The 64,567-nt window shown below is 52.8% G+C and overlaps 9 protein-coding genes; 5 read left to right on the top strand and 4 right to left on the bottom strand.

The window, feature by feature from the left end:
• CHC_T00010079001 (Xylosyltransferase, family GT14) overlaps positions 1-1,245 on the top strand; it is a gene marked incomplete at its 5' end in the record, with an annotated part of 1,248 nt that extends 3 nt beyond the window's left edge. Inside the window, one exon of the mRNA XM_005714972.1 lies at positions 1-1,245. This exon is cut by the window's left edge and continues 3 nt beyond it. Coding sequence (XP_005715029.1) covers positions 1-1,245 — 1,245 coding nt within the window.
• A 77-nt stretch (positions 1,246-1,322) lies between these two features.
• On the top strand, positions 1,323-1,728 carry CHC_T00003799001 (hypothetical protein). XM_005714971.1 is given in 2 exon segments: positions 1,323-1,643; positions 1,644-1,728. The coding sequence occupies 1 exon segment, from the start codon at positions 1,323-1,325 to the stop codon at positions 1,641-1,643; it is 321 nt and encodes a 106-aa protein (XP_005715028.1). The 3' UTR covers positions 1,644-1,728.
• Positions 1,729-1,890: 162 nt separating this feature from the next.
• Positions 1,891-3,708, bottom strand: CHC_T00003798001 (hypothetical protein). The gene has a single exon (XM_005714970.1). It carries the CDS (start codon positions 3,706-3,708, stop codon positions 1,891-1,893), a length of 1,818 nt encoding a protein of 605 aa, XP_005715027.1.
• A 29,513-nt stretch (positions 3,709-33,221) lies between these two features.
• Positions 33,222-37,245, top strand: CHC_T00010174001 (deoxyribodipyrimidine photolyase). XM_005714969.1 is given in 2 exon segments: positions 33,222-37,106; positions 37,107-37,245. 1 exon segment carries the CDS (start codon positions 33,222-33,224, stop codon positions 37,104-37,106), a length of 3,885 nt encoding a protein of 1,294 aa, XP_005715026.1. The 3' UTR covers positions 37,107-37,245.
• Positions 37,246-37,524: 279 nt separating this feature from the next.
• Positions 37,525-38,484, top strand: CHC_T00003796001 (hypothetical protein). The gene is made up of 4 exons (XM_005714968.1): positions 37,525-37,620; positions 37,714-37,763; positions 37,830-38,420; positions 38,478-38,484. The coding sequence occupies exons 1-4, from the start codon at positions 37,525-37,527 to the stop codon at positions 38,482-38,484; spliced, it is 744 nt and encodes a 247-aa protein (XP_005715025.1).
• Positions 38,485-39,879: 1,395 nt separating this feature from the next.
• On the top strand, positions 39,880-40,989 carry CHC_T00003795001 (hypothetical protein). XM_005714967.1 is given in 2 exon segments: positions 39,880-40,620; positions 40,621-40,989. The coding sequence occupies 1 exon segment, from the start codon at positions 39,880-39,882 to the stop codon at positions 40,618-40,620; it is 741 nt and encodes a 246-aa protein (XP_005715024.1). The 3' UTR covers positions 40,621-40,989.
• A 49-nt stretch (positions 40,990-41,038) lies between these two features.
• Positions 41,039-43,462, bottom strand: CHC_T00003794001 (hypothetical protein). The gene has a single exon (XM_005714966.1). The coding sequence runs from the start codon at positions 43,460-43,462 to the stop codon at positions 41,039-41,041; it is 2,424 nt and encodes an 807-aa protein (XP_005715023.1).
• Positions 43,463-44,433: 971 nt separating this feature from the next.
• Positions 44,434-44,867, bottom strand: CHC_T00010109001 (hypothetical protein). XM_005714965.1 is given in 3 exon segments: positions 44,434-44,679; positions 44,680-44,865; positions 44,866-44,867. A coding segment is annotated over 1 exon segment (186 nt), but the record flags the coding sequence as incomplete, so codon positions are not given.
• Positions 44,868-45,263: 396 nt separating this feature from the next.
• On the bottom strand, positions 45,264-47,480 carry CHC_T00003792001 (hypothetical protein). Its single transcript, XM_005714964.1, has one exon. It carries the CDS (start codon positions 47,478-47,480, stop codon positions 45,264-45,266), a length of 2,217 nt encoding a protein of 738 aa, XP_005715021.1.
• Positions 47,481-64,567: the final 17,087 nt, after the last annotated feature.

The following is a 64,567-nucleotide window of genomic DNA, read 5'->3' as shown; positions in this document are numbered from 1 at the left end:
TTCTTCGCCAAGCCGCGCCGCAAGCGCCTGGCCTGCCACGCACACGTGCTGCGCGACTGCGCCCTCGTCGTCTTCACCGCCCTGCTCACGCTCTGCGTCCTGTGCTCCTCGCGCCTGCTCCCGCCCCGGTCCGAGCGCGTGCGCCTGTCGCTTGCGCCGCCGCCGGGCGCGGCGCGCGCGCGCGCACCGCGCACAGGCTCCGCCGTGCGCCAGGCGAGCCAGGACACGCCCCCTGCAGATGCCAACGTCGCCTACTTCGTCCAGGTCGCAGAGTCCACCGCTGGCCACCTGCCGCGCCTGCTTAGTCGCATCCACCACCCGGGCAATGTGTACGCTATTCACTTTGATATGAAGATGGACAAGACCGTCGTCGCCAACCTCACGGCCTCCCTGTTTGAGGAGAGCCCGTACTTTCGCGACAATGTCCACGTCATGGACTCGGAGCTCATCACGTACCGCGGCGTGTCCATGGTCCTCAACACCATCAACGCCATGAAATTCCTGTTGGAGCGCAACTCGCGCTGGCACTACTTCATCAACCTGTCGGGCTCCGACTACCCGCTGGTCTCCCCGGCCCTCACCCGCTCGTTGCTGGGCCCCCACGTGCCCGACGAGCTCAATTTCATCACCCCCGCTGCCCGCGAGCGCTGGGACGTCAACATTGACCACCGCATGCAGCACTTCTACGTGGATGAGGCCCTCTCGTTCAACACCGGGCCCACCGTCGTCGTCCACGTCTACGAGCGCAACCCCATCGCCAGCATGCTCAACTTTCAGTACGTCAGCGCTGAGGCCTGGATGATCAACTCGCGCGACTTTTGCCGCTTCGTCGTCACCGATGGCTACGCGAGGAAGATGCTGCTCTCATTTGCCTACTCGGTCGAGGCCTCCGAGCACTACTTTTCCACACTGCTTTGGAACCATCCGCGCTACAACCGAACCGTGGCCCATAGGGCGCTAAGGCACGTCATCTGGAAACATGAGGGGAAGAGCGCCGGTCAGCACCCGTTCATGGTCGATCAGAAGGAGCCGGATGGCTCGTATACGTTCAAGGACGACATCCGGGACTCCCCAAACCTCTTCATTCGCAAGTTCAAGGACCCAAATTCTCCACTCATGGACTTCATCGACGGCCGCTTGAATGACCCAGAGCATGTGACTGCTGTGAGGAACCTGTTTAAGTGGGTGACGGGCATGTCACTGGACGCACGGATGGAGAAGGACGCGGCGGCGGCGGCGGCATAGTCGACTGGTTCTGCACAGCGTGCGGCGTGGGGGGAGGCGCGGAAGGGGCCGGTTGGAGGTCATGTGAAGATTTTGGCATGCCTGCTCACCGCAGTTATCCACGTAGATCGATAGGAACGGATGCGTCCTGCGCTCGGGCCATCTTCCGAAATGGCCTCAGGGAATACAGTACGGTATTTGTACAGTACAGTATACTGTACCCCCAAATGGATATCGAATGCTTTGACTTTCTGAGAATGGCCCGACGTTATACTGGTCCCCTACCGTTCTGCTCGGCAGAACCTTTGTGTAGGAAAAATCTGGTGTTTCTACTGGGAAACTCAGAGCTGGCGCACGACAACAACAGTTATGAATGGAGTAGGATGAAGGCAAGGTGGAAATCTCGACAAGCAAGATGAGGACCTCAGTATTAGACAAAAGGATCTCGCATTTTCAGCCCTTTGCTAGTTTTAGGTTAGTATGCATAAAGAATAAGTGTATGTACAACAAGTCTTTGACACAAGCCTAGTCCAAAAGTTATTTGTTAAGCGACGAGCAAGCAGATCGTCGCAGATACCGCAGAGTCTATAATACAATGCATGGTGAAGCTATCTTCGAATGAAGTCACCGAAATCTCCAATGCCAGAAGAACGGGAAAAAATTACATCATGGGAAATGCTCCCCACTCCGGCCGTATGTGTCGGGTACAACATAGTCGTCTTCTGAGGACGAAGTACTCCCCAAAAAGTCAATCTGTCGACTGCGATACGCATAAGACGAGCTGCTGTTGGACATCCAAGGGATAATACCATGGGTATCGGTTAACGAGGGGCGTTCGAAACCTTGGAATGTTCCCCTCGACAAGAAGCCGTCTGACTCCTGTGTCTCACGTTTTCTTGACGTAGAGCTATTTTGTTCCGTTCCATTCTGTTCCCGTTCGGGATCGGAATCAATAGTTCGATCGGCGATGGCACTAAGAGACGCATATTCAGCTTCCCATTCATTGGGGACCCCGCTCCCGTCACGAGAATGTAACGTAGATGAATCACCTCGAGAGACGTAAAAAGTAGAGTCGGTCGTAGGCGAGCTCATTTGGGCAGCACTGGTTGGTACCGTGAAGGTCTCGAAGCGATCGGAGCATGACGTTAAGTACAAGGCAATCACAGCCAACACCACAAAGAAAGCGACAATACCCCCCAACACAGATGCCAGCATGACAGCCAGACCTGAACCACGGCTGCCTTCAAGGGTAGAGAGGTCTAAACACGCCCGTAGCAGAGTACCATTCACCTCCATTCGAATTGCAGCAGGGTGCGAGTGCTCTGCTGAGGCACTTATACGACCGGTGGGGTGAAGCTGGAAATCGCTCACATCAGTAGTTGTTGCGTTTTCAAACCCAGCCTCAGATCCTGCTTTGGCCTCATGGACGAAAATCTTTCCGGCGTTGCGACATGTAATCCTGTTTCCGTCTTTAAAGCGAGAGTCCTCCTCATTCCCTTTCATGCCAAACACAGAGACAGTTGATCTGAAACACTCGCCCTTAGGGTTCGATTTGACCAAACCCAGGTCCTGTGTTCCATCGCCGCCCCACTGGAGCGTTTCGACATACAGCGTTGGTCCTTGCAATGTTTCTGTTGGCAGGTCGCGATCGCATGTTTCATGTCTTTCGGCGGCGGTAAAAATCTCCACCCCTGCATTAACTCCCGTATTTCTCCCTGGCTCTCCACGGCAGATCTCTAAAAGAGGTGGATCTGGCGATAAGGACCTGACTTGACCGCCAAAGCAGTTTATACCAACCCTGTAGTCGTCGAAAAGTGAATTATTGGAATCACTTTCTTTTTGAGTGCTGGAGGCAGCGCTTAATCGAGGAACAGCTACCCGCGCAGCAGCACCACATTCTGCTCCCATAGCAAGCACAAGAAACAAATCTTGGGAAGCTGCCGTCCTGACGTCGCCCATGGGGTCACCGTCTCCTTCCGAAGTCTGCAAATTGCGAGAATCGGAACCCGAGGATGCTGCTATTGTATCCGCCGCTGCGCCGTAGAACCGAGCCAAGGAATCCTTTATCTCCTTCCCACTCGACAAAGACTGCTGCGTTCGACGCACACAGCTTTGAACGACTAGTACAAGAGAACGGAGCAGGTCGAGCCTTGAGAAATCTTCATGCTGAACAATGCCGGCGCAAGTGTCTATCACACGTACGGCTTGAAACGGATTACGCATCCTCGAAGACGATATTTTTTTGAGACCATCCACAGCAGTTTCGAAGTCTCCGGGTGAAACAGATGGCAAGGCCGTCAACTGAACGACAAAGCCTAGAAATGCTACTTCGTCCATCTGAGTAAGACTCCTGGCCATACTGCCGGCCACATCGTCAGCGTCTGCTGGAGAGGACAATGTTGACGTAGTCATGGAGTCACGAACATGTATTTCAACGTCTTCATCCTTGGACTCCAGCAGTACGGTTCCAGTCGGATCGTACATGTCCACGACCAAGACGAATTTGCCAGCCTTTCCCACAGTAAAAGACTCCCCTGGAAGGCCGGTGCAGCCCCCAAGGCAATGGTCCGTGATGGATGAAACCGACATCCGCTCACCACCTCCTTCCACGGATTTCAGACTGAAGAAGAACTGATTTTCGGACGTTGGCACAGACATGGCAGAGGCATGGAATAAAGTCTGATCTACGACACCATCCCTTACAGGCGGATCCGACAGAATAAGACTCTCAGAAGGAGCAATGGTAAACTCCCATGACGATGTTGCCCTAGAACTGCTGACGTCTTCCCCTTCATGTGCCATATCAAGTCGGTACGTATCGGGCATGAGAGAACCAGCAGCAACGCCCAGAAACGTTGCACGTCGCTCCTCAGGGCTCCAATAACCATTGTGAGCAATCAGCTCTGCTCCGTTTTCTCCTCGCAGTAGATCCACATCACTATTTTCATGGTACAGGGCGAAGTCCAGGTCGATGTCGCTAATCTCTCCGTCGAGTGACAAGATGATGGCATCATACGGTCGGAATGCGAATCCCTGATCAAAATTTGCGGAGTCTGACGTTCTCGCGGCCGTGCCGAGTGTTGCACTGGGGATGGAATTTGTATCGGAATCAACAAAAGAAATATTAAGGCGGGTTGCATTGCTCCTACGATTTCCGTAGCTGGCATACAGAGAATACTCGACTGTCTTCCCCTGCCATTCTCCCGGGGCATTAGCCGTAAAGGATCCGGTGTCTACATCATCCTGGTCCAGCGGAAATAAGACCTCTGGGCACGGGTCCTGGTCTGCTGCCTTTTCAACGCAGTTCCACGTATAGCGAAGCCCGTTCTTGTTAGAGATATTCGCGAAACCATCAAAGACCGTACCTTTGATGTTAAACTCTTTCCCGGCTGGAACTGTCATCGTTACCAGTCTATCGTTCAAAATGACCTGGAGCAGATTGCGATTTTGCGTTCTTCGCACATCTCCTTGCCAAGATCCACTTGCAATCTCTTTCCCATTTCCTCTCGATGTAAAACTAACAGAGAAGTTGAATTGAACCATTTCGATGCCTGGAAGAAGAAGCCTATTTCCTAGTCCAAGAACGGAAGGCCCTTTTGCGGGAGGTGCCAGGCTGGCGTTTTGGCTGGGCATCGGTACAGGGTTTCCATTCAATCTCCATTGGGTTGTCACATCCAGTTCATTCAGTCGGGGGCAGTCGGCAGGTAATGACAATCTTGATTCGAGAATTTGTTCGGAGTTGGGGTCGAAATCAGTAATAGGTAACGGAAGCACCGTCATACCCACTTTGTCCTTGCGCAGCCGCTGCGAAATCAGTAGCAATGCCTCCCCGCGCCTGCCACCGAGATCAACTTCGACGAAAACCGTCACAATTTGATCGTTCATGGCGTCGGAGTCTTCAAAAGGATTGTCATCCGGAAATGTGACAATGTCATTGTTCCCAGAATACAAAATATCACCACGGGTGTCAGAAGGCATTGACGAAGTGCGCATGGAAAAGTTATACTCCGGGAATTGGGCTTCGACACCATATGCATCTACTGTGGCCAACACAGTGGGGTCGTTACTTTTCCCGCAGAAGAAAGGAACCAGAAATCGTCCGTTCCGGTCGTCATAAGCTGACTGCAAGAGTACGGCGTTTGTCATTAATGCGGAAGAATCAACGACGAAAGACACAGCATCTGATCTCAAACCGCTCCCGTCTTGCACAGCAACAGACACCGTAGTCCCATTGCGCTTCGTATACGTAGGCGGTATCCGCAAAACTATCTCCCCATCCGAATCTTTGACCACATCTCGCTTTGGAATCGGCTCCCCATTGAATACAATCTGCTTCGCTGGATGCGAAAAAACTCCAAGCAACATCATGAATCCCCGACTGCCCGTCGCCAATCTTTGCGGAAACAGAGAATTCAAAACTGGCTTCCGGCCATACTTGAGCAAAATCCCGTCGGTTCTATCATTCGCCGTGAGCACGCGCCCGTCCTGAATTACTTCATACAACCACTGAACCTCCCCCACGACGGACGTCTCTAGAACAGGCAGCTCAATCGTCGACAAATACGCATCTCCGTCTCTTTTATACTCGACCTCTTTCGCAACGACGCGTTGGTAGCTGTTTGACGGGAGCTGGAGCAAAAGCACAAGACGGCGCTTGTCACCCCCGGTGCGCGACACAGTGAAGGTGATTTGGCTCGTCCTGTCATTTGGTATGGCACGGGAGGGTAGTTCAATGGCCTCCACGGCGGGCCCTAGGGCTGCGACGCGCACTGGGACGGAAGTGGATGCGTTGGTCGAGGTGGCACGGAGCACAAGGTCAAACGGGAACGTCGGTCTTGGGACGTCAGACTGATCAGTGTTCGCTTGGATGAGCAAGTTTCCACGGGCAGTAGGGCGTCCCTCGCTCGCGAGGCGAACAACGACATCTGGTAGGTCCTCAGTGACGTCAACTGTAACAAGGTTGGCGGCGTCGACACCCGTGACTCTCTCGCCGCTCGGCAGCACAACGGTGACAGACAGAAAGGCCTTGGAAGGCTCATAGCGAGGCGGAGCAAGGACAAGCGGGGCAGAGTCTGGGGCGGTGATGCGAGCGCGGCTTGGCAGGGCGACGGCGGCGACGCCCGCGATGACGACTGGGAAGGTGAAGGTGCAATCGGGAGAGACTGCAAGTGTTAGATCTGCCGTGCCCAAATCGGAGCGAAAAATGAACTGGGCATCAAAATTGGTGCACGGGGATGTAGCGATGGAGACGGAGTTGGGGTCGATGATGACGGTGGGGCGCAGTGTTGGGTTAGAGGAGGTGAGGATGGGTGAGTTGAGGTCGATGGAGTTGAGATCGGAGTTGGGTGCGGCGCAGAGGCGGAAGGTGAGCGAATGGGACGCTTTGCCGTTGCTGAGCGTGAGGACGAGTGGGACGGGAGGGGAAATGTCAGGTGCGAGGCGGCACGATTGGGAGGAGGCCAGGTCGAAGAGGAGCAAGAAGACGAGGAGACAAGCGGGGAGAAGGCGAAAGGGATGGGCGAAGCGCTCCATGGCGGGGGTGAATTGGGAGGCGACGGGGGAGAGGGTAGACGGTCAGAGCGGTGGAAAACCGCGTGTGGAATGGGTAAGCATGTCTTAGGAGGGCTGGGCCTGGGGGTTTGCAAGGACTCGGAGTGAAATGCGTGGGAGTAGAAGGGGTTTGCCTGCTGACAAGGGGGGAAGTTATGCAGGGACATGGCGGGATAGGGCTGTACCGTACAGCAGTGGGGGTGTTGTATGAGGACGAGGGGGGGAGGGGCAGCAGAGTTCGGCGGGAGGAGAGGGGTGGCGGACGACGATGACACGGGGTTGGTGTGGGTGGCGACGTGGCGGTGTGGCGGTGCACGCGGTATGCGATGCGCAACGCGCGGGGGCTCGACAAGAGGGGGCGGTGTTAGCGGGGGCGGTGTTAGCAGGGCGGCGAATGTGGTGAAATTCGGGACATTTTTTGAACGGGAATTTGAATTCATGTCATGCGAGGGTTACGTATTCGGTCCGATATAAGGCGGCGCAGAACGATTGGCCAGTCACCTCGCGCTCGCGACACACGCCATCCGCAACGCAGCGCCAGCCACGCACGTTGATTTCCAGCATTCGATTTCCAGCATTCGAGCCCTCCCCCCCTCCCCCGCTGCCCACTTGCGACCAGTCACAATGTGACTAGGCGGGGTGGTCGTACCCTTGAAGGGTACCCTTGGTACCCTTGATGGTACCCTTGGTACCCTTCAAGGGCCCCTTCAAGGGTACTGCACTAAACTTTACATCCGCATGCAGATCGACCTCAAGCAGCAGCGGCTGTACAAGGGCGTTTATGTCATACATTCCTCTCCCGTCCCGTGTCCAACCGCCCCGTTTAACGCGCTACCGGTGTGAGAGCTTTATACGGTACCCAAGGGTACAGTATCGGAGCTGCACCCAAATTCTCTCAACACCCGCCCCCGTTTAACGCGCTACCCGTGTGAGAGCTTTGTGTCAGTGTTGTTGCACCCAAATTCCCTCCCCGCTCACCCCGCCTACCTTCACCCCCATGCCCCAATCTGCATTCTCAATCCATGTGTTCTACCGTACCTGTACGTGTACAGCACGGGACGGCATTCCAAAGCTTACAGATTCACGCCCTACTGTACCTCCGCCTGCTCTACGGACTGCATACTGTACAGTATCTACTCAACTGTACACATAACCGCTCGCTATTCTCCACGCTTTGCTTCATGTTTGGAGCATGACATGGCCCAACGGCCGGTCTCCCGCACCCTTGATGCAACCCTCGCTTCGCCGTTGTTGAGGCCTCGCTGTGTACAGCCACTCAGCTACCTCCCGCACCAAACTTCCACCACACCACCTTTCCTGTTCCTGCACAAGTACAGCAAACCCCTCCCCGACACACCATTGCTGGATGCTGTCGGCAGTGTCCCGAAAAAACCTGTTTACCCCCGAGTCCCACCCTGCGCTTGACACCAATACTGTAGACACACCTTTCGCAAACGTGCCCCATGTTATGTCGCCCATGACCCCTACCGTCCGCTTTAGGACCAGAGCAAACCCGGTTGTTAATCGCAGGTGGCCCCGGGCCAGTTCCCGCATCCGGAAACGTAAGCCAAGCATCACCAATTTCTCTTCTCTTCCGAAAAATCCTGCCCCAATGATAACACATCCGCCATTTTGTGGCCCAATGACGACACATCTACCACTTCTGTAGCCCAATGACGACACATCCACCGCTTTCCAGCCAACCACCTCCAGCTCACCTTTCGTGTTGCCACTGCACCGAGCAACGCCACTTCGTTCATCGCTGCAAGTCTCCCTCAGATTTCGGGAAGGAACAATGCAACTTTTGCTCCCACAGCAACCATTGTGCCCTTGCAACGCCCCACACACCACTTCAATTTTACAAGTGCATTTCATGCTGTACGCATAATGTAATGTTTACTTGCACTGGTGTTTATCCGTTTATGAGACTACGTATCCGTTTTATACGAAGGCAGAATCCACTAACGGGGCAGACGAACCCCACATCCACCCCTTTCTAAGCAAATCCCGTTATTTAAAAGGCCTGTCCTATTGTTATTGCTATGGCTTGCATGCACCATATCTGCAATCCTTGAACCCAGAAGAGTTGCTGTTTTATGCCACATGTGCTGTAACTCAGTCATGGGAAACTGTGAACGCACTCGCTTTTCCGAAAGACGTACTTTTTTATTCGGATGCAGAAGGTTTCTGTGATTTCCCGCCGGCCCGGTCCATTTTCACCGATTGCCAGACAAACGTTAAAATAGACAAGCGTGTGAAAGAGGTCAAGAGATCGTCGTATGAATTGCAACATAAAAAATTGCTGGTCTTTCCTGCACACAAATTCGTGAAGTGCCGTTCCTCGCGAAAATATTCACAAATCATACTGTTTCATTAAACACTATCAAGTAGGTTTTCAAATCTTCCATTGACTTCTAAGCCCACACTCTTTACCGCTGTCTTGTACACGCACACCATTTCTTCCTCTGTGCCACCTCCGCAGTTTCCTTTCACTTGCTATGTTGCACATTGCTATGAAACCTGATTCTACTACTATCTACTGTACTCATTCTTCCATAGAGTTCAGAGCTGCCACAGTTGTATGGGCACACAGGATCAGTTCAGCAAGTCTGAGCCGACTGTTATGGACTTATGTACATTCGTAAGGGCCAGAGATTTGTATGTGATCATATTGTCACAATCAAAACCTCCTCATCATTGCGTCCGGAATTTTTAAAGAATGGATGCAAGGCGAGCTCTCTGTCCTTTGGTTTGATACAAGCCAGGCCTGCGTCTACTACAAACGAAAATAATGGAAGCAAGAGCGGAGCTTCTTGACGACAGCAGATAATATTGTTGATTGATCAACAACAGCGAGAATAGCAAGCTGTGAAAGGTGCTCGTCAGAAAGCCTGCGTAATAAAAGTTTCACACAGCGTCTTTAATATGTCCTGACTGTACTTTGAAAGGCACCTCCACAGCTGACAAAAACAGCTGACGCGAAAACTGCATCAGCACCTTTGAGTAGTAATGCATGCAGAAAAGCAAGGCAAATTCGTGTGGAGAACACGTGGGCAAGATAATGTCAATACCTCTTCCGAACGCTTCGTGGACGTTTATTTTTTTTTTTGATTAACACTTGTGAACGAAAATGAAGGAAGCACAGAGAGTGGCGCAGTTGGTCAGCAATAGCTACAGTCAATATGCCGAGCGTCGCCGCCGTCCTTTTCCACTCGCACACATATGCGTCGTAGATGCTAGTACCCGGCATGTCCATTTCTCTCCTCCCACCCATCCCTTCTGAGCGCCCTCGGCTGATCCACATGTCCCATTATTCTGGTTTTGTAATTTGTTCTTTTGATTAACATCCTTCATTATACAGTACCCAATCTTATCGCTTCTTCCCGATAGGACTGTGGAACGTAGAAGAAATCGAAATGGTGGTGATAGCGTTGATGCCACTTGTAATAAAAACAGACCACGAAGGTAGACACGGCGTTGGTTTGCAAAATAGGCTTTAAACCCCGTAAAAGGAGCTTTTACGAGTTGTTCTATTCTACAAACTGAGAATGCGAACAAGATGCCCCTTTTTCTTGTGACTAGAAGGGTTTTTAGGAACAGGACTTTCTAACTTTATGATGATCTCAATTTGTTAATATGTGAGTAAACAAAGACGTCCGTATTTTTCTAATGATCTCAACTTGCAGGTTAAAACAAGTTGACATCCATTTCAACTATTATTTATGCACGGCTTTGTTGTGAGTAGGACGAGTTTAAATACCCATAATCTCAATAGCTGCTTTTATCACACGCTCACCTTGTACGAGGAGGTAGAATACGTGGAGTATATTGATGTGTCGAGAACCCCCCCCCCCCCCCCCGTCCCACGCATTGCGAGAGACTCGTTCAATTCAGACCCATTTCAACCAATAAATGTTTACCGATAGGACTCTCTCGTTAACTGATTTGATTGTACTGATTGCTGAATGACGCAGACAATTCTAGCCGTTTTGTGCCAACATATTGTCTAACAATGATGATCCCTTCTGGACTGTCGGCTTGCCCTTGCCCCTCCCTTTGTGTTACTGGCGAACTTATACAGTACGGTACATTATCTTCTTGCAGGAGTTCAAGATTTGCATGGCAAGAGTGCAATGCAAATTTGTTTGGTACGAGAGAAATGAAGGGAATGGGACTTGAATATGCATATGCGATCGATAAGGCCGCATGATACGGAACCCTTCAAAATCTCCTGCAAAACGAGGCATGGTCTCACTGAAGAGCGGATGCACTGTGAAGAGAAGTACAGGAGATCTTCTACAGTGTACGTTTATCTTCAGGTACTGTAGATAAGAACGGCTATGAAAGATTGTAATCAACCCACATTTCGGTGGAACGTCAACCCTATCTTGATGATGACGGTGGACAGTGCTCAGAAGTGGGGTCCGGTCTCTGGGACTCGCTGTCGTCCGCGTCAGGATCGGGGATACTTAATCTTGGATCGAATTAGACTTATTTGGATAGGATTTCCAGGATCCTGCAATACAGATAGGGCCTAGTCAGTAAATCACACGTATGGTCTCGTGCAGCTACGAATCCCTCTCTGTGGTGCGGCTTTAGTGCACTGACCAACCGTTCCAGTATAGTGGTGGATCGTGCTGGAGAAGCCTGATTGTGTCGAAAATCACAATCACTTCTATTGCTGTTGCAGCAAGAGAAGTACAGCGCACTTTATAGTACCCAAGGGTACAGTACTCTATGTACTACTGCAGTAATCTCGTGCAGCCCAGTGAAAGAAAACCAGAACGCATACGGCAGCTCCCAGCCACAGCCTATGTAACTTACTGTAGACAGTACCAAGCGTACTGTACTGTGTGCTGCAGTCAATCTTGGTTGACAACATGCTCCATTCCAGCTCAACGTCCGCAAGTGCATCCTAATTTCTATTCGCGTGCTCGTAACTCGGAGATGTAATCCGAACCTCTGTATGAAGGCCGTGGGCCAGCCCCACTTGTCGTCGACGCTTTCGATGACAAGGCGTCTTCGAACCTGAGTATGAGGGCAGTGAACTCTGACATGAGATGCACATCTTCCCTTCAAACAGTTTTCTGTAGCTATGCTTCTGCCCCTCACCTCTCTCGTCTAAAAAACATATAGTATTTCTACAGTACTACATTTTTATCCCCTCTTCTTCGTCTTGACCCCAATTTTCCTTTTTCTATTTCGACCCCGTAGCCTCCCAGTCTCAAGGGAGGGGTGAGATTCCCAGTAGCGGTTGCAGCTTTTAAAAAGGTATCAAAGCGAGAGGTAAAAGCATGCGACTTCGATCAAACTGCCTCAGACCTGGAGACGTTAGGACCTACAGTACAGTCTGGAAAAAATTACAGCTGACGAGTGTTTTACATGTCACAGCTGCGTGCTCCTTTTTTTCCCTCACAGAGATACCAGGCCGTCTCTAAGGATTTCCCTGAAACAAACATGCACTTGTTGCATGTCAACTAAATGAATGCCGTTTCTCAAAATCTCTCATATACTTGTGTCAAGGGCACAACCCCGCTTGCCAAGTACCCTCGGTACCTGCCCACACAAAGCTGGAAGGTTTCATACAAGTAGGGCACCACGGGGACTGGCTGTACGTGTTCAGTACAGGAAGTAGGAAAATGGTGGGCTAGACAACGGATCACCGAACGGGGGCACACGTCGAATACGAGTTTGTTGTGCACGACAAAATACACAAAAAACGAACAGACTACGAATGAGTCAGAAGCGACCAGAAATTACCATGGGTAATCGATTAAATGTTGAGTGCTGCTTTCTAGTTTGCAGAGACGGGTATGTTGTGGAAGGAACTGTTAGCAAATTCCATTCTCACCTGATATCCGGTGATTTCTCAGGAATCCTCTCCCGCAAAACGAATTGAATGATGAAGAGAAAACTGTAGGGGTACAACTGTAGCGGTATCGCGTGAGATGCTCGGGTCGCTTTTTTTTTATTCCTGCAAGAGCATTTATTCTGCCTCCGCGCCGCCCCGGTACACCGTTATGTTTTCCCGTCGATCACAGCGCTTGAAGAGACGGCATAAAGGTTCTTCTTCCTCACGTTCGAACAGCAGGCTAAGAATCTCTCTCTAGATGCGGGAGGTGTGCTAGGTCAAGTCTTCTTGAATCGAATGACGAAGAAAAGTATGGTACACTTGAACGCGTCAAAGCGGAGATGGCCACAAGTGAGAAGGTTTCGTAGCTTTGAGGTCTGATGGAATGGCTAATACCTCTCAGGAGAGATAAACTGCGGCAAGGGCGAGAAAGACTTTTTACTGGAAAAGAAAGGCAGAAAGCTTCTCCTTTGCAGAGAGGCAGAACTCCTTAAGACGCGTGACTTGCAGTTCCTGAAGGTTCAGAAAAAGCGCGACGAAGTTCCAGGCAACAAACAGGCTACCTCTACACACGGTACACTATGCTTCTCCAGTATGCATTGTCTCTGTGAAGAGCGGTCTCAAATGAGACCCAACGCCCCTACGCGGCCGTTTTGAACTTTCGAACATCGAACATCCAGTTGCACCTAAGCCATTGTCACTGAAGACGAAACTGGATACAGTAAATGCATTGTTTCTATGATTTCCGACTACAGCTGGATACGTAGAATGTTCTCCAATCTCACGAAGGCATGTGGCGCTGCAGAAGAAGGTGTTGGAACTCGGGCAGAAGGCAATTGCGCATCATGAATCAGTGGCTGCGGAACACTGCATTCAGATTCCTGGCTCTATTCTATAGGAATTGTTGGCATAAACATGAGCTCCTACTACAGTTCAAGTATAAGCCAATTATCCTCATGTTGTATGAGGCGGACTCTTTTGTCATCTCTGAGAGTACTAGCTCTCTCTAGAGTGTCTGGACGGCAAGTGGTTTGCCTCACTTGTCGTCCAGGCATGGCCTCACATGAGGCCAGCTTTTTTTGGCAAAAATGTATACATTTAATCGAAACTTAAAATGTCAGTTTGGACACCATTTCTTTAACGTACATGCCCTCGACAATAACATCTTGCGAAACATCGGAATAGCAGTTGTGAATACACAGAGAGACCAAGAATCCAATGAAATTTGAATGCCCGGTTGATATTTTAAACAGGCGTTTTGGTTTCGAAGATATCGACAGATAGCATTTTGAGGTTGGTCAACCAGGCTTCTTTTTCAGGGGTTCTTAAAATGGCTGGAAAAGACGTGCAGATATCACCAAACTCCATCCTTTCGCAACGTAAAAGTCAACTACGGTGGCGACCGTATCTTTTTCCTTCTTGTTGAGCATGCACAAGTCGAGAAAAAATAAGTTGAAAAGTAGCCTCATATGAGGTCACTTGTCGTCTACTGTGGTTTGCTCTAGTGGCTATCGGACTGGGGTTTGCTCACATTTCTCATATGAGGACGGCGATGTCCTCACATGAGGACAGCAGTTTTTTTGGAAAACATATAAATTAAATTGCACTTTCAAAAAGCTACGTTAAACACTATTTCATTAACGTGCTTGTTTTCGGCAATGACATCTTGCGGAATACCGGGATGGCAGCTTTGAATACGCAGAAAGCTTAAGAATATAATGCAGATGGAGTACCAAGTTGCCTTTTTACACTAGCGTTTTTGGTTTCGAAGTTATTTTACATGCGGTTTTAAGGTGGTTTACAAAAGTCAAGTACGATGGCATGGGTATCACTTTCATTCTTGTCGAGAAAGCTGAAGTCAAGAATAAAATAGGTCGAATAGCGTAAACATGGGTTCCCGCTCAGCCTCTGGACAGTAAACGTTAGACTGTAATTTTAGAGATGAGCGGGACGAGAGCCTACTGTACGTGACGTGTACAGTTATGAGCACATTCTCCTTTCACATTCTCCTTTCTCTCCATCCTAATACTAAGGATGCGTTCCTTAGTTGCACTGCTCCACAGCTCGTGGCGACCGACACTGCATGTGTTGGTTATTGCATTATTGAATTGCATTGACCTTCGTGCTGCCAAAGGTCCTAGAGCACGTTGCAATTGTAAAGAGGGGGAGTACGACCGTTAGCACTGCCGTTTTACATTGCTGTGCATAAACGTGTGCAGCTGTACACGATTTACCACAACAGAACAGTACACGTCACTACAGTACTCACCACGACCAAGAGGTCGTCCTCTTCGTAAAGAAATGGGGACTCTATACAGAAAAGAGTCCCCGAGGACGACCCGGTCGGCGCCAGCAGGATCCGAAAGGGATCCTGTAGGCGAGGAGGACCATGGTGAGACGGGAGGACGAGTGCGAATATGGCCAGAAAAGGTCATTTAGTGGGATTTTTAATAAGAAAGTTTATTTCTAGTATAGTCTAGGCTAACGTAGTAACTGTCTAGATTTGAATAAAACGTCGGATTCGAAGCAACAAAAAGGGGGAGAGGCTGACATAACAACAGCTTAGCCACCGGAGCCCACTAACCAACTAAACGAAAGTTTCAACAGAACCTCTGAGTCAATCCCCCAAACACAACTACCGAATCCCCAAACGTGCTAAGAATCTTGAAACTACTCCTGTTGGCCACACCAAGTTGCTTATGGATGACGGTCATAAATTTTAATGACGGGGAGTTACGTCTCGCTGTGAAAGACCATAAACAAAGACAGCTCTGTGGTGTAACAAGTCATTCTGCGCTCTGCGGAAACAACAGGAAAGAAAAAAAGAACACCCCAGAGCACGAATAAATGCATTTCGTGCGATGTACATCTATACACCAAGACTCGACCGGGAGATCGAAATACATGCTCGACAATTTGACATTCCGCAAAAAACTCGTTCCACGCTTCGCCCCTCCGGTTGTGGCAAAACTGCCTACAGGATCGGTGAGGTCTGCAGCGCCACCTCTTGTAAATTTACCGGCACCGTTGAACCCAATTAGGGAATCGGAATCAGAGGAACCTGTGGTAAAAAGACGGACGATTGAGCGGGGAGGTTATTAATCGTGCGGCTACGCACGATGTACACGTGGGCGGGCGTGCCCATGTGTAGGGAGCGCGCGCGTGTACCGACCGGTCGTGGTGTGTCGCACGTGTACAGTAGGACAAGTGTCATCAGTGCGGTAGTCTTTAAGCATCACGCGTGTACAGTAGTGCACAGGCGTAGTAGCAGCGTCGGTGCCGTGGTAGTAATTATGGCGCTAGTTTTTTATTTGTGTACAGTACCCGGCACGCACTACGCCGCTGGTACTGTACTGGGACAGGAGTCCAATGCGTCCCTCTGAGAGGTTAAGACCTGACACCCGTCGCCACCAGTCAAACCGGGGCAAGCTCGCCCCTGTCCCTTCCGCGCCTAATCTAAGACCGTTCGGTAGTTTATCCGCGCACTGGCTTCTAACCCGTTACCAGTCGCTCTCGTTTACGCACCACCGGGCGACTGCACGTAACCGGCCAGTGAGCTTCTCTCTTTTCGCTAGTTCGACGGTATCGGATCTATTCGCGCTGCGTGTCCGCGTCGTGTGCTCCCTCAGCGAAACCTCCGCCTCTCACCCAACTGAGGGCGGGGAGGAGTTATCCTACAGAACCCTCTTCTGGCTCGGACCAAGCGGATGATGATATTCAACCATTTAGGGCAGAGGGCGGCCATGTACCGGCCGCGACGGCAACACCGCTATCTGCGGTCCCACTGAATACGCCAAATAGGACAAACGGTATTGTAGCAGCGATTTGGGGAACCCAATCTGGAGTTCGACTTAGAAGAAGCACTGCCCAGCGTCGCACAAGTATCACTGAGAGATCAAGCGGCAAGCGACTAAGAAGTACCAGATCTCCGTGCAGTTGAGGATGAAGGGCGCCCACGGCAATGAAGGCGGAGTATGTAATAATCTGTAAAGCAGCTGGTGTCATCTTGCGGGTTTCCTCAATGTTCATTTTAGTACACATGCGTTTTTGGGCCGTCTGGCGGTCTCCCGGAGCCTTTGAATGACCGAAATTGATTTCCTTCTCTTCCAAGAATGCAATTTCAGAATGTAATGGTACAAACTGCGTCGTGTTCGCAACGGTTTAGGCTATCCAGAAACGTCTTGAGGACGATTTGAAGACGTTCCCCCTTAAGTACGGGTTGGTCTGTAGTCATGTGCACTAAAATGAACATTTAAGGACAACAATAGGGATATGAGGACAATGGCCCCATAGACACTAGACGCTAGAGGCTAGTAGAGTGTAGAGAACATGACAGTAGATCGGCGATTGATATCACGCTATGGTATGCTACAGAACGTCGTCCTATGGCGGCACCATGACAGATGGCAAGAGGAATCCTGCAGAGATGTCGTGCATGTACAGTACTGTTGTGATAAAATGAGGATAGGCTGTTGAGTGCTGATACTGAAATACAGTCATCTCCCGACAAGTGGAACCAGCACGGGAGAACCCCTCTGGTTCCACTTAAAGGGGGGTTCCGCTTATCACAATATATCACACCGAGCTCTCTCAGCCAATCATCTGAAGCCTTCATACATTTATTTAAAACACTATCGATGGCAGCTTGCTGCATTGACTTCGTACAGTACAGACGTACAACTGCCGGCATTCTGCGCACAGTGCGCACAAAATTGGCACCTCCCTCACCGGTGCATTCTGCTATGCGCTTTGTTAGTGCAAGCGCCCTGATCAATTCCTTTGCACTCGGCAGTTCTGCTCCATCATCCGCAGTCTCATCACTGCGAATAGCGATGGATACATGTTTAACAGTTGTTTTTGGCACATTTTGGGACCAAGGACGACAATTTCGGGTTCGGCTTAACGGGCGGTGGAACAAATGATTTTTTTAGTTAGATTTATGCTGCTCCTAGCATGGGAGAAGCGAGTTCGTTCCGTTTATCGGGGTGTTCCCGTTATCGCATGTTCCAGTTATCGAAAGAATACTGTACACACAGTGGTGTGCATATCTGCTTGTGCAGTCTGTGTTAACATTGCGACCTCTAGGAAAAGGGGAAAGGTCGAGTGGTTGATTCGTATACGAGTGCAAGCTCGGCTTTTGGGAATATCAGCAAGGAAACAAGCACTGACGCGTGGGGTGTAGAATGCTACGATCGCGGGTAGAGAGCCAACTAGCGGGATGTCGGAGAATTAGCGGCCGGCTGGAGGACGACCAGGATGGTGGAGAGCAGCAGGATGCTGGCTATAAAAGAGAGAAGTAGTAACTCACGAGTAGAGAGGGGGGAATAGAGAGAGTGAGAGAAAAAAGGGATAAGTCCGAAGCGGTGCTTCAGGAGTACATTGTACTCATTCACTGTGTTTGTTGACCGGCGCCCGTACCACCATACGATCTCAATAAGAGCATCAACGGCAGATCCCTAGTTATGGGCCCAGGTGCGGGCGGTGTTCCAAACAAGTTATATGAGACTCCGAAACGCGCACCAGCCACTGACAAACTCATTTGGAGAAAGAGGGTCCGGTTGTGGGCAAAGACCGTCTTGCCTCTAGCAAGTGGTGGGGATTAAAAGGCAGTTAGTGCCTTTAATGCTGTGCCTTATAGTCCGTATCAATCCATAGACGATACCTACGCTGGGAAGCTAGAAGGAGCAGTCGATGCTGGGACTTTGATAATCGACGCTAAAGAGAAGGAAGACTTGAACCCTATTTCAACCGTAGAGAAAATCATTCAGGTCGTGGCAAGAGACTCAATTACGAATGCAGTACATAGAGAAGTGTCCAGGATCAATGTAATTCGCGGTTGTAGCCGTGAACCCGTTGAGACAACCCCAGCTTTTGCCCATCGATACAAAGGCTTGGCCCTCAGATACACTAACAATTGTGATGCCTTAGGAGCTAGTCAGATCGGTCAGAGCTTCGTGATGACACTTCTTGACAATGCTAATATCCCCTCTTCGGTATACAGTGTGGCCTTTTCACAAATGGTAGCAAGAGCTCTTGATGAGGAAGACTTACTGAACGTCCCGAAAAATGTCATTGCGAAGGCAGAAGATAACATCAATATAACTTTCGAGCAATAAAAGAACATAAGAATAAAGGGTGAAGGAACGCTCCCAGATGAGAACGATGTACTAAGGCAACTGCTGGAACAAACAAGAGAGAATATGTCACAAATCAATAACACACGAGCGCAAAAGAATATTGATGACAAGCCAAACGCACGCATCACACTTGAAGATGCGATTCAAGCAGTCTCCGACGTGAAGATAGACTCAAGCAAAGAAGGTACTCTGACGAAAAGAAGCGTGGGAACATGTTAGGGAAGAGGTCACGCCAGTACGGCAATGATATGTACACAAATGGGTACAGCAGGAACAGGTACAACAAGCGGACCAAGATGACCTTCGACCGTTCCGAAAAGAGATGCCGTGCGTGCAAACAGAAAAGGCAGTTCTGTAGAGACGCTGCATGCGTCTTCAATCAAGTCAAGACTTTGCTCGATAAGCAGGGCATGGCTTCAGATGTTACCGAGAACCATGGGAATCCAAACAACACCTTCGTTATCCAACTGAAAGTTTCAAGCACTGGTAGGCACACAGAGATGCAGCCAGAGAAAAGATTTAGATTCGCCAATGAAAATTCAAAGAGGAGAAATTCTTCGTTTTTCAGTAAAAGGGTCCGACACGCTCCTGCCAGACCCTAATCCTATCCTCGACGAAGGAGTACCAACGTCTACATGCGGTACCGAGAATGCGGCGACATTGTGCGACATCCTCGGCACTCGCCTCATACTTGAGTCGCCACGTGATCGTTATTATCACGGTTGGGGCGCGAAATCCCTCAACCGGAAACTGATCGCCGCATCGTGGACGCTACATGATCAGGATGTAGACGGAAAGCCCACTGCGTTCACATTTGACCTTGTTGAAGTAACTTCTGTAGCATAAAACCACTGTCGCGGTGGGCGTTTAGCTAGGTTCACATAAGGCCTGTGTTAACGCGAGGAAGAAAAACACACAAACACCAGAACGAACGCGGGCGGTGGTAGCGTGGTAGAGCGGTGGGGAGCGGACGCAGGCGCGTACGCGTTAGAGCGGATCGACGCGCTCGACGCCCCGGGGCGGCGCTAGTTAACGTTCTAGCGCCGACGGCCGGAGGCGGATCCGGCTCGCTCGCGTACGTGTCGCGACCGTAACCCGCGTCAGTTCTTGGTTAACGCGCTCGCGTTAAGAGAATGCGTTTAGAATAAGCGGACGGGGTTAGACCTGCGGCGGAGGATCTGGTACCAAGCCCGTGCTTGTCCTTCTCCTCCCCCGCCGCCGGTCGCCCTGTCGTTTAGTATACAAGTAAATAATCTATCATAATATACTACAGTAGCTATCTTGCGGCTTACACGGTAAGCTCGGGCGCATTGCTCCAGATAGTTCCGCTGTACACGTGCACAGCGCACATATAGCGCGTACTTACAGCCGCGTGCATACGCGCTGTCAAACGTGTAGAGGGTGTACAGCAGCCGCCCTCAGCAATAAATAATCACCTTCGCGATTATGCTACAACTTCGACACTCATCTTGGGAATGGGTGTCAGGGAATATAGCAACACATTCAATCTCTCGGCTCAGAAGTACAGCGAAGACCCACGGACAGTGCGCCTCGGACACTCTTCACGTATCTTGTACCGAATGAAGACCGCCTACGACTCGAGGTCGCTGCACATCCACTTGCAACTGTAGGTACACTCCTCGGTAACATTCATTCTACAGTGTAGCGCACTCCTCTTGTGTTTTGCAAGCGAATTCATAGATACACACACATGCACCCCGACGAGCTCCGAAGCATTTGTAAGGATGCGGGCATCATGGACAGACTACGGTCGCTGTCGAGCACTTGACGGGTTGGCCCATTGCCAGACCTACAGATACCTCAACCGTCCTGGACGTGGCAGAATTTGTGAAAGAAGAGATAATTTATTGCTTTGGCCCCCCAAGGACAATCGTATCAGATAACACTACCTGCTTTACGGCTGCTTCGCTCGGGAAGTTCATGGCGGAGCATGGTACCGTGTGGAAGACTGTCCTAGCATGTGCTACAATGTCTAACGGGAGGGCTGAACGGATGATCGGGACCCTCAAGAGAGCTGTTCGTAAAGTTATTATTGGGCTTGGCCTGCAAAGCTCTGAATGGGAGCTCGCCCAAAGCAGAGTGGTGTATTGTTATCGCTGCAGAGCACTACACTATGGATGCTCTCCGTTTCGGCTTCTGTATGGGGTTCTGACCAAGATGACCCCGTCGGATCGGTTCCGGTTGTTCCCCACCGCAGACTTGTCGCACAGGGAGATGGAACTGATATTAACGAAAGCGCTGCGCCCGAACAGAGTAAAAGGGCGGAGAGAACGGCCGGCGCCGATAAAGGGCAAGATAATACGCTTCAAGGTGGACGATGAGGTGTTGGTCGCCATTGGGCGCTCCATAGGTGCCCTCAACAAGTGGCCACCCTTCACGTCACGCTTCTACGGCCCGCGTCGAATTGTGGGAGCGCGAAACCCCAGGTACATGCATGTTTCGCGGCACAATCACTATAACAGGAAAGATATTCATGCCAGGAGGCTTGTGTTGTACAAGAGCTCTTGAGACGGCTTTCTAGGAAGCCGTTTCAATTTAACTAAGAAGAGTTATTAGTAGTACGCATTTTATTGGTCTAGGATAGTTTTGCATGTAGAGTATTGCATGAAAAAGTAACGCTGTAAGAGGACTGCTTTAGACGGAACCAGAAGACCAGGGTTGAGCTAGCGCTGGGCTTGGTTACTTGAACCACCCGCGGCCGCTTTATTCCTGGCCCTCCTCGTCGCCGAGAATCCAGATCTATTTCGTCTCTTCTTACCAGACGATGGGATGAGTACAACCTGGCGCAAATCTGAAACGCCGAGAAATGTACCACGATCTCCAATGCAGGCTTTCACTGAGTCCGCACTCAGGAGGAGGGGGCATTCATCCATGCAATCGGTGACTGTTTGATGCAAAGACGAGACAGAAGTACTATGAAGGATGTTTAGTGTGCCTTCAAATGTTGCGACGGATACCCCAGGGGGCAGGCCTAAGACAGGCTCGAGGGTAGCTGGCGTAGATCTTACGTGGCGAAAGATGACCTTTTCGCGATCGAGATGCTTTTGAGCATCGCGAAAGTCGCGGATACGACGCGGCAGGTAACGAGTGTGGGCAAAACGGGCCGCATTCGCCTCAAAGTGACGCCATTACTTGGAAGCGAGCTCTAGGTTGCCGAGAAGATGTATAGCGCTGCATATGGCAGAAGGTATGCCAAGGTCGGAGTCGTCACGAAACCTTACGGTGCCTAAAAACAGCAAACGGAATAGGGGCGTGAGGCTGTTGCATCTACGTCTCGCCCGTGGAGTATCTTACAGGCCCAACCGAGGTTGCGGGAACAAAATAGGTCGACGGCCATGTATGCAAGAACGCAATCTCGACCGCCGAACTGGAAGAGGTCGTCTTCCACTCGGTGCTCAGTGATATCCCCGGAGCCCATGATGTTGAGGGTGTAAAGCAAGATGCGGTGTCTCTCTTTTGTGGCGGCATCAACGCCGTAGTATGTTCCATCTTGGTCCAAAGAAATCTCTTCGATATCCCATTCGTCTTCAGAGAAGGTGCGGTACCGGTTGCAATCACCGACGGACTCGGTTAGGCCCAGCCGGTATGCATCTTCACAAGAAACTTCTACGCTCGGCCTCCGGACTAAGTAGTCCTTGATGTGGTGACCGAGAAGTTGTTCAAATGCTTGAGCCGTGACGCTGTAGCGACAGCTGCGCCCCCTTAACCAGATGTGGAAGTTAGCGCTATCGAACGGAGAGGCAGAGGTCCGCAGGATTTTCTCAATGTTCGGCCTCGAAGAGAGTTCGTACATCATTAGGTCTCTACCGTAACGCGTTTGGCGCGCAGCGTCCAGCGCAATCTATTTCCTTGGGGCCTTGCCGCCAGTACTCCTCCTGGCTGTTTGCTTGGTCTTGGCCATGATCCCGTTCGTGAGAAAACGAGAAGGGATGGCCAGAGCGCACGGGGACTAAAACTCCACCTGCGCGCTACTGGAGCCTTTTGCGCACGAGTAAAGAGGAGAGCGCACGGGGACTAAAACCTCACCTGTGCGCTGCTCGAACCTGCGTAACCGGGACTGTGGGGCAAGAGCGCGAGACGGGGATGATGAGCTGAAATACTAGGGTGTGCGGGCGAGGACTACAGCCGAGGAGGAGTCCGAAGAACGCGGGAAGAAGAAGATGAGCTGAGAGACCACGGTATGCAGGCGACAAGTAGAGTCGGGGAGGAGTACGAAGAAAGCTGGAGCGACGCGATGCGTTGGAAGAGAGGAGGAGCCGAAGGTGTGCAGCAGAGGGCGAGGCACTCTTAAGTACCTGGGCGCTACCCGGATCTGGGTGGGCTTGAAACAAAAAAACGGAAAATAATGGTGGCCGACGAGCCCGCGGCTCGGCCTGGGAAGGCGGCCGTGTGGCCCGGTTTTATGCAAATATGGAAAATTTGGTTTCCAGAATTGTAATTAGTTTTCATTGAAAATTGGGGAGTGTTATGGAGCCTTCCAGACGCCCGAGGTGCAGCGATAAAAGGGGAAGCTCCATGCGCTGGCCTGGGAGGATAAGTTAGCTGAGCTAAGGAAGAAAACGTGAACAAAAAGTTAAGCGAACGTCGGTTCGCTTTACTTTTTGTAAACCCCCAAATACACGTCAACAGAAATACACACAGTGGCGTGCATATCTGCTTGTGCAGTCTGTGTTAACATTGCGACCTCTAGGAAAAGGGGAAAGGTCGAGTGGTTGATTCGTATACGAGTGTAAGCTCGACCTTTGGGAATATCAGCAAGGAAACAAGCACTGACGCGTGGGGTGTAGAATGCTACGATCGCGGGTAGAGAGCCAACTAGCGGGATGTCGGAGAATTAGCGGGAGGGTGGAGGACCACCAGGATGATGGAGAGCAGCAGGATGCTGGCTATAAAAGAGAGAAATATTACCTCACGAGTAGAGAGGGGGGAATAGAGAGAGTGAGAGAAAAAAGGGATAAGTCCGAAGCGGTGCTTCGGGAGTACATTGTACTCATTCACTGTGTTTGTTGACCAGCGCCCGTACCACCATACGATCTCAGTAAGAGCATCAACAGCAAATGACTAACTGTACAGTAGCACAGAGTTTCACGAAGACGAATATTTGTAGACGCAAGCAATATTATTGAGCTGGGCGAGGTAGGGTGGGCAAATTTCCAACATTTTCTGTACGGCGTCAATTTGTGCGCAAAGGAAGGGATGCAAGAATGAAGAAAAGGAAGAGTGGCCAGGGTTTTCTCACGAGTTGGCTTTATTGTACCCTTCTCATTGGCTTTGAGTGGGACACATAAGAAGTTATGATAAACATGCTAATGCAGTTCGTATTCGAGGAAAATTGCGTTTATTTCGACAGCAAAATTGCACTCCAAACTGTGCCAGGGTCAAACTGGGACTAGGGAAAATCGCGTCTGTTGCACACCTCATCCATAATGGCAGAGCCCCAACAAAGCAGACGCAGCCTCGTCCTTGCCCGTTTTCGAGACAGCACTTTTCTGGAGTAGAACGCGGTACTTCTCGCCTCGTGGCCACTACGCGATTGGCAAATCGTCCTCGCTGATGCTGTCACTCACAAAACGCATACCCGGGAATTCACATGCTGCGTGTGGATCAGCATTTCCTTTGTTCGAACTTCCGAGCTCTACAGCCCCTTCTGTACTGTGCTGGCCGCCAGATGAGGGCTCTTTTTGACCCTGAGACCGCTGTGGAGGGGACTGAGAGGCTCGCGAGCTCCCAACCGTCAGCAGACATGCTTCGTTCCTGATGGCGAGAAACGTTCTACTAGTTTTTCGAGGAGTCACATTTTTTTGCAGACAGGTCTGCAGATATTCTTAGTTAGAATGTTATGCAGTGGATAATCGTCATGTAAAGCCTGTGAAACCTCGGCCAAGGCTCGGGAAGCGGAGTACTGACCATTGGTAAGTGAGTAAATGTTTTTCATCGGACGGACGGATGCTGTTCGTCTCTCAATTGTGCTCGTGTCTACGTCTTGTGTCCTGCCGGCACTGTTCTCGCTCATTCTACGCAGTGCCGGCGGCGGTCTATGGCGTGGTCTGTCACTATCCAGAAATGCAATAAACCGAAAATCCATAGGCCAAAGTCCAGCCTCAACAAATGAGGATCGGGTAACATCACGTGTTAGGGCTCTATGAGCAGCTACTGCAAGCTTGATTTTACCGCTGTGTTTGCCCATGAGAAATGGCTCATGCTGGACAACACATCTCGAGTCCTGCGTACTTCCTGCTGAAAAATCTTGTTCGTCTTCTGATCACAAGGCTGTAGCATCTGTGTAGTATTTGCGGGCAGCTTAACAGCCACAATACTCAGCCTTTCGCAAGTTTCGGTCCATGCTACGCCTTCCCGAGAGCTGTGTCCATCGACCAGGAGCAATATGTGCTCATTTTGTGGTACTGTCTTTCGCGCGTGAGCATTTATGTGGCATGCCACACTACTTATAAATTCGCGGTCCATCGAACCTGCCTTTCTGAAGCAGAGTGCAGTGTCAGGAGGGCACCAGTTTTCTTCACAGGGCCAGTGAAGAGTGATATTGTCGTGTTGGAAGTCATCTGGGCTGAGAGGGTCAAGCCGAAAGGCCATCTTTCTCTTTCAGCTTGCGATGAGAAAAAGTGGAGCAATATTTCCACCCCTGCAATCGCGATTCCGGCCGTCACATGCTTACCAGAGTCTCTTACTGACCGGCATGCACCGCCATGGTTGTGAGAGGTAGAGGCATGGCATCGGGGGGTTTTGCCATACACGCACAGCACGGCTGTCTCGTCAAAATTCCATATTTTGCGTGGATCGGCAAGTAAAACAGGATATTTGCGATCAACGTATCCTCAATACTGTCTTCAATGTGGGAAAGTGAGACTTGTTTTGAGCTGACAGACGAGCCGATGTCACGTTTTCAGCCACTCTCTATGCCGACTGCCGTTTGCGTGCGCGAAAAGACCTGATTGCGTCAAAAGAGGGCAACCCGCTTTTGAAGCCCTTTCGACGATCTGCAGCGGCACTGGACATAAACGCGGTTAGTTGAGCATTGTCCATTGCGAAGTACCCCGGAGCTGCAACTAATAGTCTGTCCGCAATGAGAGAAACCTCTGCTGAATGCAATACATTACGCCGTCCTTGTGGGAAGCGTACAGGATCTAGACCGCGCGCAAGCGTTGCCGAATCTGATGTCTTATGGCTCTTACTAATTTGGAAAGCAGTGCTTCGAGATATTCCACAAACAGAGGCAACTTCACGGACAGATCGGCCCTGCTGCACGAGTTGCAGCGCTTTTTCTCTGCGTGTCCTTTCTGCCTTTCTGTATTCCTGGTGCAATCGATGCGCATGCGTTTGCGCACGCATAGACGGAGGCATTAGAAAGGAAAAGGACGAGGGTTTGCGGGAAGAGGTCGGCAAAGCAATGTTCTAATGTGGGAAGAGATCGATGGGCGGACAGGAGTTGCTACATTCACAAGCGATTACCAATTCGGCACAGCGTTTGAAAATTTGGTGTCCCAATTTGAGCCGTGTCACACACTACGCCAATGAGAAGGGTACTGTACCCTACAGCCCAAAAGTTGCCAGGGACCTACGCAGAAATCTTTTCGGATATAGGACCTCCTCGGCTGTGCGGAACACGAACGTGCGTCTGGGTCGAGATGGTCAGGTGGGTGTAGATAGGGGGGGTGTTGACGGGTTTTGAGTGTACCCAGGATCTTCTTGTATACAGTTCAGTACAAGTTCAGTACTGTACTGCACACTATTCAAGAGTACAGGGGGGGTCGCGATATAGTGCCATCTTTGTTAGTGCCAGCTCCGATATAGTGCTACCCTTCTAGGGGTGGCACGAATTTTGAGCCAAAAACGAAGGGTCTCCAGAGAGGCAAGGCAGTTGGATGGACGTACTGCCCGAGAGCCGCTGCCGCCGCGGAAAGATATTATGCAGTTGCTTACTAGAATAGAGACTATGGCGGAAAAAGGCAGGGTCGATGATGCAATTGGACATCTGCAAAAGTGTAGGCTGGCATTTATGGCTGCGAAAAAGGAGGGAGTCAATGCGACGGCTCGGCAGCTACTAAGAGCACCCCTACTTTCAAAAGCTAAACTTGTATGTTATATTTCGAATTTGGATATTTAGTGTAACACCAACGCGACGCATGACTAATCGCCAAATGTCAAATGATGCATTGCTGTTTCAGGTTGAGCCGCTTCGCGCTCCCATTGGATATATAGGGGTTGTCCACTGGCTACGAGTGCAGACACGCGCCGAGTGCAGATATGTGCCCCGAGGCTTGCCGAGGGCACCATATCGCAGCACGAGGCTGCGTGTCTGCACGCTGTAGCCAGTGGACAATATGCTTGTCTACCGGCTGACAGTGAAATGCTCGGCCACGTAGATGTATGACACAAGTCCACCAATGATAAATCGCTGTTTTCCGCTGCCGTCGCTGTCGATGGGCTCCGCCGCCGTCGTCGCCGATGATATTTCCGCGACTGGTGCCGTCTACTCAGACCATCCCGAAACCCGCCTCAGACATTCCCCAACACTCCTTCCCATCCCCTCCTTCCCCTCCCCTTTCTCTCCTAGCCCTCACTCAATACCCCTACCCCTCCCAATTCTCTCTTCAACTCCCGCACCATCATCAGGCCCCACAACATGCCCTCATCCCCTTCGTCTGTCCCAGGGACGCCGCCTCCAGGTTCTGGTGGATCACATGCGACCGTTCCTGACACGCCCCCATCAGCTTCCCGCCGGCACTCGAAGGCAGCAACTGCATTTCTAGGCAAACGTATGCCGGCCAACACAAAACGTGCCAACATATCCTCTCTCAAGGCGCTGGCCCGCTTCACAACATCACGTCCCGGATTTTTGGATGCTGCGTTCAACGGGGAAGAGCATCTGCGCGACCACATTCTCATGGGCGAGTCTCGTTCAGAATGAGAAATTCTAGAGACACGGAAGGCCGTATTTCCTGACTGCAACTACAGCCACATACCAGCGCACCACACTGCTTGGACGACCCAGCAGCTAAAAACCGTACGGTTCCATCTCATTGAATTCGCTGTAAACTACCGGTCGAAGTCCGGTGAGGAAGTCAAGCCAATTACTATGAGAGGCTACATTTTAGGGCTTCAAAGAGCATTCAAATATGAGTGGGGTTATGATCTAAAGCTTCTCGAAGGGGATGTTTTCAATTGTCCAGCAGAAGGGCTCATGGCTGTGCTAGACAACAAGTTTAGCTTGCAGCAATCGACGGGAGTTGTGGGTGAGAGCCACAACGTACTGTCGAAAGAAGACGTCATCAAGCTTTATGAGTCGCCACTGCTGGACCGCGATACGCCCCTGGGATTTCAAGCACGTCTAGTATTTAGTGTCGCATTGATCACAGCAATGCGCCCTTCTGCATTGGTGCATTTAACAGTTGGACAAGTGCAGAAAATAACTTGTGGCGGGGAGCAGGTGTGGAAAATATGTAGAGTTATTGGCAGCCGCGTGGGTGCTTCGAAAACGGCGACGGGAGGGTGGAAGGCTGTCCAGGACAAGCCTCAGGAGGTGTGCGTTTGGAACAGGACGTGTCTCGGCGGCAAGCTCAATTTATTGAGGATCTCGAAGACTACATGCGGATTAGGAACTCGCTCGATTGCGGAAGCGACCGATTCTTTTTGGCAGCTAATGCTCGCGCAACGACGTTTGAAAACTTTTTCAAGCGCCAGCACCTAGGCCGGAATGTATTTGCACGTATTGTGGGGAGCATCTGTAGAAAGGAGGGAATTACAGAGACTGGAGTCAAGCAAGGTATGACGTTGCATGGATTGAGAGGCTCTGTGGTGACGTTGCTGTTCGAGGATGGCCAGAACGATGTGAATGTTGCAATGAGAACAGGACACCGTGATCTGTCGTCATTGAAAAACTACCACAACCTACGAGGTGCTCTCGGAATGCAGCAACAAGCCGCAATTTTTGGAGACTCAAATGCGAAACGTCAGAAGGTGGAGGTCCGGTGTGAAGAGCAGGCGGCGCAGGACGGACAAGAAAACTTAGCAGCAGGCGACGAGGTGGAGGAATGTTTTCAGGAAGGTGGCACAGAAAAAGAAGACAGTAATATGCGCCTTTTATCTGGCGTCCAGAATATCAGCGGGGGCGTTTTCACTATTAATGTGAACAATCACTACCGCTAAGACTACTTTTGGTATGTCGCATCGTCAGTAGTGTTCTTTATAGTACGCTCGAGTAAACTTTGTCGTCCTGATTTGTCTGCACAGTAGTGCAGACAAATAAGGGCCTTGCTCTACTGTGTTCGATTTTGTTAAGCTTGTTGCCCGAATTGTCGCCGCGGTAGTGCAGACAAATCAGGGCCTTACGTTTGTCCCGTATGTCACGGTGCGTATGTCCCCCTCAACCGGTAGACAATGAGTAGGAGGAAGACCTCATGACAACGGCCTCGCCCTCGGTTTATCGACGCGAAGTCGTGGGAGGGCAGCTAGTGACCGGCAGTCTCCCGCTTGGGCTTTGCATGGCCACCAACAATTTTTCACAATGGACGCAGATTCTGCTTCCGATACTGAACACATCGCCGACGCCATTTTTGATGACGAAGATGAACTAGAAGGTATTGAAACGGTGATGAACTCCACAGCCTTTATGATGTCGTCTTTGATGCAGGGCAGGGGCCATGGCCGCATCTCCGACTCTCAGACAATTGTCCGAGGGCCGTGTAGCTGGATCCCCGACTATCTATCACCGCACCCAAGTATCCGCCCTCCAATTTCCGGGCTATATTCCACATTCCGCTCGTGTTATATTCTAAAATCCACCAGGATCTGCTATCTCGCTTTCCCATTTTTTCACAGAGTGTAGACTATTTCGGGAAGCCTGGACACACAAGTCACTGGAAAATAATGTGCTCCGTACGAAGACTAGCTACGGGCTTGTCGTTTCGACAACTCGATGACATGGCCCGTATGAGTGCGGAGTCTCAACGCCAATACTTTTCCATATTTTTAGCTTGTATGAAAGAACTTTATGGCCCGGACATGCTCAATCGCGAGCCTACGTTGATGGGATCGGCATAGAGGACATGGCCAAATGACAGATACGAAGACGTTCACGGTTTGTTGAGGCGTGAAAGTTTCGGTGAAGGATAAAGTATTACGCAGGGGGAGGAAGGGATGGAGTCGAGTCTCATCGAGACGGTGACGCTGAAGGAATTGTTGCCAACGACAAAGGCGAGTTTCGGATTTGGCGGGAAGTAGGACACGTGCCATAAACCTGGTAATTTGTGCGCAGTTGATTGGCCGTTGTATAATGTTAAATGTCTAAAGTAAGTTCCATTTTCCGCAATGGATAGAACTCCATTTACATATTTGGCGTGCAGTTCTGCATATTTGGCGACCAATAGTGCTGCAAAATGCCAAGCCAAATTTCCAAATATGATATATTTGGACATTTAGCAGGACAATAGGGGTGCTCTAATAACAGAAATGCTTGATTAGACTTGAGTCTGTTATGAAGATGCAAAGTATGAGTGATGGCGTCCTGCGAGCGGTCTTTCTGAGCAGTGATGCGCAAGGGAGTGGCTGCAAAAAAGCCGTAAATCTCATTATCTTACAGTGCCTGGTTCGATATAGTGCCGTTTTGGGCCCACTGACACAGGGTAGCACTATCTCGCGACCCCCCTTGTACTGTACAAATGCACTGACAGTACAGGTACGGCAGTAGTTTCAAATTGCGTGTTCGAGAAGACTCGCATTTTATAGAGCGATGCTTTAAGCGGGTGGGTACAGTACTGTAGGGGGACGGAGTGCATCACTGGCTCGGTTAGGCATTACAGCACATTGTATTTCCGTATTGCCAGGGGAGGGGATAGGCCGGGGATAGGCCGGGTTCCCGGGTTATGTGTACCTTATCATATACCTTACATCTTTATTTACAACAGAGCTAAGACCCATCCTGGGTGCTGCGCGGTTTCACACGCTCGTGCACGTGAAGTAAATGTTGCGACAGGTGCGATCGCACGGTTCTCACAGGAGGAATTAAAGGCGGGGGGTGGGGGACGGTTGATGATGAAGGTTCACGAATCTTGCGGGGCGAGCGGAGAAGCGATCTGAATGCAGAATCACGACTTGCCAGCGGTGGGCGTATTTTGACAAGGGGGCGAGTTGCGCAACGGTGGCGGGAGAGGACGAAGAGATTATTCTTCGGGGGCGGTCGACGGCCATTGGAGAAGGGCAACCTTGGATGTGGTCGCAGGAGGAAGAGGTAGATCACTGCTTGTCGCACGAAGATATCTTCGGCCGGGCGTGGTTGCCTGGGCAGGTGTTGACACCTCCTGACATCAGGAGAATGAATACATACTGTAGGAGCCTCCTACTAGGAGGGATGTGAGCAGGAGGCGGGAGTGGGTTTGAGGTTGGCGTGGATACGGAATTGGGGGAGCAACGAATGACGGGTGAGCATATTTTTGCACAGATGGGCTGAATTGCGATGGGGTATTTTGAAACACGTGTATCGATAGCGGCACCAGACAATCGACTTGAACGACTTGAAAGACGTGCTCATTGAACCAACCAAGAATGCATTTACATCTCAGAAATATACTGCCTCTGCGCAGTTGGTCTGATCGGGCACGATACAGTGGTCCTCTTCCGAAGACCTCGAAGTGGCCTTTCTGGGGTGCAATGTGAGCTGTGCAGTACAGTTGGACCGTTTGGGGGCAACGGGACAGAGTGACGACTCGTCATCACACTGTACCCTTGGTACTGTAGTAGGCTCGGAGGGGATACCCTTCCTGAAAGGGGCAATTTGGTAATCGGGGCAATTTGGTAATTTTTAGTCTTCCCCTTCCAGATTCTCCAAAACGCTGGGTACCTCAGCCCACGAGTTCGGATGTGCAAGCTGAGGATTTTTTTGGGAGGTGGTTAATATCGCGCAGCACTTGAAGTTGTTGTATTCCGCATCTGCAAGGGGGTCGCATCCGGACCGCCATGGCCCGATGGCGTCTGCTGCTCCCTCGAGAGTTTATTGGATATGAGGGGGGTTTTGCTACTTGGCGTCGGTGGGGTCCTGGAACGGTGGCTTCGAGATAGAGGGAGAGAGGTGATTAGGTTTCTAAGTAGCATCAATTCTCGAAATGTGTGACAGCCAATGTAGCCGTCGTAAACTCGATCACGAACCGTCGCTGGTGCAGCGGGGATATGACACATGCGGCAGATTTCAAATTCGGCTTTTGAGTGGCTTGATTGGGGGGGTCGGCCTGAGATTTCTTGTTGCGGAACTCAGGTCGGGGGCCGAAAGAGGGTGCGAGGGGAAGAGGTGCGCATCACGAGGTAGAAATGGCACTACAGAACTCTGTACTGTGGTGGGGCGGGGGAGTTGATTCGTTTTGCTGGGTGAGATGGGAGCCACATGGCGCCCGGGGGCGCCTCCTACGCACAGGGGAGGCTTTAGGGGGGCGGCGTTAATGCAGTCCGCAGGAGCTGTTCGTGGAGCAAGGAGCTTGTCCTCCGGCGGTAGGGAGTTTGGGGTGTTCATGGGACACTGTGAGAAAAAAATCTTTTTGGATATCCAATGGCGTCTCTTTGGGGTGTGAGATCGAGACCACGAGACGGAGAATGTACAGGGGGGGTCTCCTCAATAGTTCGCTTTACAACAGTGCACATGGCCAAATGTGCACCCCTTTCAGCTATGTCACAACTCTTGCCACGTGTACACCTGTGCACGTGGAGCCATGCCGATGTAGATCACGACCGGACACCCCAACCACCGATGGCGACTACCGCGACCGCTGACCTATCACCAACAAGCGAGAAGCGACGTCAAATGCTCATATCGGAGCATTTTGTGGCCAGTGGGTGTGTGACCTGTGGATGGACCTTATTAGTTCGCGCTGTCAGTAGTGCGTATATAGCTGATGGCACGAGGGTGCACTATTGAGGGGTACCTACAGTACTGTAAAGGGGCAGGTCCCATTTAGGGAGCGAGTGCCCTTTCGCCTCAATATCAGGGCGGCGTAGGGTTGGCCAATGGGGCATCGGCGTCCGCCGCTTAACGCCAATAATATCTGATTTTGATGGAGTGAGAAAGGGTCGCCCCGCGGACCGGCAGGCGGTCCGCAAGGGGCCCCCCGGCGGCCTGCGTCCAAATATCCGAAGATACCCTAACCAAACCGGCACATCCGCACCCTCACTACTCCTTCCGCGCCAATCCCTCGCCATCCATCCCAGAGCGCAACCGGTTCATTTCGTTTTCGTTTTTTTTTTCTTTTTTTTTGCCCCGCCTCCCCCCACTGCAAACACCCCTCCTCCTCCACTCACCCCCATCCCCTGCCACGGCCTATTCCCGTCATAGCGCCACCCGTTGCCACTCCCTACTTCGTTCCGCCTTCCCAACTCGCCTTCAACCCAATCCGCGCGTTACCTCCCTCCTCCTTCTCCCAACCCCTTCAGCAACAACCATGCCCGACCCAGCCGCCGTCCGCCGTATTCTCGGCGATTCTACCTCCAAGTCCGCTTGCCCGGCCTTTCCTCGCCAAGCAGCACCCCCGCCACCCCCCTTACACGACGGGCCAACCGTCGTCTGGTTCCGCGGCCACGACCTTCGAATCCACGACCACACCGCCTTGGAAGCCGCTGTCTCCGCTAACAAACCCGTCGTCGCCCTCTACATTCTCGAACGAGGCGCCGAGACCGATGGGGTCTCCTCCTACATGCGTCGTCTCGGCACTGTCTCCGCGTCCAGCTCTCATCTTGACGCTTCACAACCACCAAGTCGGTCACAACCACCAAGTCCTCTCTCCCCCAACGGCGGCTTCGCCATCGGTCGCGTACAACGTTGGTACCTCCATCATTCGCTCCGCGTCCTGCGTGACCAACTTGAAACTCTCGGCATCACTTTAATTCTTCGACGCGTCGATTGCGCAGAGGATACCGCCCCCATTGTTTCTGAAGTAGCACGCGCATTGGGTGCCGCCCGTGTCTTCTGGAATAAGCGATACAAGCCGCGAGCATATCCCGTAGAAGATGCCGTTCGTTCCGAACTCACCGCCATGGATGTCGTCTATCACGACTTCTTCTCCGAGACCTTGCTACCCCCGAACTATACCGGCCAGAGTCGCTACGATGACTTCCAAACCTATACACGTTTCTGGATCGATACTATGCGCGAGCACCCTCCTCCAAGACCTCGTCCACCCTTGGACCGCAGTCAAGTCAATTCGCTGCCACTCCACCAAATTCAAGCCCTTCTGATGATGTGTTCCCCGCATTCAGCTGTAGAGGGGTCTTCCACCACATACTTCTCATCGGACCAACCCATGCCCGGCCCGTTCTCGCCTGTCAGAACGCCTTTGGGACACATCACTGATCTTGAGCTTCTCCAAGGCTTGTCTGTCGAAGGAGATGACTCTCCCGGCGATGTCTCCGCCATAGGTTGCGTGGCAGCTGAGAGAGCGATCGCCGCTTTCTTGAAGGATGACCGCTTTGCTAGGTTTTCTTCGGCACCTGCGAGAAGAGATGGAATGGTTACTGGGAAAGATCTTGCGACATCTAGACTTAGCCCTCATGTCAGATTTGGAGAGATATCACCAAGAGCCCTCTTTTATGCTGTCGTCGATGCCGGTGCTCAAGCCAAAGTGAAAGGAAATTCACGGGGCCTGGAGGCTTCGCGAACGTTTCTAAAAAACATGAGTCTCCGAGAATTTGGCTACTACATGCTCGGTCGCTACCCACACGCCGCTTGCAAACCGATCATGCCTGAGTTTGAAGTATTTCCTTGGGTCTATGATAATGACGGTATGATAGCCAAGGCATGGGAAACGGGCAACACTGGGTTTCCGATTGTAGACGCTGCTATGCGCCAGTTGCTTCGGGAAGGTTGGATCCACAATCGGATGCGCTTCCTTGCCGCATCCTTCTTCTGCAAGTACCTTCTCCTGCCGTGGCCGGTTGGAGCCGCACACATGGTTCGCACACTTGTGGACGGTGATGAAGCTTGTAACTCCCTCGGGTGGCAGTGGACTGCCGGTTGTAACTCAGATTCTTTCCCATTTTCCACTCTTGTGAATCCTATGTCACTGCACACGCAGTCCACAAAAGTCGCCGCCGCATACGTTCGCAAATATGTTCCAGAGCTTGCTGGATTGCCTGATTCGTTAGTGTTCACACCGTGGAAAGTTACAGCAGAGGAAAGTAGGCTGTACAAGTTTGGACTACTTCCGCTCGATGAGTATAGAACGATTAACCCCCACTGGGATCAGGCTTCCTCCTCCGCGAGACGTATTTGCAATCTGTACCTGTATCCTAACAGAATCGTCAATGGACCGGAAGCACGTACCCGAGCGCGGCATGCCATGGAGGTCATGCGGAGGATATTTTCGGCTCAGCGGCAGTGCAGAACAATCATCGTCGACCAGACAAGTGTTCCAGGTGGAAAGCTGCGCGTAACTGAACGGCAAATGCTGACAATTGAATCCTCGAAGTTGATAGAAGATGCCATATTCTTAGATCACAGCGAGGATGAACTGTCAACTGTCACTGGATATAATCCTGTCGGTGAGAAGAACCTGGGAAGGAACGCACGTGTTGCAGGAAATGACATGGTATCTCTCATGCAGCCACCTCGGAAGAAGCAGCGAGTGGAAGGTGGCCAGGCTCTGAACCCAAACCTGAAGATAACGTGCGGTGAGGTTACTGATGTGATGTCAACGTCACGAACAGGGAGTACTATCTCCAGAGGTGAAGTGGACCTGCTGCTGAGCTCCAGCGGAGTTACTGAAAAGAGAACGAAACGCCGTCCCAGACATCCAAACGCTGAGGTATTGGTTGCAGAAGAGAGGTTGGGCGATGGGTCTTCGTATGGGTCGCAGAATATGTCGTCAGGGACTATGAAGAAGACGCGACCGTCACCTGAAGGGACCCCTCTAGCTGCCGACGGTCGAGTTTCAGTCCAGGCCTTGCTGACACCAACGGTGCTGGACCCAACGAAGACAGTGACGAGCCGAAGACAGTTTCCTCCTCAGTCACCCACATCCTTTCCAAACCTACAAAATTCTCCAAATGTTTCTCACTTTGCTGGCACCACTGCTTATCAACCGCATGGTATGAGGGCACCAGATGCCCACCCTCATGTTTCACACAGCGTTTCTCCTTCGATGCATGCCCCGTCACAAGGTAGGATTTACCAAAGCTTCCAAAATCCACTTTCAGATGTTGCTGTCGAGCACGTCCAAAAGGCGGTATCCCCAAGGATTAATGAACCGAGTATCCCGACGTATAATCCAATTATGGATAGACCAGCACAGCAATTTCGACCGGCACCTGTACAGCACGTGCGAAGGAATGGGGATAGCCACGCCACGCCAATACATCAGGATGCGGTGAACACACGTCATGAAGTTCAACAGTCGGAGACGTCCAGTAGGAGACGGGCGCATACCATCGGAGTGGGTAGTGCTTCCAATTTCCACAGGGGTCAACTGAAAGAACGTAGTCCTTATCAACCTCCAAGCTTTGATAACACCAGGGTTCCAGCAGCCCCGATATATCAACAAGGAGTAGCGGGAATGCCGGTCATGGCAAACCATTATCCGGGCAATCATCCTCACAAGGCGCAGATGGTTCTCCCATTCCGAGCGGCTGGTCCTGTGCCAGTTGCACCATTGGGTCCTCAGACTAGCGCTCTACACAGTCAAGACGGCAGCCGAGGATATTTTCACACTGTGCCGCCACATCTCAATACCCAACCAGCGGGACCTATGATTTTTTATCCGGGCTTGCCTCAGTACATTGATATGCGTGTCCCACAGATGATGCACCCGATGGTGACATCACACCCCGGGGCGTTGTCCATGGGCTATCCAGGACAGAACGGCAATGGTTTGGGAGCAGGGTCAACCAATAGTCGGGGGGTCGATCATATTGGAAATCAGCGGAATTTGGCAGGGGTCGATCGTGGCGTTCAGAGCGGTCCGAAGAACCCCATGGAGCGTGAGGAGATCGCCCGTCGAATGGCGGCAATGAACTATTATGACGATGCTTACGGAGGTAAGCATTGGGAGCAATGGCAAGCAATTGCTCTGCACCTGCTCGACCAATATGAATTCAGTGAAGACACCAACAGACACACAACGAAAGCCTACGTGCGTTTATGTGTTCTCAAGGATGAGCTCCGAGATGCGAATCCCGCGGGACCGCGTGTCACGGTAAATCACTGCAAAGAAGTTTTTCGAATTCTTCAGTTGCCTGTAACCGGGGAATGGGACAGGCGAGGTCATGGAGGAGTACGAGGTCCTTACTGCTACGGCTGCGTCAAGCGAAGTGGAGTGCAGAGTTCAAAGAAATAATCGTCTACCTTGGCCCATGTCATGGCCTAGGCATGAAGCGCAGATGTAGACGACTACTTCTGGCAGTTTGTTTTGTTATTCGAAATCTGCAATAAACTGCTCTTGACGATGCGTGGCTCTGATATTTTTTTCTTTCAAACTTTGACAGTTTTGCAAGTGCCCGACACAATGGCTCAATGCCGCTTCGACATGCATATCAACAAAGTCTACGATATTGGATCTGTAGCCTTTCTATTTCTAAAGCTCAATTTGAATATGCAGCTTTTTTAGTTTTTCTCACTTCCGGCGTGAATTACAACAGCGTCGCTTCCCAGGTAGACTACCATGGTATAAGGATCTCCAGAAGGGCCGCTTGTTTCTTTCCATTGCAATATTGCACTTGACATCCTCCTTTTCGAGTCGTTGAGAAGGCTTGAAGATGACCACAGCAAGACATACCTCGCTGAACCTGTGTCTCGTTCTACTAGCTTGCGCAATTCTACAATGCAGTTTTTCAAGCCCAGTACCACCACAGGTAAGTGGCATCGCCGTTTTCTTTTGTTCGCAATGATGAACCATTGCGAAAACAAACGATTCCTAACGTCTGAGGTTGTACGCTTGACCACAGGAGAGAGAACAAGTCCCCGATCCATCTACGGCCGCTCCTCTCGATGATCAGCGCGATCCCAAGCGCCTGCAGAAGTATGCCGAGATCGGGCTCAAAGATACACCCGTTCAGAAGAGCCAACCCTTCTCTACACTGCATCCTGACGCGCGTGCATATCCTCCCCCGTACCTCCTTCCGGGAAACGAGCAAGAACGAAATGGACAAAACGAGCCAGGTCCTGTTGGGGTTGGACCATCTGCAGTATCCAGAGGGCAACCTGCTGCAGTTGATCACCAGATGCAACAGCAGACGCAGCCGCCTGGGGGACCGGCAACTGGTCCTTTGAACCAGGGTAGCGCAGGCAATCCGTCTGCAATTCGGGACAGAAGCACTGCTGGTGCCAACTTGAACCCCGCAATGTCGCAAGCTCTTGGAGCACCTGATACAGGCCTAACTCGTACTGCCATGACACCGGATGGGACATCCAGTGCAAATGACATACAATCTGCTGGAGCATCTGGTAATGCTGGCATCCTCATGGCGCAATCTGCTACGCCGCCCACTACGAAGGATGTCCAATTGCCTCCTGGCTGGGCAGCTTCCCAAGGCTCAAATGGGCAAGCACAAGCAATGGGTACAGGGAGCAATGTACTATCTCGATCATTGGATAGCCCAATCGGAGGCTCTGCTGCCGCAATAACCGCACCAGACAGCTCTGGCGTGCCCCTGTGAGTCTGGTCGAGACATCACTTTTCGACAACTATGGCGGCAGGAAATACTAGCAGCTATTGAAATTTTGCGTACGGTAAAGATGATCATCCTTGTGTTGTGCTCACTAAAATACTTCGGGATATGAGTCTGCACGACTACAATTGAGAAAATTTTGAAATACAACGTAGCAAAAGGGCTTGGCCTTCTCGGCATCACAAAGCAAAGTGCGCATTTTCACTTTCATGTGACATGCTTCCTCAAGTTAAACTAAACTTAGACTAGTACACAACTTTGGTGTCTGTTCTCCTGCCCACATTTTGGGAGCACTTGATCATCGCAGCAAAGGCAAAACAATGGGACAATCCTTAGCGAAAGAAAATGGTATTGAGCTGCGTGGTGAATTCTTCACAAATATACAACGCCCTGAAACTGAGTAGGCAATAGGTAGGATTGGGCATAACAACGGGAAAATGATGGTACCAGGACTGTTGGGGTATGCTGATGCCGATCACACTTTTCCCTAGAAACACGACAGCATGTTACAAAACCATAATACATGCAATAGAACACATATGGAAAATTCACAGCAGGGAGGAATGATGGGTCACGAAAAGGTAGCGCGGTGCGGAGCGCTCTGGAAATTCCTAGCTAGGGAGCAATTGTACAAGCAGTTGGTGTCAACCTCTTGCAATGGTATTAGCGATGAGACGGCAGCAGCAGAGGTCTTCTACTCATGAAAAATGTACAAGTTCCCGCCACAAGAAGTAGGTGAAGTCTGGGGACTGCTTGAAAACGTCAAGAGCGTGTCGATCTGGAACAAGTGCCTTCGAAGTTGTTTGCTGTACTCCAGATGTGAGTGTGCACAGGAGAACGGATAAGAGGGCTGATACGCTGATGAACGGAGCCAGGAAATTGGGCATCTTCGTAAAAAGGACAGACGCGTGCTGGAGGGATATTTAAGTCGAGTTGGTATAAAGAATGGCAGCATCGGCACGGTTGCGAGTGAAGATATTTGTGTTTGAGAATATATCAAGTGCAGCGATGTGCTGAAGAAAGGGGGTGGGTGTGCGTATACCACGTGTTGGGGAATGGGAGAGCTGCGTGCAGTGTTTTGGCGGAAGATCTGAGATGCATGGCTGTAACAGCATTATGAGACACACCGGTTCGCCCAGGCAGCTGCCGAGATATTTTGAACCAAGCCCGAGCGCCGCACATTTGGTTTGCAGCCCTCCTTGAACGCCTTCTCAAAGCCCCATCTCGGCCCATCCCGTCCACTGCCTCCCCCTCAAGACTCAACCCGCTGCATCCTCGTATGACCATCCCTGCGCATACTCCAACCGCACTGATTCTACCTATCCCCTCACCCCTCCCACACTTGTCCGCACTCTCCCACGCCTACGCAAGCAGAAGCAGCCCGCATCCTCCTTCACAACAGTGTGCTCCCCACCGCTGGCCATGCTTAACTGTCCCACTACCATGCTGTGTTTGCGTCCCTTACCGGCCTTCCAGTCTAGCCCCTTGCCCTTCAAGAGCACCCGGCAACATGGCCTCCCATCTGTCGCCTCGCGCCGCCCATCCCAACTAAAGATGGTCGCCAGTCGCGAGCGTTCCCGCCGCGCGCCTGTCGCTCAGTCCAACCGCAATGGTTCTCTTCCGACAGGCCGCGTCAAAGTTATCATCGAGGCGCCCGCTCCCAACAGGAGACACATTTCCGCCAGCAACCTTATCCAAGCCCCTCTGGAAATAGTCTGGGAACTCCTCAGCGACTATGATCGCCTCGCCGACCACATTCCCAACCTCGCCCTCAGCAACCTCAAGGCACACCCGAGAAATGGTATCCGAGTCGAGCAGTGCGGTTCCCAGAAAATCTTGGGCTTTGAATTTCGCGCTAGCTTGACCATGGACATGACCGAAGTAAATCGCACCTCCAGCGATTGGAGAGCCATCGAGTTTGACCTTGTTTCCAGTAGAGATTTCAACAAGTTCGAGGGGGTTTGGAGGATGGAGAGAGTCGACCAAAATCGGACTGCTTTGTACTATAACGTAAGTATCGTGCCCCGAGGTTTGGTTCCTGTTCGCGCAATCGAGTGGCGCATCTCGGAAGACGTACCGGGAAATATGAACGCTGTGCGGACGGAATGCGAGAGGAGACGGCGGAATCGCACTGCCCAAAGACTCCAAGACGATGTTGTTCAGGCGAAACGGCTAGAGTCATAGATTTCTTCACCTGCCCATCCCATAGAGTATCGATTTTGCGCCAACACAGATACACTTGTTGATCCTCTGATGAAAGTGTATACTTGCGTCCCACAGGTTCACATCACTGGTGGCCGACAGGAGAGCTTTGGTGTGGTAGCATGACCCAGACGGTGAAGCCACCAGGGGGTGTTCGCTTCAGCTGGATAACGGATACGTCATGCCGTGGTTTGTCTACCGCAAAACAGTATGCTGCAAGCGCAGTTCTGCCACACCGCAAAACTACTGCTTGTGCCATGACTGTGTTGAAGGGCCCAACTATCTATTCGGATATGACTCGAGGACACTCGACGACTCATTAAACTACAGTGTTTATAGTTACCTCTCAAACGGACGTCAGGATGTCAATGGCGGACTTGCGAAGCGGAAAGAGCGCTTCTTACATTGCGTCGTCACCACTCTCTTCATCCAAGTCGATTGTTGCCGTATTCCTTCGCGCTCTTGCTCGCATTGCGAACGCAGAACGTCGAGGTTGTGAGGTGGGAGCTTGCTCTAACCTACTCCGAGAGGCACTCCTGCTTCCGGATGCGCTGGCTCGCGGTCGTCGTTTTCTTGTAGAAGGTACGGGCACGTATTCCTCTTCAGACTCGCTCAGGACAATTTGTTTGTTAGCAGCTTCAATTTGTTCTTCATCACTATCCTCAATGACCATCGAGTCTACTCGAGAGGCTCGCCGAGGATTCGCTTCTCGTGGAGGCGGTTTTCTTGCAGTAGCCGTTCTTCTTGAAGTTGTTAGCTTGCTTCTCGCGCTGCCGCGAACCCGACTAGTTTCTCTCCCGGTAGAACGTGCTGAGCGTTTACTTGGTGTTTTCTTGCCACTGTCGCCATCGTCGTCACTCGCGATTCGACCAGTCCTCTCCAATGTTGCCAAAAGCGTGGGATGACCTGCTAGCACTGCGTGTACATCTTCAAGTCTTTCTTGTATTGTGCTGTGCATCTCCTTTTTCTCTTTTACTCCATCGCCGGTCTCCACCTCATCCTTTGCAAGACACTTCTCACTGCCTGCGTCGATCCCCTTTGTCGCATCAGCTTTACCATCCTTCACCTTCTGTGGTTGAGACTCGACTAAAGTTCGAGTCACAGCTGCGTTGGCTTCCTTCTTAAACCTCTCCAGCAATTCGCTCTCATCCAGTGTTTCTCCGCCGTTGTTAGCTTCTTTTAGCGTTTTCTTCAGTTGCACAGCCATATAGGACTGCACGTAATCGGGAATGGCTTGGTTTTCCATCTTGTTGACAAATTGGTCCACAGCACCAGTAAGCTTGTCTAACTCAAGAAACTTCAGGCCACTGCCACCTCCTTGCCGATGGTAGAGAAAATATTGGACAAGCTTGGGGATATGAATCACATCCCGTCCATCGTCATCTGTCTGCGAAAGCGGGACATTACCAGGACCATCCTCTTCATCTTCGCTCACCATCGCAGATGCATTCCCCTGTAAGAAGGTTCTTGTCTTCTTTCGCAATCCTCTCTTGCTTCTGTAAAACAATAGCATGTCTGCCGCTGACGCAACTCGACCAACATAAGCCTGACCAAATCTTATGGGATTAGGTGATTCCCAGTTGCCGGTTATTTCTACGCGAAGTCTTATCAGTGGTTGCCGGACTATAGAGTTAAGTTTGTCAGTATAGAAAGAACGTGGGGGATATCGCACTCCATGGACCACCTCCTTGGAAGTGCCACCTTGAAAGGTCGCTACTTTGTGATCAAACAAAGTCTCCTGCCTCTCGACCACGTCGTTGATAGAGTCCTCCAAAAACTTGTTCAGCCCCTCAGGATCTGTTTCGGACAGCCCTGACTGTTCAGATAGAACAATATCTTCAAAATGGAGGTTTCGCACCGTGTATAATGGGACGGAGCGATGCTTAAGTTTTCCTTTGTATACCTCAAGCAAAATGGCATGCTTGGGCTTGGCCTCCCCTGCGGACAGTGAAGTTGCAACTGTGGAACCTGGTTGCACGATTGGTGGTTTCGATAGCGTGAGGTCAGGTATGCTATCGTGTTCATGCCCCCAGACGACGTAATCAAGCCAGGGTGGTAAAAGAGTGTCTGAAATGCCCCTCGAAGATCCGCGGGTAAGGCGGTTTTGGTGCAGCACAAACAAATTAAACCAGGGGACATGGTCGCTGCGTTCGTCGCCGTCTCTATCGCTTCCCTCCACATCCAAATGGCGTTCTGCCTGAAGATTTGCGGGTTGCTCTGGACTGAGCCATTTGACTCGCTTTTGGCGCGCCCAAGTATCGTACAATACCTCATCTCTAACATTTCCCAGGCCGTATAGCGCTAATGCTGTTTGGCCTTTTTGCAAAAGAATAGGGGCAACCTCAACTTTCTTTGAAGAGACGGCTCGACCAAAATATGTAATCAGACCAGCCTGTGCGAGAAGATCAAGGGAACTGAGAGCCTCAAGGCCTGTTCCGCCAGTAGGATCATCATGGTTTCCATGAATGACAAAGACTGGAAGGGATACGGCAACGCAGGGATCCATGTAATTGACAGCAGCAGGGTCTGAGCGCACTGCCAGATGGATTTCACCGTCGGGAGATAGACAGTGCTGACGAAGAAGTCGCATTGTTTTCAAAATGGTACTGCGAGAGGGCTTGTTGTCGTGGAAGAGGTCACCACCGAGTAAGAGCATGTCGACTTTGTTCACGGTCGCCAGTTGCAGGACTTCTTCAAAGACGCGAAAGGAGTCATCGCCGCGAACAGGATCCTTTTCCAGGTAGCCTAAGTGATTGTCTGTGGAGATGAGAATCTTAATGACGTCACTGGACGACGGTACTAGCTCTGTTCGGGCCGAGTGCATCCCTGAGGTCATGGCGGGGGTGCTGAGAAGCAAACAGAAGCTAACCAAGCGAAACAGACATTGACGGGCGGTCGGCCGGTTGAGAAAACGTGAATGGAGAAATTGATTTTGACAACGACGACGACGCGGACAACGGCTGTTGCTGGACTGTCGCTCTCTGTCCCCTGTTTTGAAGTCGCGGGAATGTGGAAGGCGAAGAGGATCTATTGATCCCGGGAGAGACGCGGAACGGCCTGGCGCAGCGCAGTTTCCATCTCGACTTTATAGAGCAGTGGGCAGCATGGAAAATATTTATCCAATTGCAGGGCACCACGTTGATAATGCCATACAGTATGAAATGTGTGCCATTCCGGTTTCTCTCACTGCAATTGCTCAACTGCACTTGTCTTCTATGCCCGTGTTGCCTACCTGCTACTTGATCCGGCGAGATCTCTCCACACTCACGCCAGGGTCTTCGTGTATACGAGACAGAGAAAGACCGTAGTAACATGTACGACACAACATCCGTACAGCAGACATCCACCACTACAGTAGCTTGTGTGATGTGGTACCGTACTCACACTGCTAAGCACCCCGGTGTTAGCAGCATTGAGACACAAACGGCCACTACTTTTCTCAGCTTGTCTGAACGAGCCTCGCGCCTGAAGAAAGAGTGGCATGTTCTTCCACCGCGCTCTGTCTTGGAGCAAACGAAATAGTCGGACGTAGCAAACAAATGCTGCCCACCTAAAATTCAATTATCGCTCGATGAATAAAGCCCATCCACCTCAACACTTCCCCTTCTCATACGCACATACTGAGCAGCTCCTACAATCGCCATCCGAACAAAACTGCAAACACACACCTCTCCAGCATCTAAAGTATATACATTACCATATGATAAATGACATAGATGACTACGCCAAACAGATGTGTTAGTGCCAGCAGGCTTGACAGTGAAAGCCGCCATATTCCCCGCGGTTCAACTCTGATCACAGTCTCGAGTTCTTTACAACATCAAACAAAAATGAAAACAGGGAGCAAGAGGATGTGACAGTACAGACCATACAAACGCGCCTCGTGCCCCTCTGCTGACATCTTGACACCCAGAAGGCAAAATGCGACATGTCTACTAAGCAACGTCCAGAGTCCAGAGATGCATCGGATATAGCAGTACGGTCAACTTCCGCTATATTTGCAAGTAGCACTCAGTAGTACAGCCATCTTCCCCATACTGCCTATACCCTCTTTAATTTTGTCTGCTGAAATGGACTCGGCACTTTCTTCCTCGGGGTCCGTCTCCCCCATCCGGTGACATCACTTGCTTTCCGCGGACTTGTCGAATACATCTGACGTTCGCCAAAACGATCTCCCGATGAGCTTTTGGCACGTCTAGCTTGCGTGTTTGGGTTGCGCGTCGCCGCATATCCTCTCTGATACGTTATCCTAGATTTCTGCTGTCTCAGTGAAGCTAATGTGCTCTCCCGTTTCACTGTGCCTCTTAAATTCGTCGGCTCGACTGCACCCGTATTGCCTCTTGCGTAGTCTCTGTGGACTTTCGTCTTTTCCTCCACACTGAATGCCCTATTACCCTTGACGTCGTTTTGGGAGCTCTTCGAACCCCCATTATTATAGATCTTGGCCTCGGCCCTTTCTTTGGCGCTATCTCGCGCTCCACACGTTCTCTCGACGGTTTGGTTTTGTCTGACGTCCCCCGGCGCTGGTAGTAGTCCCCTGGAATGGCGGTTTCGCCTCAGCGGGGTTGTCAGGCCCACGACGGTATCTTCGAGGGCCTTTGCTTTGGCGAGGATATTACCCTTCTCTAGCGAGTTGTAGCGCCCTGAGCGATCGCTGGAGCAGGCATTATCTCGTCTTCTTCTTTTGAAGCCTGGTTATTCAATCTGCTTTCAATATCACCAAAACGCTCTCGTGGGGTTCGCGCTGGACTTGAACGCTTCGCTCTCTTCGGAGATCTCTGCGGTGTGCCTGTGCGTTTCCTACGAGTCGCAGACGTGCCACCTACAGAAAAAGCTCTCGTCCCGTGAGGTATTGAGTTTTGGCGCATATCCTCCTCATGCGCATGCGTGAGGTATTGATCAAAAGATTCGTCATCCCGATCTTGTACCGGTTGTATCTCATCTTCATCCTCAAGCCCATCGTGAGGTATTAAGTTTTGGCGCATAACCACCTCATGCGCATGCGTGAGGTATTGATCAAAAGATTCATCATCCCGATCTTGTACCGGTTGTATCTCATCTTCATCTTCAAGCCCATCTGTCTGGCTATTGCTTACTGTAGCTTCTGTTCGCACGTAAAGGCCGGCACGTCGTCGAGAATTTCGGAGCATACGCATCGTCGCTTGCTGTGATTTCTTCCGAAGACTCTCCCGTAATTCATTCTTATCAATCCTCTCACCTAAGGCCAAGGCATTCAATTTCTCATCCGCAACTGTTACCTCGATATTCGCTATTTGCTCCTTGACATCTTCCCAGAGCTTAACTTGCTTTCCTCCTTTGAGTGCCTCATCCATGGTATTATTAACCTGATCTGCTCTCAAACAAGACAAACCTTCACCCCCCACTGCACTATGAAACGTGAAATAGTTGGAGAGGTTTTGCATTAGACGCATACTTTCTCCTTGAGCAAGAGATACGTCGCGAGCTTGCACGCCCATTCCTGCTTCGGAATCGCTATGGGTTCTTTCAACAGAAAATAATTCATGCATGGCAGCCACGCGCGGAGCATATTTGCGTCGCATTTGTCCGGAGCTTCGGGGCTCTCGTCCGTCAGTTTTCTCAAAGATGATTCGCACGAGAGGGCGTTGTCCTAGTCCATATAGGGCCATTTCGTAAAACTTTTCCGATGGGTAGACTATGTTCTTGACAGACTGCTGAGCCAAGACTTTCTTAAAGTTGCGCATTTTTTTCTGATGTTGAACTTCCCGGCGTCTAATCACTTCGTCCAGCTTCTGGTCCATAAAAACCGAGTACGCTTCCGACGACGACGGAGACGGAATGCGTTCAAAATGCATGTCTCGTACGGTATGCAGCTCAATTTCTTGAGGGTAGGTGTGCTCTAGGCCAACCTCCATGAGGACCACGTGCTTCGGTTTTGCCTGCGCTTCAGACAAGGATGTGGCCACTGTGGAGCCCGGTTGCACTAGGTAAATCTTTGATGAAGTGCATTCCAGAGGCCTTCCGTTTTCGTGTCCCCAAACAACGCAGTCCATCCAATCTGGGAGAAAAGACTCTGAAACACCTCTGGGACCGTCAGCAATATGATGGACTGCTTGTGTCGAGGGATGCTCCATATCGCGATTCTGATGGAAAGCAAAAATGTTAAACCAGTTGTCATCGATACGGCTATCTGGATTGTGTTCCATGGCGGGACTTCTGTGCGGGTAAGCTAGCAAGTCAATTTGACCATTCTTTCTCTCTATTTTCGGACGCATCCACGACAGGCCGTTGTCCTTTTGGGAGGCTTTCAGAAGTTTTTCTCCTCGCATATGGCCGAGGCCGTAAAGAGCAATTGCATTGCCACCCTTCTCAAGTAGAATCGGAGATATTTCAAGGGGGTTGTCTGACCCGGTTTTTCCAAAGTAAGTGATCAGTCCGGACTCAGCAAGGACATCAAGAGGGCTGAGAGCTTTGGTACCATGACCTTTGCCTGGACTATCTCGGTCCCCGTGCAGAACAAAAACTGGTATTGCGACGGGATTGCGGGGGTCTTTGAAATGGACAGCGCGGGGGTCAGAAATAACATGCAAAGAAGATCTTCTGTCCAGAGAAAGGCAATACTCTCTCAAGAGCTTGATTGTTCGCTGCAAAGTAGCGTTGGAGGGCTGCCTGTGGTGAAAGAGGTTTCCGGAGAGCACAATAAAATCAACGGAGTTGGACCGGGCAATGTACAAAAGCTCCTCGAAAGTGCGAAAGCTATCGTCATGACGAAGCGGGTCATTCTCGAGATAACCAAGATGGTTATCGCTGGAAAGCAAAATCTTGGTTGGTTCATCATAGCCTTCGGAATAAGGATGGGTCATGATTTAGTCTTCCGTGAGAGGGAAAGGAAGGCCCGTGGAGCGAAGGCTTCGAAAAGTGTCGAAGAAATTTCATCCGCTCTTGTAGAGTATGTGCAGGAACGTCGCAACTTTCGACAGCCGCGGAGCTCATGAACAGGAAAGGGAATTCCCTTTGAATTGCAGAGGTATGGGCACGATGCTGGGGGGTTTTACAGCATTTGGATGGAGAAGGAAACAGGATGACAGCATTGTTGTAGGTGGTGATACGGGGACGCTATGAAGGTGTAAGTAGTTATATGTACGAGAGGTCTTTCGCTATCTGTGGAGCTATGGTTGTTCAAAATGCGAAACTGCACCTCAGTTGCGCCACGAATGAGAAATGCATCGTTGGACAGGCACACCACTCTGCTCTTGCTACTGGACAACACTTGCTGATGGTGTGCTGGCAGCAGTCAGGTGCCCCCTCACGGTGATAGAATTGGGGCACGGCTGTTGGTTGGTACCAAGCCAATGTCGACCTTTCACAAGGCAACAACTGGCACAGATCGAGATAGGATCAATTTAGGAGCAAAATTAACGCTTTCTTGGCCCCAACCTCAGGAGCGATGTCGAAAGGAGTCATATCGAATGCCTCCTCCCAGTGCTGTGCTCGTCCGTGTGCCCGTCCGCGTGCCCGTCCGCATGGATTTCCCGATGGGACAGACCGGCTGCACCAATAGTTCGGAGTGGTGCTGGCAGAAGCAGCAATGCAACAGAAGGCAGCATCTAGTAACCGGTTACCGTGCGTCAAGAATTCCCGACCCAAGCTCGTTGACTACAGTATGTACAGTACCTTTGAATGGTCGACCTTTATTGTAACTAGAAGGGGGGAGCCAGGGCGCAGAAGCGGCCGGCCCTTAATGGAGAGGTGCAAGAGATGCGTGAATCCGGCGGCGATTGACGGATAGGGCGGTGTATTGAAGGACGAGAGAAGTAAGAATCGTGCTAATTTGAAGACGAGTAGAGGTGGGGCAACGTCCAGTACGACTGGATGGGAAATCAGAGACGAGTTGGAGCCCTCTGACCGTACCCGAGCCGATACGCTCGTACACGTCCCAGATCATAGGGTGTAGATGGACAGATGTATGCGGCGAACAAACGTCGCGGTATGTACGTTCTTTTGTGCTTGCGGCTTGCAAGATTTTTTCAGAGGAGGAGCGGGAGCGCCATCCAGTGTTCCGAGAGTGAGTACTGACAACTGAAACATTGAACGCGTGGGGATGCTCATCAAAACTGGGATCGTGGACATAAATTTCAAGGCGTCGTTGATCGCCTTCTGGCTTATGGGCATCCTGTGGAACGCGCCATTCCGAGCGAGCGTTGATGCTGTAGTATTGCGGCGATAGAAGCTTATAGAGCCGGTTGCGGAGGGCATTATGGCGCCTGGTAGAACCGTCGTCGCAGGAACATATCGTCGCGTGATGGCCGTAGGTATCGAGTAGCGGGAGTGGACGAGTCCGGGACTGGGTACGGAGGGCACTGACAGTACAACTCGGGCATTCTTGTGTGACATTGAAAATAGAGGTACCGAGGCGAAGTTCGATCATTGTGATCCAGATCGGGGGAGCGACACGCGTGCCAAGGTCGGACTGTGGCAGGGCTGAAAAGGGCCGAGCCGAGCTAGCAGCGGAAAGAGACTGAAACCGTTCTCGGGTTCTAACAGCCACATCGAAACCGTCGCTGGGGTCGGGCTGCAGGCGTTTGCAACTAATATCCATACTTCGCTCTGTGAGCCGGTGTTGCAGTTCATGAGGTGAAGCAGAGTCTTAGAAGCGGTCACGCCCGGTAAGGGAGTCCAACGTGTAGTCGGGTCCCAGCGGAAAGCGATCCTTAAGGGCAGCGAGGGACGGGGCGATCAGGTCGCCAGCCAGGAGGTGACGGGCAGGGAGCAGGCCGCGGATCGGAGGGAGTGTAGTCAGCAGGGAACTAACATAGGCTGCTTCTTTCACGTGAGAGGTAGCGAGTAGGCTGAGCCCACCAACTTTGAAGGGAAGTTGAGCTAAGTGCCATGCAGCATCAGAGAGGGGACGGTGGACGTCCTCGAAAACCCTTCGCAGCCCATTGTCAAAGATTTGACAGGCAGGGGCGTTTATATGCGGCGGGGTAGCTCGGAGAACGTACGTCAGGCGGCTGGCCCTGGCGCTAAAGCGGAGGAGGTGGTAAGCAATTTGAGGGTCTTGTAGTTGCCTGATGCGCTCCCACATGCACTGCACAGCAGTGATTCTGTCCTGGAGATAAGCCAGGCAGCCCGAAGGAGCACCAATTGGTGCACCGAGAACGTCGATGGCGGGGTTCGTGTTGACAGAGCAGGGAAGGGGGCCGATGTCCCTACCGCACCACCAGGCTTCGGTCTTGCGGAGGTTGACGTGGAAGCCTCTGCGGGGACCATGGAATTGTAGAAACTGGAGTAAAAGCGACGCAGTGCGCAGGGGAAGGATAGCATTAATGTCATCCGCAAAAGAGGCCAGCAGCTTAATATCTGGGAAGTGAGTGGCGATTTGGCAGAGTAGTGGGTCCAGCACTACACAGTACCTTCGAAGGTATAGTACCCTTGGTACTATGATTCTGTGAACGCCGATAGCCCTCACTCCCTCGGGGAGGGCGGCCATCTACTGTTAGTGTATTATCTGGATGGAACCACAAGTACGTAAATCTCAAGCGAGAAAACCATGTCAACCTGATTCTCCAAACAACTAATAACACGATTGCGTAGAACGCGTGAACTATAAGAGCAAAAAGAGAAACTTGGAATCTGCCGCAACTCTGTACATGAGAGTAATGCAGGTTTTAGGCGGTTTCACAAAGTAATAACTCAAACAGTAAACAATTTCTTTGCAAGTACAGAGAGTTATGGGATTCCTGATTTACATCATACATCGTTCTTTGCTCCGCTCTGAAATGACACAGGAAAACGCCCATAAATACGTTTTCTCATGACAGCAGAAATCAGCACACAAATTCGCACACTCAACTGACAGCAGCGTGACGAAAAATGCGGCAATGTGAAAACATTTGGACGTGGTCTTCTTCCATCATCTTCACTAGAGACTTTGGCGTGAAGAGATATAAAGGGTTGGTACTAGTCCCTTTGTTCTTACATGATGGTATTTCTGAACTTTTCCTGGCACTTCAAGTAAGCGACATCATGACACTCAAAGGGCAAAATTGCTACACAAAACACCCCCATGCCCGAAATCCTCCGCAGAGGTTGGATTTTGGTCCATCCTCGTTATCGTTTGTCCATCGGAGACATCCTTGCACAGCAAGCCTACATTTAATGTAGCAATCCGTGGCTTTCTGATATTTGATCAGAATCAAGGAGGGCTTCGGAGATTAAGGGATCAGGATACCAAGAACCGTCGTCAGTATCGGTATCGACATGAAGATGCCCTAGTCGCGTAAGGGGTACCACTGGTTGGGACAATCGTGAATTAAAGGCGGGTGGGGGGTGAAAGATTGTAATTTGAATCGTCGTCGGAGCGGTCAGTGCACACGTTTCTGAAAGGTATAGACGAACATTTGTGTTGTTGAGTGTTTCTTACGAGAAATACAAGCATGTGGCACAGGTTCTACTCGTGAAGAGAGTAGCGGGGAGTATTGTATGGATCAGGCTGTTTTGGTGGTACCGTTTTTTAATGGGGAAGCTATGAGAACAATACCGTGTTGGAATTGTGCTGGTTTACCGATAAAGAGCTCAAGATGCGAGCCTTATGATAGCGATTTTTTCCATGAGGAAGGGCGTAACCATTTCGTAAAGACCTGAGGATTCCACGCCCCAACTGCCAGTGCTCATCATGAACAGGGGCATTTCTGAAGCACATGATATGCTTCAGTTCATGCCGTTTTAGACTTGAAGACTGTTTTAGATGCAAAGCTTTTGCTTCAAATAGCGAAACAGGAAAAAAGACAGAAATGAAAATTGGCAACCAAAAAGCTTAACCAACACTCCCAAGACTCGATTGTGGGAGAACGGGAACGATGAGGTTAGTAGTAGCCGCGCTCGTCGCACGCAGCGGCGGGGGAAAGGAGTCGCGAGAGCGAGGGGGATGGGGATACTTCGGATGTCGAGTCTCGAGACTTTTCGCCGGCGCTGTCGGAGAGTAGCAAGTTACCCCCGAGGGTCGGTCGGGATACCGCCCTCGGATTTTTATATATCCGGATTTCCCGCCGGCGCGTCGAACGGATAATTTCCCTTTTTCCCAGATTTAGGGCTAACCAAATAAAGTGCAATTTCTATCTTCCCACACACCCCCTGTTGGCCCTAAAATTGGGGCACGCGGCGCCGGCCGATCCGCCGTCGGCGCCAACCCTATATGGATCTGACGCCGCGCCGCCGCTGCTCGGTACTCGATCCCTTGTCCTGACCACGCGGCGTTCTGGATTTGCGTAGGGTAAGGGCGCTTGCATCTTGAGTTATCCCCCTTTCTCTCGCCGCGCCCTTTCGGACCCCCAAATCCACCGCGGACCCGCAGCTTCCGCATCGCTGCTCCGCTTCTCACACCACGTCACCGCTCCGCTTCTCACACCACGGCGCCGCTCCGCTTCTCCGCCACATCGCCGCTCCGCTTCTCCGCCACATCGCCGCTCCGCTTCTCCGCCATCACTCCCGCGCGCCGTTGCTTCCCCACCTCCGAGCTTCCACCAACGACGGGCCGTTTCCTCCGCGAGTCAGCGCGCGACCTCCTCGAACCTAAAGAGTGCCGGCAGGCCAGGGATCGGGAGTCGTGCGCTTCCTTGCGTGATGGCAGGCCTGTGGCTCGTTGAGGGTAAGGGGAGGCTTGCGGTCGAGATGATGGCGTGGCTCGGAGGAAAGTGGAGGTCTAGCGAAGTCCTTGTCGTGGCCCGGGGCCTCCAATTCACCTTCAATCGGGAGAGGATTGCTCAGAGGCTGAGCATCGGGACGGAAACATCTAAGGTTCTTCTACGTTGGCTGTCGGATAGGAGAGGGAGGATGTTTGAGGTTGCGTTGTTGGAGAGATGGGGCTTGCTTAACGCAATGGGCGTGTCGGAGCACGAGCAGCGCCGCTGGGAGGTTCGAAGGGTGGTGATGGCTTCCGGAAGGACTCACGGCTTCCGCCCGGGTCAGTACTACGCTTCCCATCGGAGCGTAGGCGGGCGCAAGACCTTTTGGAAAGTGGACTTCTATACTCTCCAGGCCAGCGTGTTGTCCGTATTCGATTCGGCAGGAAGCCCAGTTACCAGCGACATGGAAGTGACTTGTCCGGGTGGCCAGGGGAACTGCGAAGTTGAGCTCGTCTTTGGTACTCGGAAGACAGCACAGGCCTTGGAATGGCTGGACGAGTACTGTACCAGTCATCAAGACGATTTCGTTGTTATTGGGGGTCCCGGGCATCGCGAAGCCACTGGACTCACTAGGCCTTATCGTACGCACCAGGCACTCTTCTGCCGCGCAACACACAGCGAGTGCGTGCGTGCTTCCTTCGCTAACGCACTACACTCCGTTGTAGGGGAAGATCCGGCACTTGGAATGCTCCGCAAAGGACCCATCAACGCTCGAAGCCTTGCAGAGTTACAGACCTGGAATGAAAAGCATCTCGGGAGGTATCGCCTCAAGAAATGCAGCGTCCCCGTGCTGGAAAGTCTTGCGGAGTGGATGGTCAACAGGGTGGACGGCACTTTCTTGATAAGAATCGTCGCTCTGGACGACCTAGGTGAACGTTTAGACCACGTGGTGGTTCTTGACGCCCAAAAAGGCCACGTTCTAGATCCGGTTGAGCGCTTTGCGCTTGATAATCGCCCCGGAGTGCTGGGTGCGTGCCTTAGAATTGGTGGCGATGGCTTTGAAATTGCTGAAGTTCGGAAGCTTGAATTGCAGCCAGTCGGGAAAGGGAAGAAGAATCGCAGGAAGTCTGGAAAACAGCGCAGCGAAAGCAGGAAGACAAAGAAGAATCACATGAACAATGATTTGGCTGGTAGAAGGACTAAGAGGATGAGGGTAGTGGAAGACGACAGCGATTAAACGAGTTCGAGAGTTACATTGGCGTGCTCGATGCTCTTTTGATCCGCCTTGAGCCTTGAAGAACCTCATCTTCTAGAAGACCTTTCTGCATGATTCCATTGAGGATCTTGAACATTTCTACGTTCCTCTTGGTTAATGCATCGGCAGGGTTTTGCGTACCGCTTACCCATTGCATTACTGAAATTTCCCCGTTTTCGAAGGAATCCCTCATCCTTGCCACCGTCGGCCTCAAGCGGTAGTCTGCACCTTCGTGAAGGGTGGTCACAGTGGAGTACAACCCGTGTGAGTCCACCGTCAGCACGAAGGGAAGCTTGACTGGGGCTTTGTGAAGAGTTTGCAGGCTCTCTGCCATTAGCGAGCCTCGGTCTGATGACGTTGCGGCGGCAAGAATCTCTGCCCCCATGGATGAAAAGGCAACACGCTTCTGCTTGCAACTGATCCAGTCAAGGACGTGGTAGATCCCCGCACCCCCTGCTGGCAGGTATAGGCCGGAGACATACCCTGTCTGCCCGTATGAGGAGCTACCTTGACTGGCATCAGAAAAAGCGAGGTAGGAAGGATTGACGAGAGATGACGGCGTTCGAAATAGGAGCGTCGGGGAAAGCGCTTTGATCTCCACAAGCAACTTGTTCCCGTTTATAAGGTCGGCCACCTTCAAGCCCCCAACGGCTTGCTGAAGGTAGCTGGCTGCGAAAGCCGCTTGCGGGAGAATGCCATGTCCGAGGAAATTGAGACTTCCGGCGAGAGCTTGGTATGAATTCAACTCTGGAGCGTTGCACTTGTCTTGGTGTCGTCTTCTTCTTTCCTTTGAGACTTCGATCGGAAGAATTTTGTCCACGTACTCTTGCATATTAATGCTTAAAGAGCCGGAAGGCTCCTGGTGGATATGAAGACGATTGAAGATCAAGTCCTTGTTCACGACGTAGCGTCCGACAATGAACCGGCGAGAGATAGCTTCGTGAAATTGATGGATGTTAGGAAGAACGCCAACCACGAGGAAGTCATCGACGACCTTTGCGACCAGTAGGTTTATCGATCCCTCCGCATTGTATTTGGCGAAGAGCTGAAGAAGGCCTGGGACTTGTACGAACCCTTGCGTGGACGACCATTCCCCGGCGACGAGTTGCCATAGGCGTCCGGATTCTACAATTCCATAGGCCGGCTTGAGTATCTTCCAGACTGTTCGAGCAGAAGATACCCAACCTTTCGGGGGTCGGACGTATATGTCCCGGGGAAAGTGGCCAGCTTGCAAGTATGCTCCTTTGATGTCAATTGAGGCAACTGAGAAAGACATTATTGCCGCGACAGAGAGAACGATGCGAATTATTGGGAACCGCGCTGTCGCCGAGTCTTTTCGGACGAATTCTTTGTCTCGATCCCGGTTCCCGTGTGGGACTAGACGACACTTTAGCTTCAGCTTTCCTCCTTCTCCGTCCGTCTTGACTTGGAAGAAGTGGTGGGAAGAAATCACATTGGCATGTCGTGGGAGATCCCCATACGGGACTTCCTTGTATGCCTTGGCTTGTGTAGTATAACACCCCCCAACGGAGAGGGGTGTATACTTAGCTCGACGTAGACCCCGTACGAGGGGCGAGAAGACGGGGAGAACACACAGCTAACGAGACAGGGAAGCGGGCCCTGGTAGCGTGGTAGAGCGGGACGGTCGGGAACGAGCGTACGCGCGGGCCGATCTACGCCTCGACGCCCCGGAGCAGCGCTGGGTAACGTACCAGCGCTGACGGGCGGAGGCGGATCTAGGCCCGTACGCGTACGCAGCTGTCCCCTACCCGCTTTGTCCCGGTTAACGCGCGCGAAGGCGGATCGCGCTCGTTAGTTAAGCTGGAAGACGGACCTAGGCGGTAGGTCGTGGACAAGTCCGTTCTTGTCCACCTACCCCGCCGCCGGTCGCGCTCGTATTTATTGTATACAATGCGTCTATCATAATACTACAGTACCGGTATGCTGTAGTAACTTACTGTAGCGCGGGTCGTCCCGTGCTGTAATGCTGTCAGCCGTCGGGGCTGACAGCACACGTGTGGGACGCGTACTGTGCGCGCGGTGGTACGCGCCTCGTACACGTGTACGCGTGTGGTCCCGCGTCCTCCGTACACGTGGGGGTACACGTGTGCGCGCGTGTGGTTCGTATTGATCTGATCTAAATCTAATCGCGAACCGCCGTTATGCCACACGGCCCCCTCCTCAAGAGTGAACGTCCGCGTTCACCCTTGAGGAGTGAAAGAACCATGTCCGACCCGGTCGCTTCCCGAGCCTTGGTCCTGTTCCCCCGCTATACGGCGTATTCCCCCGCGTTGATCCCCGATCGCCTCTCCCCTGTCTGCGTCTCGGTCCTCATCCGCGCAAGCCTTTCCTTCGCCTACATCGGCTTCTTCCCGCACATCGGTGCGGACGTCGTTCACCTTCCTCGCCCGTACGCGGGCTTCCACGTGTTCCTCATGTCTCCTCCTCCCGCGGGTCATCCCGCTGTCGACTCCCCGCTGTCCCCTTCATGTGGGGGTTCCTCCGTGGCACCCCTCGCACTTCCGCCGCTCCCTGGGGCGTCCGGGCCCCCGTGTACAGTACCCGTCCCGGTCTCTACCGGGGTCTCTGTTACGCTTCCCCTTCGCGTAGAGGGGTTCTTTCCTTCCGCGGCGCCCGCGTTGCCGCCTTTCCAAAAGTCGCGCGGACCTTCCGGGTCCGCGTCATCGGTTGAATTCCGTCCGGCCTCTTCGATGGGCGCGGTACAGAAGGAAGGAGAAGACGCCCGAGCGGTCCCCGACGGGTCCGCTTCCGTGGGGTCACCCGATGCAGAGCGCGCTAACGCGGCTTACAAGCCGCGCAGTGGGTCTTATGGGGCGTGGGGGAGCTGCCGACAGCCCGGCGCCCTGCCCCAGAAGTGTCGGAGCATGCTCGACGCCAGCGCGGAGTTGGCCGACGACACTACGCAGTGGTTTGGTGCTCCTCTGGAGCGCTCGATGTCGTTACCGGTTGAGCGACTGCGGTTCCCGTGGCGTCGGCACGCCCGATCGGGGATCACGCTTGCCGAACTACTGTCCCGCGACTCCTTGCGTCCCGACCTCATGCGTGTCCGACGCATCTACGAGGCGGGTCGTGTGGACGAGGCCGGCCTCGTCCTCGAGAGGTTGACGAGTGAAGGCGGGGGTGTTCCGTATCAACTTCCCGACGCGATCCCCGGGGACAGGTCCTTCGCGTACAGCCTCGGTGAAGTTTCGTATGTAGACCGTATGGCTGAACACTTGTTCGGTCGTCTCCCTGACGGCCCGCGGCGTTTCGTGTTCTCGGAAGTGAAGGAGCTATTCGTTAGCCCTCGACCGTACGCGTATTCAAAGACCCGCGTGGCCTTGCAAAAGTCCGCTAGCTCACTTATGCGGCTCCACGCCATTGCGGTGTCGCCCCACGATTGGGCGACATACCGCCATCGCGAGGAAGAGGACGGTCGCGTTTTTAGATCGGCGTCCTTTGAGCACGGCATCACTGCAAGGGATTTCCCCGATCTGCCGGAGACGCTGCGGGGGTCCCTTCCATCCTTCGGGGTCCACCCGCACCTTCCCTATGCCTTAAAGCATTTCGGGTTTGCGTGCTCCGACCCACGGCACCCGGCCTACGCTGAATTAATGCACAACGTCGAGTGTGAGTGGGCATGGGCCCTAGGGAGCGCGTTTATGACCGAGGTCCATGTCAATCGTCGCGTGTTTGTCCAACCCATCGGGGTCCTCGCGTTTCTTGGGAGGGTCGCCGTCAACCTCCCCGACGTGCCCCTACATCCTTTAGAGACGCACTCCAAACACGCGACGTGGAGCTTCGCGTCCGTACTTTCGCTCATGCATCGCGCGTGCCAGGTGCCGGAGCGTACGCGGCGCCCGTGGACCGATTACACCACGGGCGAGCAAAGTTCCTTTCTACTGTACGACGCGCGGTCCGACTCCTTCGTAGCGAAGCCGGCCTCTCCCCAGTCCTCGCCGACCGTCGCGGGGAGAGTGGCCGGTGTGGGCTCCGCCCGTCGCGAGGCTCAGCGGAAGCGGTACCGAGAGGTGGACCCCGACACCTCGGCTTTCGTGCCGTCGCGCTTGACCCACTTACAGTCACCCAATACGTCCGGGGTATTTCGTCAATTCGCGTCGGAGGTTCCGCCCGTACCTCCTTTGAACTTGGCACGGCAAGGACCTTTGCCCTCTTCCGCGACGCCGCAGCTCATATTGTCGCCGGGGGATATCTCGGCGATTCCCGAATTGACTCGCGCCCTCGGTACAGCGTCCCATCGCGTTTGGAAGGTCGGTGGGCTGCTAAGCACCCTCGCGAGCTGGTACCTTACGCGCAGCGCCGAAGCGAATCGTATCGATGCAGAGCGTGAAGCCCATGCCGCGGACCTTCACCGCGTTCGGGAGGCCTTGGACGATTTCCGTAAATCGTCCCTTGGACAGTCCGAGGCCTTCGACCGGGCGACGGCGGATCGTGACCGATACCGCCGCGAGCGAGACGAACTCCGTGCCGCCGCACAGCGAGGAGTCGCGCTTGCCCGCCACTCTGGCGCGTCCGCGTCGCGTCCCATAATGCCGGACCCTTACGCCGGACAAGCATACAATTACGTTCACGCCGGGGAGGGTGGCCCTCATGGCGCGTCGGTCCGCGCTTGGCCACGGCACAGTGAGGTCACCATGCCCTCGTTGGAGGAGCTAAGGACAGAGGTGCCCCAGCACCCGAGCTACTGTCCTCAGCCCTCCCGCGTCTCCGATCCGGCGGGGGCGGCTGATGGCCCGAGCCAATAAGCGTGACGTCCCCGCACGTCCTGTAGACCTCGGAATTGACGATTCGATCCCCGCGTTCGCGTAAAATTAGTACACCCCCTTTCTTCGCACCTTTCGTGGACTCCTTCTCCGCGTTGACGTCGGCACGGGAGGCCCCGCGTCCTTCGAACTTTCCTATCTCGGCACGGGGAGACGCGGCGTTCTTGTGGCGGCCCGTCTCGCGCCACCCGCGCGGTGCCGTCTCTTCCTCGTGGCATGGCCGTCGGCCCTCCCTCGCGTGACGCAGAACCCGTGGTCGCGATCGGGGTTTGTCCCTTCCCCATCGGGAGGGACACGCGGAGCCTCGTATCCGCGTCGACCGCGGATATCGAGCTTCGAGGTTCCGTCCGCTTCGCGTTGGTCTTGATAGCGGCGGTTGATCGTCCCTCGAGGACATCTTACCTGTCCCCCTCTTTTTTCGCGGGTCTCGTACGACCTTGATACCCCCCGCGCGTGGCGGGATCGCGGTGGCCGGCGCGTGTTGCGAAGCCTTACCCCGTCGTCCAGCTCGTGTCGCTAGCGCGGCGACCCTTCCTTCCTCGTGTCGTGTCCTTTCGTACACCCCATCCGAGGGGGTGGTAAGGGGGGGTCGCATCGACGCCTGAGTTCTTCCTCTCGTACTGCGCTCTCCGCGGTCACGACTGCGGGTCATCCCTTCCCCGTCGAGAGGGATTCGAGGAGCCTTCCCCTTATTTCGCCCCGTGTCGCGCGCTCGAGGGCACTAGCGTATCAGAGCGCGAAAAGGCCAGTGCCTCGGGTGGCTGGTCGCCGGCCACAGTAGTTTTCTTCGGCTTGCCTGACGTAGGACGAGCCGCGTGACTGTAGATGCGTGCGGCGGTGGTGCGGCGAGCCGTTGAATCTGCGTCGTAGCCCGCCCCGGGCGGCCCGAACGCGACCGCACCGGCATGTAGGCATGGGGGAAAGGTCGGGGACCCCGCCCCTATCCCTCCTCCGTGCAGTGTGGTTCTTACCCCACTGAAGGGCGGTGCGTTCCGCACGCTGATCTCCGCTGTGAAATTGCGTGTCGCCCCTGACGACACTTGTCCTGTCGGTCGTATGCGCACGTGCGCACGCGCGCACGTGCGCCTCACCCTACTGTACGCCCTCCCTTTTTTTGATTATTTCCGGAGGCGGCGGCGGCTTGGCATACAGTGTCATTCGGACCGCATTTTTCACCTATTTTTGCAAAAATAAACGGACCATGGTCCGTTCCCCAAATTATTTTGGGTACGTGGTAATGGGTGGACCTGGGGTTCGGGCGGCGCGCGCGGCTTTTTAGTTTTTGGAGGCCCCCCCTTTTCCCATTGGTACCTCTTCGGTCGTGCGCGGTCGCGGGATCGTGAGTCTCCCTACGAGTGGAGCTCGTCGCGACCGTTCGCGTCATTTCTTGGCTAGGAGGGTTACGTCGCCCTCCTACTTCTCGGTGGCAACTACGCGACACGCTTCGTTACCAGCGGTTCGAGCCGCTTGGTATTTGTGTGTCGCGCAGTGAGCTTGGACTGTCCATACGTATTGGCGTCGCTCTTGTTTTCCGATTCGAGCACTCGATCGGCGAGTGTTATCGTGACGCTCTCGCGTATCTTGGGAGATCGTATGCTCCCCTCCTGTACTTGATGTTCCAGGGCTTGCCATTTTCGTTGTACAGTCCGTACTGTCTTCGCTTTTCGCGCTTTGTTGACGACGTCGGTCGTGTTCGATGAGCTTGACGGTCAGTACGTTTTGGCTTCTCGCGCTTTCGTTGGCCGCCCCGGTTGGGTACGTTTGTCCATTCGTACGCGTCATCTGTTCCTAACCGCGACGTGTTAATTACGCGGTGACGAAGCGGTTGGGGGCCCCCTCCTCAAGAGTGAACGACCGCGTTCACTTCGGAGGTGAGTTCCCTGCCTGTACGCGTTCTCAGTCGTTTCGCGTATCGCGACACTAGCTCTTCGGGAACATATGTTCGTGCAGTCCAAGTGGGCTCGTCGTAGTCAGCCCACTTGATGAGGAACTCCGTAGTTCCGTCCTCTACCACGCGATGCTTGAGCAGACGCTCGACCGCGTACTGCGTGCCCTCGGTGACCTTGTCGGCAAGGTCACCTGGGGTTGTTGCACTTGCTCGTGGCGCGTCCGTCGGAGGGGGCGCGTACACGCAGCGGTCCGCCGAGACGCGCTCCGTCACCCCATCACGGTCGATCGTGATTGTTCGTTTGTCGTTGGCCAGTACGCGGTATGGTCCAACGGCAGGTGACGCGAGCTTGTTCGACGTCTTCGCCCCATCGGTGGGGTTGAGGTACACGTAGTCCCCCGGTTTGAGTCGCGTGTTAATTCTTCGTACGCGTTTATCGAAGTCGCGTTTGTAGCGGGCTTGCGTACGATGCAAGCTTTCGTAAGCTTTTTGGATCGTCTCGTCCAAAGTCTTGAGAAACTCTGCGCGTTGAGTTCCCCTGTCCGGAGGGGGCGCGTCCCCGTCGGCTCTTCGAAGAGAGAACTCCGGCGGGGGTCTGCTGAGCACGAGCTCAAAGGGTGTCGTACGCGTGGTTCGGTGTACGTGGGAATTGTACGCGTACGTAAGCGGTCCCACGTACACGTCCCAATCATCCTGATGCTCGTTGACGTAGTTCCGAAGCATCGACGCAATAGTCCGGTTGTAACGTTCAACCTGTCTATTCGTCTGGGGATGATACGCGGACGTATATAAGTTAGTTATCCCCAGTACGCGACACACGCTGTGGAAGAACTTCGCGTTAAATTGAGGACCGTTGTCCGACAACAGCGAATGCGGAACGCCGTATTTGAAGACCCACGAGTCACAGAATGCTGTCGTGACAGTGTACGCGGTCACTGTTCGAAGCGCGACAACTTGTGTTAACTTAGTGAAGCGGTCTGTGATAACTAGGAGGAAACGTTTCCCTGCCTTCGTCTTCGGGAGCGGACCCAAGATGTCGATCGCGAGGCTCTCGAGTGGCCGCTTGGCGGGGAACAACTTCAAACGGTTGAGGTGTTTCCGCAACTTGACCCGGTTCATCGCGCAAGTCCGACACCCTCGCACCGTGACAGCGACATCTGCAGCGAGATGGGGCCAGTAGTACTCGCGTCGAAGGGCGAAGTACATACGATTCTGGCCCGGGTGTCCCGCGATGGCCGGGTTGTGGCACAGGCGGAGGAGCCTAGCGCGGAGCGTCCGAGGTACCACCACCTGGACGATATCAGGATCAAAGGGGTGTCTCCGTTTGAGCACCCCTTGGTGGTCCTCGAAGAACGCGGAGTCCCGGGACTCTGACTGTCGTGCCAAGACGGTTTAGCAGAAGTCATCCACGCGTTGCTCCTCGGCTATCTCCTCTATCGTAAGAGGGGCCGGAAGGTCGTCCTGTGGTGGGGCGACCGGGGAGTCGAGCGCGCCAGCCTCGGGGTCTTCGGCGCGCTGGATGTCGGCGGCGTCGAACTCGTCGTTCTCCTCCCAAAACGAATTGGATCCTTGGAGAGCGGGGGCTTCGTCGTCACCTCGCGGTTCGTCGCGCGTCTGTACGCGCGACCTTGTTCGGGCTTCGGCTTGGTTCCGTGTCGTTACGAAGACATGGACGGCCTGATGATCACAGCTCGCGGTACAAGCGTGGTCCGCGAGCTCGTTCGATACGTCTCGAACTGTCGTGCCCCCGTCGAAAGTGGGGATGTCGTCATCCACCTCGACGGTGGAGCGAGGGTCATCGGTGACCTTCGGCGACACGAGTCGTGACAGGGCATCGGGCACCTGATGCACGCGTCCGGGACGGTACTGAATGGTGAAATCGTATTCAGCCAGACGTAGCCGCCACCGGGTGAGTCTTCCGGAACTCTCGGTGAGGGACATGAGCCATCGGAGGGCGTCATGGTCCGTCCGCACGGTGAACTTCGTGCCTTCTACGTACGGCCGTAGTGTGCGGACAGCCCACACTACGGCGAAGCACTCGCGTTCCGTGGCGCTGTAGTTGCGCTCGCTGTCGTTCAGCGAGTAGGACCAATAGCCTACGGGGCGCCAATCGTTTGGCTGGTCGTGCTCCTGGAGCAGCGTGCAGCCAAGCTGGTAGGCACTCGCGTCCGTGTCGATCATGTACGGACGGCCGTACCGCGGTAGCGCGAGGATCGGCGGAGCGATCATACACCTCTTGAGGTTCTCGAACGCGTTCAGTTGGGCCTCCGTGGGGTTGTAGAAGTCAGGATCCGCATCCTTGCGCGTCATGTCGGTCAGAGGACGCGCTATCTTCGCGAACCCCTTAACGAATCGGCGGTATACATTGCACGCCCCGAGGAACGAGCGCACTTGCGTAAGTGTCCTCGGGAACGTGAACGTCTTGAAGGCATCGGCCGCCGTGTCCGCCACGCTTAACTTACCTGGGGAAATGAGGTGCCCCACGTAGTGTACCTTCGGCTGAAAGAAGCTACACTTCTTGAGCTTGAGGGAGATTCCGGCACTCCCAAGCAAGCTCAAGACAGTGTTGAGATGCTTCGCATGTTCCGCGTGCGTACGCGAGAACACTATAACATCATCGAGATAGACGAGGCATATTTGCCAGCGAACGCGTGAGAGAATAATATCCAGGGCGCGTTGGAAGGTGGCCGGTGCCCCTTTTAGTCCGAACGGCATTCGCAGGTGGCGGAACGTGCCCATGTGCGTCGTAAAGGTTGTCTTATCCCGGTCCTCCGGAGCGACCGGGATCTGCCAATAACCGGAATTGCAGTCCAACGTCGTAAAGACGGCTGCATCTCCTAACGAGTCGATGCAGTCGTCCATACGCGGCAGCGGATACGAATCCGCTGCAGTCTTCGCGTTGAGACGCCGATAGTCTACGCAGAACCGAAGAGAGCCGTCTTTCTTCGGTACGAGCACCACCGGAGAAGCCCACTCGGTGCTCGCGGGTTCGATAACCCCTGCGTTCAACATCTTGTTGACCTCCTTCGCGACCATTTCGCGCATCGCGGGCCCTTTACGGTAGGGCATCGAGCGTATCGGCTTCGTACCTGGTTCGAGGGGAATGCGGTGCTCCGTTGCTCGGATAGTTCCGAGCGCACCGCTCCACAGACTCGAGTGCCTACGGAGCATCTCAAGTACGTGGCCACGGAGCTTGTCATCCTCGATGTATGACAAGTCAATCTCTTTTTCCCAATCCATCGGTGGATTTTCGGGATCCTTATTCTGTGGGGGTACAGTACCCCCCGCCGTCGGGTGGTATAAAGGTGACCGTTCGTCCGTGTCAACCCCTCCGTCACCCGCGGTGGTCTGGTCGTCGGAGTTGGATCGGCCAACTCCCACCCTTCCGACTTGATCGGTGAAGTCGGTCAGGTGTAGCGCGTGCGCGATCCCCTCGGCGATCCTCCGTTCGGGCGTGAGGATCGCGAGGGGGTTGCGCTTCGCGTATCCCACGACGGTGTGCTTCGGAAGCCGCCTCTCCCGTCGCGAGAAGTTCGCGACGATGACATCGAAGGTCTGATTCGGCAGAACCTCTGCGACGCCATTCGTCAACCTCACTCCATGTCGGTGTTGGAGTGAGGGCTTGGGCTCCAAGAACACGAGGCCCCTCCCCGCGGTTGTCACACGCACTCGGGCTTGTGACATCGTGGGGATGGTAACCCAGCGGGCGATTCGGATCGCCTGCGGGGCCTCCTCGCGTACATCCGGCCGGCTCGTCTGGCGTCCGCGTCGCCTAGTAGGGGGAGCCGGCTCCCCCTTCCCGTCGACGATGGCTACGGAGCCACCGTGGCGAAGTTCGAGCTTCTGGCCATCGATATCTATGCTGCGTACGTGGGCATCGATGAACGCGGTCCCAAGTAGGACGGGAACAGCGAGCTGTTCGGCCACTACGAAAGGTATGCGGAACGTCGTGTTCCGCAACCTGACAACGAGATGGACGACGGCCGTAAGTCGGAGCTGGTTACTGTTCGCGCCAGCCAGTCGGGGTAATGGCGCGTCCCGTATCACGTAGCGGGTCCAGTCGGGAGGAAGGTCGGCCTTCCTCACCAAGTTGTACCCCGAACACGTATCGACGGCGATCGTGTGGGGCTTGAACGCGTTGCCTCCGGTGGCCACGGAGCCCAAGACGTTGTATATTTTTGACGTCATGAGGCACACGAGGCCATCGACTATCTTAGGCGCGACCTTATCGGTGAGGTCGTTCCGTCGGGGCTTTCGCTTTCGGTGTTGACCCCTCTTGCGCTTCCTTCTACGCGTTTCTTGGGGCGTCCGCGGCTCGGTGACGCCCTCTCGAGTGCTCTGGTCCATACGCGGAGGACCGTTCGTCGGTGGGCCTTGGCTCACGGAAGCTAGGAGATCG

The sequence above is a fragment of the Chondrus crispus genome, genomic scaffold, assembly GCF_000350225.1.
Source record: "Chondrus crispus Stackhouse genomic scaffold, scaffold_200, whole genome shotgun sequence".
Lineage (NCBI taxonomy): Eukaryota > Rhodophyta > Florideophyceae > Gigartinales > Gigartinaceae > Chondrus > Chondrus crispus.
This window is presented reverse-complemented; position numbering and strand designations above follow the sequence as displayed.

Coding starts and splice junctions, on each gene's coding strand:
- CHC_T00003795001 (XM_005714967.1), top strand. CDS start 39,880: ATGCTGTGTTTGCGTCCCTTACCGGCCTTCCAGTCTAGCCCCTTGCCC.
- CHC_T00003792001 (XM_005714964.1), bottom strand. CDS start 47,480: ATGACCCATCCTTATTCCGAAGGCTATGATGAACCAACCAAGATTTTG.
- CHC_T00003796001 (XM_005714968.1), top strand. CDS start 37,525: ATGACCACAGCAAGACATACCTCGCTGAACCTGTGTCTCGTTCTACTA. Junction 37,621..37,713: donor CAAGCCCAGTACCACCACAG/GTAAGTGGCATC, acceptor GCTTGACCACAG/GAGAGAGAACAAGTCCCCGA. Junction 37,764..37,829: donor GCCGCTCCTCTCGATGATCA/GCGCGATCCCAA, acceptor CGTTCAGAAGAG/CCAACCCTTCTCTACACTGC.
- CHC_T00003799001 (XM_005714971.1), top strand. CDS start 1,323: ATGCCTGCTCACCGCAGTTATCCACGTAGATCGATAGGAACGGATGCG.
- CHC_T00003798001 (XM_005714970.1), bottom strand. CDS start 3,708: ATGTACGATCCGACTGGAACCGTACTGCTGGAGTCCAAGGATGAAGAC.
- CHC_T00003794001 (XM_005714966.1), bottom strand. CDS start 43,462: ATGCACTCGGCCCGAACAGAGCTAGTACCGTCGTCCAGTGACGTCATT.
- CHC_T00010174001 (XM_005714969.1), top strand. CDS start 33,222: ATGCCCGACCCAGCCGCCGTCCGCCGTATTCTCGGCGATTCTACCTCC.